Source organism: Mesoplodon densirostris, chromosome 18, assembly GCF_025265405.1.
Source record: "Mesoplodon densirostris isolate mMesDen1 chromosome 18, mMesDen1 primary haplotype, whole genome shotgun sequence".
Taxonomy (NCBI): Eukaryota; Metazoa; Chordata; class Mammalia; order Artiodactyla; family Ziphiidae; genus Mesoplodon; species Mesoplodon densirostris.
In genome coordinates, this window is record NC_082678.1 from 5,095,827 (window position 1) to 5,149,786 (window position 53,960).

The 53,960-nt window shown below is 55.1% G+C and overlaps 5 protein-coding genes across 11 annotated transcripts; 2 read left to right on the forward strand and 3 right to left on the reverse strand.

The window, feature by feature from the left end:
* The first annotated feature begins 1,156 nt into the window (after window positions 1-1,156).
* On the forward strand, window positions 1,157-2,667 carry PNMT (phenylethanolamine N-methyltransferase). Its single transcript, XM_060082600.1, has 3 exons — window positions 1,157-1,358; window positions 1,894-2,101; window positions 2,226-2,667. Exons 1-3 carry the CDS (start codon window positions 1,157-1,159, stop codon window positions 2,665-2,667), a joined length of 852 nt encoding a protein of 283 aa, XP_059938583.1.
* A 722-nt stretch (window positions 2,668-3,389) lies between these two features.
* On the reverse strand, window positions 3,390-17,026 carry PGAP3 (post-GPI attachment to proteins phospholipase 3). 6 transcript variants are annotated; one of them, XM_060081000.1, is made up of 9 exons: window positions 16,812-16,867; window positions 16,214-16,262; window positions 15,486-15,583; window positions 14,540-14,692; window positions 6,946-7,008; window positions 6,219-6,280; window positions 5,738-5,874; window positions 5,277-5,481; window positions 3,390-5,106 (listed from the first exon to the last, which is right to left on the reverse strand). In XM_060081000.1, the coding sequence occupies exons 2-9, from the start codon at window positions 16,260-16,262 to the stop codon at window positions 5,043-5,045; spliced, it is 831 nt and encodes a 276-aa protein (XP_059936983.1). In that variant the 5' UTR covers window positions 16,812-16,867; the 3' UTR covers window positions 3,390-5,042. The 6 variants fall into 6 exon arrangements, with proteins under 6 accessions (XP_059936983.1, XP_059936982.1, XP_059936981.1 ...); XM_060080999.1 differs by lacking the exon at window positions 16,812-16,867 and adding an exon at window positions 16,706-16,782; XM_060080998.1 differs by lacking the exon at window positions 16,214-16,262 and having other exon boundaries at window positions 16,812-17,026.
* A 2,668-nt stretch (window positions 17,027-19,694) lies between these two features.
* Window positions 19,695-20,608, reverse strand: LOC132478490 (transmembrane emp24 domain-containing protein 2-like). Its single transcript, XM_060081659.1, has one exon. It carries the CDS (start codon window positions 20,576-20,578, stop codon window positions 19,973-19,975), a length of 606 nt encoding a protein of 201 aa, XP_059937642.1. The 5' UTR covers window positions 20,579-20,608; the 3' UTR covers window positions 19,695-19,972.
* A 7,832-nt stretch (window positions 20,609-28,440) lies between these two features.
* On the forward strand, window positions 28,441-51,765 carry ERBB2 (erb-b2 receptor tyrosine kinase 2). 2 transcript variants are annotated; one of them, XM_060082657.1, is made up of 27 exons: window positions 28,441-28,743; window positions 34,878-35,029; window positions 36,244-36,457; window positions 37,218-37,352; window positions 37,638-37,706; window positions 37,890-38,005; window positions 38,130-38,271; window positions 39,142-39,261; window positions 39,527-39,653; window positions 41,858-41,931; window positions 42,019-42,109; window positions 42,349-42,548; window positions 42,907-43,039; window positions 43,126-43,216; window positions 43,907-44,067; window positions 45,805-45,852; window positions 47,184-47,322; window positions 47,405-47,527; window positions 47,813-47,911; window positions 48,194-48,379; window positions 48,519-48,674; window positions 48,791-48,866; window positions 49,176-49,322; window positions 49,703-49,800; window positions 49,999-50,187; window positions 50,473-50,725; window positions 50,867-51,765. In XM_060082657.1, the coding sequence occupies exons 1-27, from the start codon at window positions 28,671-28,673 to the stop codon at window positions 51,220-51,222; spliced, it is 3,768 nt and encodes a 1,255-aa protein (XP_059938640.1). In that variant the 5' UTR covers window positions 28,441-28,670; the 3' UTR covers window positions 51,223-51,765. The 2 variants fall into 2 exon arrangements, with proteins under 2 accessions (XP_059938640.1, XP_059938639.1); XM_060082656.1 differs by having other exon boundaries at window positions 37,218-37,706.
* A 623-nt stretch (window positions 51,766-52,388) lies between these two features.
* On the reverse strand, window positions 52,389-53,710 carry MIEN1 (migration and invasion enhancer 1). The gene is made up of 4 exons (XM_060081801.1): window positions 53,589-53,710; window positions 53,388-53,485; window positions 52,947-53,023; window positions 52,389-52,859 (listed from the first exon to the last, which is right to left on the reverse strand). Exons 1-4 carry the CDS (start codon window positions 53,675-53,677, stop codon window positions 52,776-52,778), a joined length of 348 nt encoding a protein of 115 aa, XP_059937784.1. The 5' UTR covers window positions 53,678-53,710; the 3' UTR covers window positions 52,389-52,775.
* Window positions 53,711-53,960: the final 250 nt, after the last annotated feature.

Genomic DNA, 53,960 nt, shown 5'->3' on the forward strand with positions numbered 1-53,960 from the left:
GAGGAGGCCAGGGGCTGGTAGCCTACCCAGGGCCGAGAGGCACTAGACTTAGCCAGAGGAGGGTCGCACTCCAGGAAGACCATGGAGAGGGCCCCGCAGAACCCACTTCTCATTTGGGAGGACAGGAAGGGAGACCCTGGCGTCTTGACAGCCTGGTACCTGGAGTGCTAAGCAATCTGCAGGGCTGGCCCGGCCCTGCTCCCCCAGAGGGGCTGGAGCGTGGGCTGGGAGACGAGAGGGGTCAGACTCCAGACCAGGCGACACACCTAGTCCCTTGGCACCCGAAGGCTCGGATCGCGTACCCTGGTACCCCTGGCAGCCTGGAGAATGCGCCCCGCGCCCTTCCGTCCTCACCTGGGTCCCTCGCCCCGGAGCCCTTGGCAGCCCCCAGATACGCGGCTGGGAGCCTGCAGGGCCCGCAGGGGAGGCCCGGGCTGTTCCGTCTGCTAAGTGCTTTATCCCTGCTCGCCTGCCCTATCGTCGCTGCCATCTGACGGACGGGCGGGGCCGGAGCTCTGCTCTGGGGCCCCGGGGCGACCGTGGCGGAGGCCAGAACGGACTGTCCTTTCTGGAGTCGGGGCGGGGGGCGGGGGGAACGCTGGAGGACAGGGACGAAAGAGAGGCCTAGAGGAGAGGCGGAGAAGGGGAGTTGGGGTGACCTCACTAAGGAAGGGGGGTGGATGTTGGACAGGGTGTCCCGGAGATGTCCCTGGCGCTGGGAGCTGGGAACGGGGGAAAGGGCTAGCTTGAACCCTGGCAAAAAAGAAGGGAAGGGATGCCAGGCAAAAGGGGTGCATGGCTGCTGGAACTGGAGAATAGCTACAGGGCGGAGCTGGGGCTGGCGGACGCAGGGGTCTAAGGAGTCTGGGGGTACGAAGCGGAGGGGCAGGGCGCGGGAGCTGGCCTTGGACCAGGGCAGGTGAGACAAAGGGTGGAGGGCAGCCGGGAGCAACTGTGGAGCAGGGGCGGGGACGGATGCTCCCCCCGTGTGTCTGCTGCTCCGACACTAAAGGAGATGGATGGGGTAGGGGAAACGCAGCGCGCGTGGCCCCGGGCGGCTCATCACTCAGCCGCCGCCCCCGCAGAGGAGAGGTCGGGGCGGGGGTCCGGCCGCAGATAAAGGCGAGCGGGGGACAAGGGCGGCCGCGGCAGCAGCATGAGCGGGACAGACCTGAGTCACGCTGCGGGCGCGGCCCCCGACTCAGACCCGGGCCGGGCGGCAGTCGCCTTGGCCTACCAGCGCTTCGAGCCCCGCGCCTACCTCCGCAACAACTACGCGCCCCCTCGGGGGGACCTGAGCGGCCCCGACGGCGTCGGGCCTTGGAAGCTGCGCTGCTTGGCGCAGACCTTCGCCACTGGTGAGCGCGGGGAAACAGGACAAGGAGTCATCAGGGAGCCAAAGGGGTGCGCACGCGACAGCCAGATGGGGACAGGTAGTTAAGAGGTGAAAACAGAAGAGGAAGTGGAGCAGCACCCCTCACGTGAGAGGAGAGAGAAGGCGGGGGTCGGGAGGGAGAACACCCAGACTTGAGCAGTGAGGTGGGGAATGCAGAATGAGGGGCGGGGCAAAGGCCGAGGAGAGAAGGTGCCAGGCACCTGAGATTTCCCCCACCTAATCCCCACTGGTAGGTGACTAGTTTATAGTTGTGGAACCTGAGTCACAGAGAGGTTAAGTTCATTTCCCAAGGTAAAAGTCAGCAGATGTTGGAGCTGGACTCAGACCCTGGTGAGTCTAACTCCAGAGCTAATGCTTTTTCCAGACAGAGACACACTTCCAGGGGGAGAAGGAAGAGAGAGAGGGGAAAGAAGCCCCAGGTAAGGGAGGTCGTGACTGAGGCTGGGGGCTGCAGGCACAGGCCTAGCACCAGGGCCTGCTTCCTCTGCCCCACGCAGGTGAGGTGTCTGGACGCACCCTCATTGACATTGGTTCAGGCCCCACTATCTACCAGCTGCTCAGCGCCTGCGCCCACTTTGAGGACATCACCATGACAGATTTCTTGGAGGTGAACCGCCAGGAGCTGGGGCTCTGGCTGCGAGACGAGCCTGGGGCCTTCGACTGGAGCGTGTACAGCCAGCACGTCTGTCTCATCGAGGGCAAGGGGTAAGGGCTGGGGGGTGCGGGTTGGGCAGGGGGTTTCCCACGGAGTGGCTGGTGGGAGGCAACCGAGAACTGGGTGTGGGCAGTCCAGAGCCCTGGTCCTGACTCTGCCTTCTGAGTCAAACAGTGAATCCTGCCAAGAGAAGGAGTGCCAGCTGCGAGCCAGGGTGAAGCGGATCCTGCCCATCGACGTGCACCAGCCCCAGCCCCTGGGCGCTGGGAGCCTGGCGCCCCTGCCTGCCGATGCCCTGGTCTCCGCCTTCTGCCTAGAGGCTGTGAGTCCGGACCTTGCCAGCTTCCAGCGGGCCCTGGACCACATCACTACACTGCTGAGGCCTGGGGGGCACCTCCTCCTCCTCGGGGCCCTGGAGGAGTCATGGTACCTGGCTGGGGAGGCCAGGCTAGCAGTGGTGCCAGTGTGCGAGGAGGAGGTGAGGGAGGCCCTGGTGCGTAGCGGCTATGAGGTGAGGGATCTGCGCACCTACATCATGCCTTCCCACCTTCGGACAGGCGTAGATGATGTCAAGGGCATCTTCTTTGCCTGGGCCCAGAAGAAGGTGGGGGTGTGAGGCCCCAGTGCACACAGTGCCGGCGGCCCTCACCCACCTAGCTTCCCTGTTATCTGAGGTGGCACCTGATAAAGAAATAAGTCCATGCTGGTTGGTGTGACTGCAGTCTTTGGCTCTCCTGGGAAGCAACAAGGGCCCAGAGCTCTCTCTTGTGTTGTGGGCATATGGGAGGCATCAACCCTGGCCTTTTTTCCAGAAGCTTCCAGGAAGGTAGATTTCCGTACACTCATTCTTCCCAAACTAAGGAAAGCCAGGGTCAGAGGAAACTCATTCAGCATCTGCTGTGCGCCAGGCACCTGCTAGGCCCATTCAGTCCTCGCACTCGGCAGCAGGTCCTGTTACCCTGCTTGCAGGTGAGGCTCAGAAAGGTTAGGAACAAATAAATAGTAGGGGAGCTTAGCACTTAGCGGAGCCCAGGAGGGGAGATGAAGGGGGATAATTAGGAGAATGCGCAGGGGGTGGGGCTCCAATCCAGGCCCAAAGGCCAAGGGAAGTCAGAGGGGAAGAACAGGCACCAGCACCCGCCCCCCCAGCCCCCATTACGGGCGGGACGGGAGCTCCATCCAGATCCGCTGTTGCCCTGAATCTGGTCCTTGCCATCCCCACTCCCACGGGCCCAGGGAGAGACGCCATCTGCCTGTTGCCTCCAGCCAGCTCTGTCTTCTTCCCTCCAGCCCACCCTACTTACACAAATGAGCCGGAAAAGGCTAGGTGAGTCTGAGAATTGGTTTATTAAGAATGTCCCTTGCCACCCTCCTACCTTAAAATAGTTCTTAGTATCAAAAGAAGTTACAGGTCATCCAAGTCCCTGAGGTGGGAGCCCTAGCTCAGCACCCTTACCCCCAGGGAGAGGCAAGAGGGCAGAGAACAAGCAAGACTCCAGACTCCTTGCTGCAGTCACAGAGCCTCTGCCTTTGGATGGAAAGTTTCTGCAGCTCCACGTTCTGTCCTTGTGGAGCGGGGATGTACTATGGCTGCTGGCAACGGGCAGGGGTCACCTTTACCAGGGTGTAGGTACAGCACGGCCCCTGCCTGCCTCTGGGAAGGTCAGAAACCAGACCCAGCCAAAGCCTTCTCCCCTCCGCCCTCAGAGTGCCCCCGCCCTCCCCTGGGTCAGGCAGTGGCAAAGGGGCTTAGCAGGCAGGGCGCTGGGGTAGGGGCTGGCCAACCATGTCTAGGCAAGGAGGATCCCCAGTTTTCTTCCTCCCTCTGCCTCCCAAGGGGCTGATTCTGGGGGAGATCTTGGGCTGTGCAGAAGCCCAATGAGGTTCGTAAAGAGGGGGGCAAAAGAAAGGAACACATATACACACATGCAGCCTGGACACCCTTACCCCTGCCAGATCTTGGGGACACCCTGGCTTTCTGCCTGGCCTGGGGCTGTGTATAGGGTTGGTGCTCAGTAAATGGCTGTCGACATGATTTGATTCTCCCCCCCACTGTGTGGCATTCACACTCCCCTGCACCTCCACTCAGTCTCTGCACGTTCCCCTAACCCACACTAACCCGCCTGCCCCCCAACACCACACTTCAAAACCACTCACATACACCCCCGCTTTCCACACTGCACAAGGCCAATGCTCACACACACTGCCCCACCCAGCATCCCACACACCCCAGGCCGGTGTCCACCATCCCATCACCTACACACTTGGTCTCCCTTACACACTCACATGCGGGCTCCCAACCAGAACAGCAGCACAGGGGCCAAAGGGATTCCTGTCCTGGGTTCTCTGGGGTCCTGGCCCCGAAGAGGGAGTGTGGCGAGGCCTCCTGGGGGTCTGACTGGGGCAATAGTCTGGGTGAGGCTGCTCCCCAATCCCAACAGCTTGGTCCCTCTAGATCCCATGGGGAGACTGAGACCTGCCTTGAAACTTGCGCAGCCAAAGAGCAAGCATCTAGTGCCACCTAGTGGTGCCCCGGAGGAGGGCATGGGGGTAACAGAAGGGGACCCCACTATATCCCCAAAGGCCTGTGGTACCTGGTCTCCCAGCTAGACAGAGGGTTCTGGGAACCACCCAGGCAGTGACGGGATGGGAGGAGGAAGCTGATGGGGAGGGAGAGGCAGCCCTCCTCTCGGTGGAGCTAACGCAGCTCCAGCCCAGTTCAGCTCCAGGGACCAGAGGCGTTGCCCATTTTCCAGCCCCAGATGTTATGAGGCCAGGTCTGAACTGACACCAAGAACTGTGAGGGCCATGTGGGGGTGAGCAAGGGGGTGGGCAGGTTACATGATTCTGGTCCCACACCCTCCATGTCCAAGTTCAAGACGCTAAAAGGAAAAAAAGGCATCTCAAGGACTGGGGCGGGGAGGAGGGGGGAAAGGGGAGCCAGCAGGGAGGGACAGAGTCGCCAAGAGGGCAGACCCGCTTCCAGGGCCTTCAGTCCAGTTTGAACTTGGCCTCTGATTCCTTCAGCAGGTAGAGGCTGTCATCTTCCAGAAAGCTGTGGGCCGAGGGAGGAGCCCACTGAGGCACAGCTCTGAGAGCGTCCCCTGGGGGCTGGGTGGGGTGTTGCGGCGAGCGGGCAGTGGGTGACCGGTGCACAGAGGCCTCTAAGAAGCAGGCAAGGACGGGCACGGAGGAGGTGAGCACTAGGCGGGGAGGAGTACCCACCTGAAGAAGAGGACGTGGACAGGGATGGTGCTGACGTGCCAGATGGCGTGGGCATCCAGGACCCAGAAGAGAGGCGGGAAGTCTAGCAGCTCGAGCAGGGACAGCCCCTGTAGCAGCAGGACCACCGCGATGCACTTGCGCACGTGGGGCAGCCGCTGCCGATTCCGCAGGCACCAGGTCAGCCACCACGCCGCGTTCACCAGGCCTGGGTGCGGGTGGGGGCGGGGAGGGGCTCATTCCCGGACCTCCTTCTCTGCGAAGGAAGCTCTGTGACCCCAGGGCCCCCCTCAGGGGCTCCTCCCAACCTCCCCCCTCTCCCACCCCCGATTCTTTCCCCTTCCCTCCCTCTAAGGGTCTCTCTAGAAGTTCCTTCTCTGGGAACAGCACCAATGCCCACCTCCACCCCAAGCCAGCAGCTCTGCAGATGGTCCAGCCCCCCCAGAGACCCTGTCCCACCTCACCAATAGCCACGTTGGCCGCCAGGTTGTAGCCATAGTCGAAGCGGACGAGGCTCAGGTAGGAGACGTGCGCCATCAGCATTAGCAGCAGGAGGGCCCGGAAGGCACTGGCCACGGCTGGGCGCTGCAGCCCCACGGTCCTGCCCCGCCACCCAGAGCTGCTCAGAGGTAGGGTGACCCGTCCCCGCAGCAGCATTCCCTGAAGCGTCCCCTCACGCCAGCAGCAGTGTGGGGGAGCCGCTGCCCCCTCCCCCATCAAAACAGGCTAGCAGGGCAGGCCTCCAATTCCTGGGGGCCTTTGCCAACCTCCTTGGAAAGAGCCAGGGCCCCCTGGTCCCACCACAGGGTCCCTATCCAGAGCTGTCTGGAGCGTATGCATGTGCGAGATGAAAGCCCTGGGACAGCACCCCCAGCGGAGAGACTGGTGACCCCTTTCTGCCCCCAGGGTCTGATTTTGCTCCCACAGCAGCCAAGGCGGGCTCACCTGACACAGCACAGATAGACTGAGTGTAGGATGACGGTGGAGGCACAGAAGTAGTCCATTTTCTGAGGACAAGGAGAGCTGGATGAGGGACCAGTGTGTGGGCAACAGGCGGGAGACAAGGCTTCGTGGAGGGCAGGCTCCAGAGAGGACCCACTAGGGATGGGGGCAGGGAGGGGTGGCAGAGGCCCAGCCAGAGACTAACGTGGGAGTCCTAGGCCTATGGCTAGGACGTGTCTCGTGCTCCTTTTGTCTATCCCTGTTTCATGCCTGAATTCAATGGACTGACCCTTGTATTCACATTATACAATTAAAAAAAAAAAGTGTGCTCAGCAGCGAGGCTTTAGAGGTATCGGTAGAGGGTGCCCGCCAAGACTCCAGAACGTAAGAGCATGCGCAGAATTCAGAGCGTGGTCTGGAGTTCAGCAGCTGTGGGCTCAAGTGTGGACTGCACCCCTTCACTGGCTGCATGATGCCGGGCGAGTGATTTCACCCCGTCCAAGGCTCAGCTGCCGCATCGGTGAAGAAGAGCCAATAATCACACCTGCCTCACAAGGGTCAAGTGAGGCTCAAGTGCACGAATAGGTTTAAAACGCCCAGCACAGAGCAAGTGCTCCATAAACCGAGTCAGGACGAGAACTAAGAGAGAACCAAGGGCCAGGTCTGCCCCGCCGCTCCTGGCTCCGCTGGGGACCGTCTCCAGCAGAAACCGGAGTGGGAGGGCGCTCACCTCTGTGAGGTCGGTGTCCCTGGTGTGGAAGACTGTGGACCAGAACCAAGCATTGAGGGAGACCTGAGGAGGGAAGTGGCTGGTGAGTGTGGTGCCCCAAGGTGGGGAAGACCCCCCAGAGGGCTCACAGCCATCTCACTTTGGGGAAAGGGATCTACAGAGCTGAGAAACATGCTTCCCCTGGGCCCTGGAGCCCATGGACTGGACAAACCCGTGTCCCTCCACCTCCACCCGGCCCGGGGCCGTCAGGCTCAGCTTCCCACCACCCTGAACCCCCAAGGCCACGGGGGCTGCAGCCTCCACAGGTTCCGGCCTGGCCTGGGAACCAGTTCCAGCAGAGTCAAGTTCCCTGGTTACTCAGTGGCTAAGACAACAGCCCCCGGGGGACCTCACCTCCTCCCCCAACGGGCAGGTGATGATGACAGCCCCACCCGGGCCAGGTGAGCCAGTGACCTCAGCCTCTGGGGGCGGGGATGAAGTGGGTGGGGTGGAGGGGCTCGAGCCAGCTTGGGGTGTGTCCAGAGCAAGCAAGCAAGGGAGGGAGATCAAGGAGATCCCACTGGGGCCAAGTCTCTGAGGAGGCGCCTGGCCAGCGGAGCCCAGCCTCCTGCCAGCTGGGCCGGCCCAACCCGCCAGGCCAGTGGCTGCTGCTTGAGTTCTGGGAGGAGGGGAGGAGCGGGGCTGGAGGGGCAGCGGCGGGCAAGGGCCCAAGGGAACGCTGGAGGCCCTCCTCCTGGAAACTAACTGCAAGGAGAGAGCACAGATCATCTTGCAAATGAGGCCTACCTCCTGTGGGAGTTGGCACTGGCATTTTTTTCAGGGACTGCTGTGTCCACAGCAGAAGCCCAACGTACTGAAAGAAGGGTGGGCTGGGGTGGAGATACACACACTGGAGGGCTGGGAAACCAGTCAAAGGGAGAAACAGCCAAGGTCTGGCCTGGAATGCCCTGGAGGTGGGGATGGATGCACTAGGGTGGTACAGGCCTGCCAGAGACGGGTAAAGGCCCGGAGCTGCTCAGTGGGGTCCAGTACACCAGGAAAACTGGCCAGGCAGGGGACAGAGGGAGCAGGGTAAAAAGCCACTCTCCGTCCAGTAGGCAGCAGCAAGGTCAGAGGGTGGGATGAGCTCCCTAATGCAGGCTCGAGGGGGCTTATGAGGAAATGGGAAGAGCGACGGGCTGGAGGCCTGGGCTCCACGGCAAAGCTGGCAGTGTCTGGAGGCTCAGGGAGGCCGCTGTAAGCCTGTCTGGCCTGGGTCCAGGGCTGACTCTCGCTGCTTATGCTTCTCATGACCTGGGCACAGGCTTTGTCCTTCTGGGCCCGAGCTTCCCCCGGGACAAATCAGGGGCTGGTCACAGTGATCCTTTGTCCCCTTTCCAGCCCTGCTGTCAGGTGATCAGTCCAGGTCAGGCTGCTTCCTCCTTTGAGGACAGCCGTCCTGTCCCACCCCTGGTGCTACTCCTTCCCCAGAGACAGCAATGCAGGCATGGTCCGGAGGCTGGAAAACGGGTCGTTTTCCACAGCAGAGTCGTTTCTCAGACTCTGCTTCTGCAGAGTCTGGGATACTCAGGGTCAGCGTGGGGAGAGAAGCAGGCCCGGGGCTGGAGACGGGGCCCAGGCGATCACATGGGCCAGGTCTCCTGGGCAGGCGAGGAACAGGGACATCTTTGGGGAGGAGTAGCCCTGGAGCCAACGTGAGGGGGAGGTGGTGGGGAAGGCAGCAGGGAATGGCAGCCAGCCAGGCCTCCTTGTCACCCATGGCAGGAAGGGGGAGGTGACAGGAGGACTGAGCTAAGTGGTGGCCGGGGGCTGGGGTGGATGCACAGGGCTAGGGCTTAGCTCTATGGCATGAGGCTGGGGGCGGCTTGGTCCCCTGTCCAACCGCCTCCCCAGGGGGCCTTCCACTTACAGAGACCCACCTGAAGCCTGGACTCTGCACCCCTGAAAAGTCCCCTCTCCCCTGGGGAGTGTCCCATTATGGGGGGCTCCTCTTCTGACCCTCTCCACAGATCTGGGAGATAGTGTCATTAAAAATGCAGACCCTAGGGCCAGACTGCCAGGGTTCAAATCCTGCCTCTGCATTTCCTGTGTGTCCTTGGGCAAGTTATTTAGCCTTGCTGTGCCTCAGTTTTCTCATCTGTAAAATGGGAATAATCATAGTATTGATAAGGATTTAATGAGCAATCCAAGTACAGTGTACAGCACAGTGCCCAGGAACAGGGTTAAACATTAGGAGTTACTTCTTCCCACCTTGTTGACCAGTGTGGGATCCTCACACCACTTCACAGACTTGAGGCCAAAGAGCCCAAGTCTGCCTCCCATTCTCCCTGCCGGCCAGGGAGGTCTAGGCCAAGAAGGGGTGGTCTCCCCACAACTGCCTAGGCTCATCCCATAGTTCCAGGCTGGGGGCAGGATGTCTGGAGCCTCCGTAAGGAGATGGACTCTGGGTTCAAGTGCTGCCTCGGCCCCTAAACAGCTGTGTGATCTTGAACAAATAAGAGCTTCTCTGAGCCTCAGCTTCCTCACCTACAAAACGGGGTTAATAATAGCATCCACTGCGTAAGAGGGTTGTGAGGACGATGTCTGCAAAATACGGGGCACAAAGAAGCCATTCAGTAAGTGGTGGCTGTTCCTGAGGCCTGGCACATGCTAGGTGACCCAGAAATGTCAGTTTCCTTCATCATGTCCAGGGACTGACCCCCTACCACTTCCCTTCACCTGACACACACACACACCCACCCCCGCAAAGGTCACAATGTTCCAGGGCAAACCACAGGGCCCCAGGGTCTCTTGATCCCAGAACGCAGATGCCTCAGCTGTAGGAAGAGGCCCCTCGTCCCTGCTCCTGAGCCACTACCCCACCAGGATGCACCGAAGAGATGCTACTTCTCTTCACTCGAGTTTGTCATCAAGACTCAAGTGGAAGGGACAGCCCGAGTGTACGGCTGCTCCCAGACTCCTCGGCCGAGCCTGAGTAGAATGGGGGCCGGGGTGGGGGGATAACTGGTCAATCAGACAGGCCAGGAGGGTGATGGACGCCAAGAACTTTGCGTAAACACCGAGGAAAGGGGGAGGCGGGGCAGGTTGCCAAAGAGGGTGGAACTGGTGGGGGACAAGGCAGGCTGGGCGGAGGGAGAGCAGGAGGCTGTTTCAGTCTGTTGGAAAATAGGAAAATTGAGACAAAAATATCACAGCCGTGAAACTGGTTGGATGCCAAGTGAGCCAGATCTGTCAGGAATTCGACCCCAGTACTAAGCCCCAGCGCTCGGGGCTGTCATTGACACCACCGAGGTGGGGACAAGTGGGTCTTTAAATAGCTCGGTGTCTCAGAAGTGGGGGAGGCAGAATGTTAACTATGATGCCTGCTGCCATCCTGGGCCCCCCCAGAGGCCTCAGGCAGGGCAAGCTGGCCCCAGTTCACTCCTGAGAAGGAAGTGGGCGAGAAGTGGATGGAGACTAGAGAAGGGGGGCTTTTTCCACCATCAAAAAGGACCCCTTGATTTCCTGCCATTGCCTGTTCCACTGGCTCTTATCTGACCGTAGGGAAGTCCTTCCTGAAGTCTAGCCACCATTCTGCTGTAGCCTTAACCTGTCTCTTCTCACAGTTTCCTCAGCAGAGGTAGGGTACAGTTAGTCCCCACCTCCCTGAATCAGCCTGCAGAGACAGTCTGGGATTTCCCGGCACACTCAGCCTCACCTCTACCCCTGAGGACCTTTCTTTGTTGGATGAAGGAGCACAGCACTGGCCTGGCCTGGCAGCTTTGGCAGAGAGCAGGCGCCCCTGATTCCACGAAGTCAAAGGTCTGTGGAGGGCAGAGTTTTGGAGGGCTCCTCCAAAGCCCGGCTGCTGCCCAGCCTAAGTCCGGGTCTAAATGTCAAGGCAGGGGTTGACTTCTTGTGCCAAAGCTTCGTTAGCTCTGCTAATTCCCAGAGAAAAAGACTGAGACCCACTCCCCTCCCCAAGACCTTAGCTGGAGCAGGTGGGGGGGGGCCTTCCCACCCCACCCCACCAGAAATCAGGAGCCCCACTTGTTCCAGAAAACCCAGCCCAGGACAAAGTCCACTGCCACACCCTCCATAGAGCTTGGGATCCTTCGCGCTTGCAAACATACACGGGACTAAAGATCAAGTGTAAAATCCAAACTGGATCATCAAAGGGAGTGTGGGCACGGAGACTGTGTCCCTCAAGGGCCTATTGGTGGCATGCAGGGGGTCCCATGTCCCAGGACACCACATCCCGTCGGGTGCCCTGTGACACAGGCCCCAGGTATCTGTCCTCTCTCAAGCTAACATCTCCTGATCTGTCCCTAAGGGTCCTTGGTCACGCTGGACGGCAGGGTACACCTGGGAGGTATGATCCTCACCAAGAAGGAAGCTGAGTGGCAGATGCCAGTGAGATGAAAGGCCCAAGAAACAGGGAGATCAAGGCAAGAGCTGTGAAGTGACCACTGGCCTCTGGCGCATGTCGTGAAGACGAAGGCTGGAACCCTCAGACCAGCACGTCTACCCAAGGAGGCTCTGAGTTTAGTTCAGAGGGATCAGGCAGGGCTGTCCTGTGCTAACAGGGGCAGGGGCGAGGGGGCGGTACAGCGGTGAGCCAGGCAGCAGTGTCCCTGGAAGAGCCCCAAGGGAAAGGGGACGGGTGGACTGTCCTCAGTTTCCCCACCCTTCCTGCTTTCTTGGCCAGGACCAAATTCCCTTCTCCGTGTGAGGCCTAAAACAGGAAGTGGTGGCTGTATCCCACCCATGCCTGTGAGAGGCTGGGCTGATGCCAGGCCCTTGCCTACACAAGAGCCCTTGCCCCTCAGCCTGGCACGTGGGGCCCTCTCTGCTTCATCTTACCCCCCTTCGACCCCCCTTCACCCAGCCACGCTGTGGTCAGGCTGACCTTCCCAAGGTTGCCTGTCCAGGCCCCACACTGACCTTTGCTCCTGCTGTGCCCCCAGCCTGGAATGCTGGAATCTAACCTCCTCTCCCGCCATGTGCACATGTCTAAGCCTGACCAGGCCTACGAATCCCGGATGAAGCCTCTCCTCCTCTCTGGGCTTCCCTGAAAGACTTCTCCCCGAGACGGTATGATCTCCCCGGCTCCCAAAGCTCTCTCCCTGAGCCCTCCTCACCTCTGCCTCCATCCTGCCGCCCAGATTGGCAGGACCTGGACCTCCCGCTTCGCTTAGCTCCTTGGCGCAGGGGCTTCAGCTACCACACGTGCTAACCCCTTTCTCCACCCACGGCAGATGCTCCATAAGCATTTCGCACAGCACGTGGGAAGAGCCCAGAGAGGGACTAGGTGCTCGGGCCCTGGAGCCAGACAGCCCTGGGTGCCAGCCTGTCTCCACTACTCACTACCTTGTTAGCTGTTAACTTGGGGCAGGGTTTCCCCCTCTGAGCCTTCCACAAAGCTCACAGTGGTATTACAAGGATTAAGTGAGGAAATGTATGTACAGAACTGAGGACCATGCCCGTCACGCAATCCGTGTTCCATAACTGATAAAAATTATGAACATCTATTGAATGGGAAGCGCTAGGGAGGAGCTGCATCACCCAGAGGCTCGACAGCCTCCTTGCCGCCCTGCTTCCGATCCCCATCTCTCAAGTCTGAGGTTTGGCCTGGACTTCCGGCACCCCAACGCTATCACTGTCCCCAAGGTCCTCAGAGATCTCAGGGTCCCCAGATCTAGGGGCGGCCTTCAGTCTCATTTTATTGACTGAAGCAGAATTCAGGAGAATGGCCTACTCTCTCCTTCCTGTCCTCGTCCCAGGGCTCCCCCAGCCACACGATGGCCTCACTTTCCACCTCCCCCTCTGGCCACTCCTTCTGTCTCTGTTGTTGGCTCATCCTCCTCTATTTAGCCATTAAGTTTTGGGGTTCCTCGAGGCTCCATCCTAGATCCCTTCTCTTCTCACCAAGTTCCCCCCTGGTGACCGCATCCACAGGCTCTATCACTGTCTCCTAAGCAGAAGCACAGGGGTCATCCACACAGCCAAGATGCTAAGAGTGTAGACTCTGGAGTCAGATGCCTAGATTCAAACCCTGGCTCCGGGGCAGATTACTTAACCTTTCCAGTCCTTGGTTTCCTCATCTGTAAACTGGGGACAATAATACTACCTACCTCATAAGCTTGTTATGGTATTAACAAGGTTAATATTTATAAAATGCTTAGAACGGTGCCTGGCACACAGTAACAGCTATGTAGTTGTTTGTAAAATAAATACATTAAAAAAATTTTAATGTCACCTCCAAAACACGGCTCAAACGTACTTCTCTTTAATACCTTCCTTCCCAAGACCCAGGCCACCTCTCTGGTCTCGCTACTGTGCCTTATGCTAAAATTACCAACTAGGCCCCACATCCACTCCTGCTCGCTCCAACCTGGTCTCTACACAGTAGCCAGAATAGCAAATCTACTCACGAAGCCCCTTCTCTCCAACCCTCATTGCTTCGTGAGGCTTTGACAGTCGAGATCTAAGTGTTACTGTGCCTTCCAGGCTCTCCATCCCCATCCATCTCCAGGCTCCACCTGCTGCCCAGCTGCCCACCCGCCTCACACCCCCTCCCAGCTTCCTGCCTGGTCGGCCTCCTGGCCTTTCAGGTCCTCATATAACCTGCACTCTGTCCTGCCAGTGCACATTCACTCACCATTCTGACATGACCTCGCACACCCCTTCCTCAGGGAAGGCTTCCCTGGATTGCCCTGTGCTGGTCTAGACCCCATCACACACCCCGACAGCAGCACACATCTATCCTCCACTGCACTTGTTCATAGCTGTCCTTTTATATTCAATTGTGTGCTTATGTGATTAGTACCAGAGGGCAGGGACCCGTCTGTCTTTATATACTTGTGGATCTCCTGCACCCAGCAAAGTGCCTGGCACATAGCAGGCGCTCAGTACGTGAACGAGCGTCTGCTTTGATGGCAGGAGGTGTGGGCTGGTGTGTCCCTAAGGCTCACAGTGGCAGCTCTGCTCCAGAGACACCCACTGCCACCTCCTACTCTCACACCCTCCCCCAGGCCGCTGTGGTTCCTATCTGTACCACAGTCCCTGCTTCTCATACCACTCCAGGCTCTGGATGCGGGCTCTTCTGACCAGCCATTCTGTGAAGCTCGGAGCCCTCTCTGGATACTCAGATGGAACATATTTCAGCTTCTCCAGGGATGGGCTAAGACCAGACTGAGCTCTAGATGGAGTGCTGTGGCCGCTACTACCTCCAGGCCTCAGCTGGGGTGGACAGTGCTTTGAACCTTCCAGAGGGGTCCTTGGAAAGACCTGTGGTCCCCGCATGCTCCCTACCACCCATCTCCCTTCTGTGTTTGTAAATTGCCCTGCTGGGTGTTTTAGCAGCTTCCTGCTTCAGGACAAGAACAATGTTTCTTTCCTCTCTCCCTCTCTCTCAAACAGCCTGACCTAGGACTTTGCTAGAAAGGGAAGGCCTGATTCAGCACCTTCCCTGTTCTCCCCAGGCTCGACCATCCCATAGCTGCAACTTTAACCCTGGAAAACAGAGGGGAGGCTAGGTGGGTGATAATGGGGCTCTAAGAGTTCCTCGTTCCTGGGTGAGGGTGTCGAGCAGGAATCCTGCCAGGTTACCTACCCAAGCGAAGGCCACGCAGGTGGGGTACATAGGGGATGAGGCTGGCACGGAGGTGCGGTAACGACAGAGCATCACCAGGCTGGCCAGGCCATTGAGGAAAGAGGCCACAGCAGAAGCTGGTTCTTGGAAGCACAGGAACCGGAAGAAGGGCCACTGAAAAAGGAGCACATGGAGGGGGCCTGAGGAGCAAGCAACGCCCAGTTGGTCCAACCTACCTCTGCCTGACCTGCTGCATCACCAGGCCCCCGGCCGGCTCCGCAGCTCTGGACCTTGGCCAAAGCCTCAGGGGCAGTCCCTCTTCAGATCAACAAGCTCCCCTGCAGTCCCTGGATGAGGGTTATCCCTCTATCCTGGACAGCATTCACAGCACTGGGAAGACCAGGCGGGGCAGTGTGGATGGCTCAGCATGGCCTGGTGGAAATAGCACAGACCTGCCATCTAGAAGACACAGGTCCTAATCCCTCCTCTACCACTAACCACGGCCCTCTGAGCCTCAGCTTACTCTGTGAAAAACTGGGGAGAATAATTTTTGCCAACCTCAACACTCTAGAACAAGATCATATTGGATCAAAAGGCATCAGCAAACTGTGTCTCGCTGGGCAATCTGAGGGGGTATTATTATTTTAATCCAGACTCCTACTGAAGAAGCAACAGCAAGTGTGCCAGGGGGATGCTCAGGGAATTTGTCTTTGTAGCAAGGTGGGCATCTCAACCACCCTAAGCAGCCCAGGACCACTCCCTGAGGAGACTCCAAAGCCTCCCAGATCCTCAAATCCAGAGGCAGGACACATTGTTCCCATCTGATGATAACCAGCATATTTTGAGAAAAACAGCTACCTGCCCCAAACACACACTCATCACCCCACACCCTGGCCTGCTTGGACAGTGTGGTCCAACTAGAGGCATCTTACTCCCACCATCTACCTACCCTGACCCTCCAACTCACCTTGCCATGGAACTGAGGCACTTTGTGACCTTCCTGGAGGTAGAGGCCAACGGTGACCCACATACACTCATACTTACAGTCATCCTGACAGGTCCAGCCTGAAACAGATAAATATGGCCTGGTGAACTCCCCAGCATGGGGAGGCACAGAGAGAGCTCGAATGGGGCCCAAACTGAAACACAGGCCAAGAGGTCCTGCAGGTTGGACAGAACCAGAAGAAATCAGAAAATTCTAGCTTCCTGCTTGGACGGATGAGAGATGGTGTAAAATATACATAAGGGAAAGGCATGTGTGTGTGTGTTTTAGGGGGTAGGAGTGTACAGTGAGCAAGGAGAGATGTTTCTTCTCTTTTCCTTTCACCCAAGATGGAGACTTTGGCATCTGATGGATTCATCTGTGGATACCTGGGTTTATGTTTGCCTTTCCTGAACACAGGATTTTCTCTCACCCACCAGGGAGAAACCCTTGCCGTTTTACACCCCATCTATGAAAATGAAGCCCAGATTCTTCAGTCTGACTTTTAAGGCCCCATATTGCCTTTCTAACTTTATTTCCCACTACTCCTTTTCATGCACCCTGCTCCCTGAGTAAACCAAGCTGCTGGATGTGTCCATGTCTGTCCAGGGCCTCCACTCTCGGTTCTTTCTGTCTGGTATGCAAAGGGATAGTAAAGAGAAGAAACGTGTAGTCAAACAGGCCAGAACTAAAAACTCCACTTCACCACTTACTGGCTGTGTGATTTTGGGCAGGACACTTAACCTCTCTGAGTCTCCCCATCTGCAAAAATCAGGTTAAGAGAATTGACCTCAAAGGGTTGTTGTGAAAAATAACTATTTTGACACCTGCCACAAAGTAAGTCCCCACTATGGCCACAGGCCTAAATTTAATGCATCCATCCAGAAGCCCTTCCTCTCGAGAATGTTCCAAGATAATCACTGCCCCCACCTCCTCAAAGCCAGAAACGATTCCTTCCTCCCTATTACTTAATCTAAGAGTCCTCTGGGGCTCAAATCATCCTCTCCCTTGCACTTGCGAAGGCTAAAGTCCCCTTGGGGACTGTGAGCCCCGAAGTCAGGACCCTGGTCTGATTTCAGTGTCCTTCCAGGTCTTTGTACCCAGGAGGTAGTAAATGCCCATTTGACTCACTAAATAAAAAGTAAATGAAGCTCCTGGTTGACAGACTATCTAATCACTCTGGGGCTCCACTCATTCACACTCACAATGGACCCGGGGGAGGAACTAAGGTACAGATTGCAGAGTGGTCTTCGGGGTCGAAAGGGGCAGGGCAAGTCCAATGGGCGGGGCCTACCGCGGGGTGGGGCTTACCTGCTAGACTCATGTAGATTGGCTGGCGGGAGCGGAAGTGCTTCAGTGCGCCCCCCGAACAGTTCCGCTCCTCGCACCGCAGCACGCAGTCGCGGTACACCGGCTCGCGATCGCCCTGGGAGCCGCTTGCTAGTGCGGCTGCCCCAACCAGCAGCACCAGCCGCACCGTTCGCCCAGCCATCCCTTCACCCTGGCCCTCCGCCGGCGGAGGAGCTTAGGAGTCCACTTCCGGAGTAGCCGGAAGTGCCTTGTGTTCTTTCATCTACTCTCCGCTGAAGTCCACCCCAGTTTAAATAAACGTTCCCGGATTTTTCTGGGCGCCTGCCCCGCCCCTCGCCTTAATGTTATCTGCATGTAACAGACGTCAGGGTTAGGGGAGGGGAGACACCAGGTGGGTTAAGAAGCAAAATAAAGTGGTATTTTATCAACATCCGTCTTCTTTCTTTTCCAGGGCCTCTTTATTTCAGGTAGGGCTAGTTTTCTGTAAGGCTAGTTTTCTGTCCCCAGCCCTGTCGGGTTTCCACTCCCTAATGTACCCGGAACTGTCCATTTATCTCCATCTCCACTGGCACCGCCACCCTAGTTAAAGACATCATTGTCGCCGAGGCAGCCGCATTAGCCTCTTAACACATCCCCCTACTTCTACTTAAACCCCTCCAGCCCATGCTCTATTTCCAAAAATTCAAATTTGACCATGTCATCCTCCTTCATAAAATTCTTTACTGGCTCCCACTTGCCTCAAGATAAAATCATAACCCCACAAGCCCTGCACGATCTGGCCCCTGGCTACTGGTCTCCCTCACTCGTCTGCCCCAGACCCCCCTCAAGGGGTCATGTCTCTCAAGCCCCGTGGCTCTACCTCGTCTGTATCACTCTTGCTATCACTCCTGCTGATTCTTTTAGTCTCAACTTAAACACTACTTCTGGGGGTGATAACACCTGGAGGGTGCTATAACATACAGTGGTCTCTTTGTCTTGTTTACCACTCTACTACCAGCACTAGTACAGAATTTGCCTCAGGGTAGGCGCTCGCTAAGAACGCGTTGTGTTTTTGTTTGTTTTTGCTTTTGTGTTTGTTGTTTTTTTAAGTAAATGAACAACGTAATTCATCGAAAGAATTTGGGCGCCAAACCAGGGCTGTCAAATCACCAGTGTGATTCAGACCACGCTGAGATAGGAGAGGTGTCCTGTTTCAAGAAAAATTAACCGGAGAATCTTTGGGAATAGGAGAACACTCGCTTTGGTATCACCCCTCCTCCCCACACTACCACCAGCACAAACACACACACCCGTCTCATTGGAGCATTGACGCCTTGTAGCTAGATGCATAATTAGTGTGTGTGTAGATTAATGACTGCCTTTCCTCCTCTCCACTCTCTTCACCCCTGGTCAGCTTTTTATCTTGGGAGGTGAAATGAGCTGGAAGTAAAATTGGATTTGGATTCTATTCATTCACTCGTTTGGCAAACATTTCCTGAGCACTTAGCCCTAGCACCAAGGTGGCAAGGCACAACTCCAGGAGGCACCATTCATATTGTATGTTCTGTGAATGGCGCTCAGGGGTGCTTCTTTCACATTATATTTTCTGTGAATGGTGTCTCTTCCAGTTAAATATAACATGAATAGTGTCCCCTGGAGTTGGGCACCCAGTTGATACTGATTGGAAAGCTGAAATGAACAAAACAACCACTCAGCCCTCCAGGAGCTGATGGAAAACAATAGAGTGCTAATACTACTTTGCATCTGATGGATCGGTTCTTTTTTTTTTTTTTTTAAGGAATTGTTTATTTACTGGACCTGGGGCAGATTAGATACACAACCAATTTTACATTTACATCTTTTTACTCAATTTTGAAGTGTTTTCACACACACGCACACAAATTGGCATGCAACAGTTGTCCTAAGGTAAAACACAGTCACCTTAAACTGTTGCAAGTATTTTCACCCAAGGTTGAAAAATTGTTTATCCTGAACATGAAAACCTGTAACAAATTTAAATTAATTATATAAAACTCGTTACTTGTAGTTTTCCCCTTGCAAAGATCCAAAACAAATGTACAAGTAATCAATATACATCAGTCACAACATAATCCTGGATCATCCCCACACCAAAACTAGATGCTCCTTTAATTTTAAACCCATCATCAGAGGCCAAGAGAAAGTCATTTCGCTTTATACAAAATTCACATGTGCCAAAAAAAGAAAGACCCAAATACGCTAGTACTGACAGTAATGCTCAGTACACTAATTAAACAGTGGCCAAAATGCCACTGATCAAAAATAAAATAGTGGCTGTATATCACTGCAAAGAAATCCAAGAGGCTTTTAACCCTTTGGCTTCAGAAATCCAGATTTTTCCAATTATGTGAATGCATACCTCCTCCCTTCCAAGAGTAGAGAAAGTGGATGTGCCAGCATAGAAAGAAAAAGAACCACCGTTCACTGCAACACCCAGAGAATTGGCTTTAATAGAGACTTCTTACAAGGTTAGGCAGAAACCAAAAAATGGTTATTAGCTGCTTGTGTCAACAATTTTAAGTGGACGTGATTGAGTTCTAAGGTCCAAAGTAAAACTTTAAAGGGGAAAAAGGTTGTTGGTTTAAGTCTTATCTTTAAAGCAAAAACAAGACAGACAAAGTATAAAAGTACCAACCTGGTAGCATCCTCTAGTCACAGAGCTCTGCCATTAGGCTGGATAGAAAACGTCAAGATTCAGATTGTTGTTTCTGATAAGGACTCAACAACAAAATGAAGCTTTAATGACGTGAACTGCAGGATAAGGGATCCCAAGAATGCAATCATTTTTAGTAAAGTACTATCAGTAAAGTACTATCCTGAACAAACTGCATTTTACTATGAAAACAAAAGGAAAGAAGATATAATAAGGACTATACACCTATAGTCCACTTACAGTGTTTGAGTTCTGGAAGGACCTGTATATGGAGAAAGAACTGAAATATGAAATCATGCCAATCACGTGTCAAATTTTCACTATAACTTTCCTAAAAAAGTGTTTCCCCCAATATCTATTAATCACAAAGAAACAGAAGCTGTGAATGTACAGTTTAGAAAATAAAAACGTAGAAACTAATGACATTATTATGACCAAGATGTTTGGTAAACAGTGAATTATGAGTTTCAGATCATCAGGAAAAGGCTTTTTAAACAACCCTCCGGACTTCAAAAAATCTCTTCAGGTAGTAGATCTGTCCCAATGTCATGGCAACTAGAACAAGAGCTTCAAAGAAGGACCAAAGGACCACTCTGCTGTTTGTGTTGTCATTAATTGCTCTGTGTATTCTCTCCCGAACTTCCATGTATTCCTGTTCATGCTTTACAGCTGTCATCGCCCCTGTGAGCTCATTAATCATTTCTTCTAACTCGTTCTGGTGAGCTTCTGTTTCCATGTCTTGTCCTTTGGGGGCCTCCCCAGTATCAGTGGTGAGCATCACTATCTTTGGAGTCATGGTGGACATCCTATTGCTAAAACAAAACTTATATGTTCCATCCATGTGAGCAGCAAATGTGTATTTCCCACTGGACTCCCGGTCTCCTTTATAAATTCCTTTATTATCAGGCCCTGTAATCTCCACATCGATGTCCGGGAAGCCGCCCTCGGCCACCTCGAAGATGAGGCCCATCTTGGTGCCCGAGGTGACCCGCTCGAAGAAGCACTCCTCGGCATGCGCGTCGATGCTGACGAAGTAGCCCGAGGCCGTGGCCAGGAGGGCGGCCAGGAGCATCAGCAGCTCAGCGAGCGTCACCATGGTCGGTCTGGGGCCGAAGCCAGGACCGGGACTGCGACCCCCAGAGCCGCCGTCGCCGCTGCCACCTCTGTCGTCTCAGCCGCCGCCACCCCATTTTTTTATCTTAAAATTTTATTTTTTAGTTTTTAATTGAAGTATAGGTTATTATTATTATTTTTTTTTTTGCGGTATGCGGGCCTCTCACTGTTGTGGCCTCCCCCGTTGCGGAGCACAGGCTCCGGACGCGCAGGCTCCGGACGCGCAGGCTCAGCGGCCATGGCTCACGGGCCCAGCCGCTCCGCGGCATATGGGATCCTCCCAGACCGGGGCACGAACCCGTATCCCCTGCATCGGCAGGCGGACTCTCAACCACTTGCGCCACCAGGGAGGCCCGAAGTATAGGTTATTTACAATTTTGTATGATAGATCAGTTCTTTTATAATACATTATTTTATTTTGTCCTTACTATAACGCTTGGATGAACCTTTTTATGAGGATCCCCATTTAAAGGTGGGGAAATTTAGGATTAAAGAGGATGAAATACGGACAAAGCAGGAATTCTCCCTTTGAGAGAAAACCAAGGTAGAAATAGAGCTCTTTTAAAACTTTTAAGGTTCCAATTTTGGAAGCCTCATCCTATATTATATCAAACATACTAAAATGTGGCAACACCCACATTAAAGAAGTGTATAAGTAACTATATATAGTTGAATTGAGTTGCTGTAAATAGTTGACATCTTGTTACATTTTGTACATTTTGAATAAATATTAATTTTTTGTAGTTTTCTTATCGTATTTTGGAGCTAACATTGAAAATTTGTTCATGTCTCAAACGTTTCATAGGTCCTTGAAAACTCATGGCTACCTGATGGAGAAAACAATCCTATGTTAGAGGTGGAGAGGGCGGTGGAGACCTCTGCCATGTTGTCCTGGTGGGAGATGAGGTGTTGTTTCTCTGGGACATCTCTTGAGAGTTTTGCCTGCCAGAAGAGCCCTACACAATTACCAGGCTTCTCCATCTCCCCACTTTTCAACACAGAGACTCTCCTTTCCTTCCCCACAGAGCCCCCTCAGCTTAATCTGCTTCCTACCTTGCATTTGGTTTCTTATGTGACTCACAGCCTGCAAAGTCATTGATTCATTCCTTCAACTCAGGCTCACTGAGCCCTGCTGGGTGTCAGCCATTGCACTAGGAAAAAAATAGGTGAATCAGAAATACTGCCCAGTCCAGGGAGGAGAAAGACAAAGCAAACATTATAGTGTGCTGATGGTTCATAGGCAAACTGACCATATTCTTAGAATAAAAATTGGAAGATAGTCTACAATGAGGGTTCCTAATTCATCAGATATGCATTGCAGTTTACGATGTGCAAGTCTCTGGGGACAGTGATGAACAAGGTGCCATCCTTCTCATGGTCAGAGGAGGGAGACAGACAATAAATGAGTACCAAATAAAAGACTAAGATAATTTCACTGCTAATGTAAAGGCACATTGATATGATCACTAGGTAGGATCATTTAGCACTGTGTAAAATATACATACCCTGTAGTCCAGTAATTTACATAGACTCTCTAACCAGCAATTTCTCTCCTAGGTATAGCTACACAATCTCTAGGTATACCTACATAAGTGCAAAATGGGGTAAGTACAAAGCTGTCCATGGTAGCATTGTACATTATTTTCAATAGCCAAAAAAAAAAAAAAAGAATGGGGCAGATTTATAATGTCCTGACATAGAAAAGTCTTCATGATAGTTTTGGTAAGTATAAGAACAGTGTGTGTGTGTGTGTGTGTGTGTGTGTGTGTGTGTTTACACATCACCTCATGTGAGGAAAAATAAGAGTATATATTATGTTTGTTATTTTAGAGACTGTATCTAGAAAGATATATAAGAAAGTGGAAATAATTGTTGTCTCTGGGGAGAAGGGGAATTGTGTGTCTGGGTGACGGGGAAGTGAGGGATATTTTTTATTCTTGTACTTTGAAAAATTTCTGCCATCTGTGTATGTCATCAGTTAAAAAGAAAGAGAAAATGTAAAAAAATAACTTCATGTAGTCACAAGCATTGAGTTATATAATTGGATAAGAACGCAAGTGAGGGAGGGAGGGCAAGGGAGTGGGGAGGGAGGTGGAGGCTATGTTGGATTGGGTGGTCAGAGACTTTTTGAGAAAGTGACATTTGAACTGAAACTCTCATGACCAGAGGGAACCAGCCCTGCTAACACCTGGGGGCAGATTGTTCTAGGCTGAGGGAACAGCCAGTGCAAAGGCCCTAAGGCAGGAGCAAGTTTGGCATCTTTGAAAAATAGAAAAGAAGGCTGCATGAGTGGAAGGCTGTGAGCCTGAAGCAAAGGCCAGAGACCAGATTCTAGAAGGTCTCGGGTCACAGGGAAGAGTTTAGGCAATGGGAAGCCATCAGGAGGTGTTTTAGCACCAAAGCAAATGAAATGATCTGATTTATGTTTAAAACATTTACTTTTTTATTTTTATTTTTATTTATTTTTATTTTTTATTTTTTTGCGGTACGCGGGCCTCTCACTGTTGTGGCCTCTCCCGTTGCGGAGCACAGGCTCCGGACGCGCAGGCTCAGTAGTTGTGGCTTACGGGCCTAGTTGCTCCGCGGCATGTGGGATCTTCCCAGACCAGGGCTCGAACCCGTGTCCCCTGCATTGGCAGGCAGACTCTCAACTACTGTGCCACCAGGGAAGCCCAACCACATCTTCTTTATCCACTCATCTGTTGATGGACATTTAGGTTGTTTCCATGTCTTGGCTATTGTGAACAGTGCTGCTATGAACATGGGGTGCATGTATCTTTTTGAATTATAGTAAAACATCTACTTTGGTATTGTGGGGGAAAAGGGGGCAGATTGAAAGGGTGCAAGAGCTGTAGAACGAAGATCAAAGGCCAGCGCTTTCACCTCTGAGAACTGACAGAGGCTTAGACTGGTGGTGGGAAAAGCTTAGATGTATTGGAAGGGGAATTGATAGATCTTAAAGATGATTGGATGGAAAGGGCAAAGAAAGGCAGGCATAAACAATGCGGGTTCCATGAATGAAATCATCTGAAACTGGAATTGTCCCCTCAAATCAGGATTTCATGATTGCCCTAGCTTTATGCTTCTGGAAGCTTCCTAGCCTCCTCTTCCCCAAACCAAAAGCCAGAGGCAAGAGTGTCCTCATTCACACCCCAGCGGTCTGTATCTACAGCAGCAAGTGGGGTGAGCTTGGGGTCCTGAAGGCTTGAATGGAGCAGGAAGACCCAGTGCTTGTGAAACAAGGAATCTGGAATCTGCCAAACAGATGACTCAATGGGGCTTTCAAGGGACAAGTGTAGGGGTTGAAAGGGTCACGACCCCCACACCAAATCCTAAAACACTGTGACCAGGGACCATTCAGTCCAACTCTCTCATATTTCAGATGGCAAGGTGAAGCCTTATTCAAGGCCGCACGGCCCAGCTACTGTCTGAGGACAGACCCCCAGATAAAGTAAGGACACATGGTGAGCAGCCAGGACAAACACACCGACAGCACAGGACACGGGATCACAAACCGTGACAGCTGTGTGTGCACAGGCCAAGATGGACGGCCCCAGTGCTTCACGCACAGGCATTAAAGCCAGGTGAGGCCCAGAGCACAAGCAGCCTAGGGAGGGAGGAAGGCAGGCAAACTATGCAGGCCTTGGGCCTGCATTCCTGAGACGAGGGTAAGGGGCTGAGGGAGGCAGTCAGCATGCTCAGGGTCTAACGTGTCTGCTGTGCCCTTTGGGCCCTGCTCCTTTGCTAACCTGGGGACTGGGGCTAATCCTGGGCCCACAGAGGGGCCTCCCAGAGGTTAGGTTGCAAGTGTTCTGAAAAGGCCACCTTTAGGAAGGACAGGTTTTCTTATCAGAAGCTTCTAGATTAGTCTCCTGTGGCCCCAGAGAGGCCTTGTGCCTACTCTCAGGGTATTCCTTCCAACTAACTAATTAATACAGACACTTCCCCAGCAAACTATGCCCCAGACTAGAGGCCTTGTTGGGTAGGCCCCAGTTTGTGGCCTGGACCTCGGACTGTGGACCGCATCTCCTCCCATTTTCTGTTTGTTTTCAATCTTCTGACCGCAGACTGGCTGGTGAGGTAGGCAGAGAGGAGGAGACTCTGGTGCCAACACACACACACACACACACACACACACACACACACACACGGCCTCCTGTGCCCCCAGTCTCGGGGGCTGGTCAATGATTGACTGGCATTTCACAGGCCGCTGGTTCCAGACCCCAGCCTGTTGACCCCCGAGGTCACCTCCCTAAACCAGGGCCCCTTCCTGACTCTTCAGTGCCAGCAGTCACTTCCACTGCCCGCAGACCCAGCACCCGCCACCCAAAGGCCGTCTCAGCAGTTCTGCTGTACTGCCACCCCTTTCCTCTGCAGTTGTCTGTCTCCCTGGGTCCCTCACGGGACCCTTCTGGCAAACTCTTAGGCTCCTCCAGCAACCCTGGAAGTCCCCTGGCCCCCTCCCTTCTCCTCCCGAGGGCACCCCCCTACCCCCCCCCCCCGCCCCCGCCGCCGCCTTTGTCCCTCAGATATCCCCTTTCCTTGGCTGCCCTGGCAGGCCCTGCTGGAGGGGCAGTTGAGGGGAGAAGCGAATCAGCAGCTCCCACCCCTGCCCCCCTCCCTCTTGTCAAATGCCAGACAAGGTTTTTTCCCTTTCCTTCCTGGCTCTGAATGGGTTCATTCTCTTTGGGAAACTCAGCCCCGCTGGAGCCTCCTCCAGGGGCGTGAGTTCTGACCCCCGCTCCTCCCCCATCCCCACTCCAGCCCCAACTCCCACTGGCTCCGCCTCCCTAAGCAGCCATCTAGGACTGAGCATTGTCTACAGACCAAGTTGCCTGCTGGGATCTGGGATGCCGGAGAGGGTGGGCTTGTCTGGCCAAGGCAGGAGTAGGGGGTGGGGAGGCGGGATCTTTGTGGAGGGAGGGACCAGTAGTTGCCCGGATTTCTTGGAGGACCCCCCTCTGACTCCTGTGCAGGGACCCGCAGGGAGGGTGGGTTCATGCACCCTTGATTCCGGGCTCTGGAGCCGAATGGATAAAGCCAAAGTCTCATGGCTCAGTTACCTCGGGATCCAAGGGGTTCCTCTTCTGCAAGATGGGGAAAGATAACACCCCGCCAGAGGACTCAGTGAGATGAGGAGTGTGGCTCTAGGACAGACGGTGGCACCGAGTAGGGGACTCAGGAAAGGATGCCATCACAGCAGCTTTCCCGACAGGACAAGCCCTCCCAACACAATGGCAGGGAGCATGGGGCCCGGGGGAGACAGGACATCTCTAACCCTGACTCTAAGACCCTGATGGTCTCTTGAAGCCTCAAGCTTGGGCGCCCAGTGCAAGTCCTTCAGTGTGCGACCAGCAAGTGACTCTTGGAGCCAGAGCGCGTCTCCTCTCCCTGAAGGGCTGAGAGGCTGTGTGTCTGAGCAGCACCTTGACTAGGTCCTGGGCTGGGTGATGGGGTGAGGGTGAGGGGTTGGCTTTGCTGGCTGTTCACCTTTTCCCTCATTAGCCCTGAGAATGTCTTGGGCAAATTGTTTAACGTGTTTGAGCCTCCGTTTCCTTGCCGCTCACCCTCATCCTAACTCTAACTCTAACCCTAGAGAAAATAGGGATATTGATGCCCATCCCGAAGGGCCACTGTGTCCCCGTACACAGCAGTATATCTTGAACATTCATGACTATAATCCAAAGAATAAATCCATTGTACCTCATCACCCAGGACACACATGTCCTTACCCCACTTACCTGTAGTCAATCTTCTATTCCATTCTATTTCTCAAAAACTAACTAACTGGGACTTCCCTGGTGGCACAGTGGTTAAGAATCCACCTGCCAATGCAGGGGACACGGGTTCGAGCCCTGGGCAGGGAAGATCCCACATACCGCAGAGCAACTAACCCATGTGCCATACTACTGAGAGCCACAACTACTGAAGCCCACGCGCCTAGAGCCCGTGCACTGCAACAAAGAGTAGCCCCTGCTTGCTGCAACTAGAGAAAGCCCGTGTGCAGCAATGAAGACCCAACACAGCCAAAAATAAAATAAAATAAAAAAATAAATTTATTTTTAAAAAAAACTAAATAAATAAATAAAATAGGGCTTCCCTGGTGGCGCAGTGGTTGAGAGTCCGCCTGCCGATGCAGGGGATACGGGCTCGTGCCCCAGTCCGGGAAGATCCCACATGCCGCGGAGCGGCTAGGCCCGTGAGCCATGGCCGCTGAGCCTGCGTGTCCGGAGCCTGTGCTCCGCAAGGGGAGAGGCCACAACAGTGAGAGGCCCGCGTACCACAAAAAAAATAAAAAATAAAATAAATAAATAAAATAAAAAAGAAAGAAAGAAAGACTTGTCCTGATCATTGAAATTGGTTTCACAACCAACCTTCTAATGGATACTGACCTGCAGTTTGATCATCACTGATTAGAGCCAGAGGTGGACTTACCATGGTGTTAAAGGGGGGTAAGCTTCAGGCCCCTCATTTGCATTTATGTGTCTAATTTTGTATTTATAACTTTGTCTTCTTTTTCTTAAAGAGAGTCCCCCAAATTTCATAAGCTTCAGGTCCCACAAAACCTGGATCTGTCCCAGTATAACTAAACCTGAGACCACTTTTCGAGCAATTACTATGTGCTAAGTACTGTGCTTACAGCTTCAGGAGTATTATCTCCTTTAACCCCTAGCACAGTGTGCCAGATGCTATTTTACAAGTGAGCCAACTGAGACCCAGAGAAGCTCAGTTGCTTGTGTAAGGTCACACAGCTAACCCGTGGTGGAATTGAGATTTGAACCGAGGTCATTCTGATCCCAGAGTGACGTGTTCTCAAGTCCCCTACTGTGAAAGTGCCTTCCTAGAACCACGCTAAGAATAAGGAAGCAGTTTAAGAGATGCTAATGTCCTTCATTCTGCAGCTCCCAGTAGGTGCCTCTGATCCCCTCTTGACCAGCACAGGCATGCTCAAGGCTGAGCATTCCAACTAGAGTTGTCAGCTTTAGCAAATAAAAATAAGGATGCCCAGTTAAATTTGAATTTCAGATAAACAACACATAATTTGTTAGGATAAGTGTATCTCGGGCAATATTTTGTTGGCATTTCCAACAAAAACACGCCTTCCTTCCATCCCCACCCCCATGAGACCCCCGACCGGGTCTTAGTAACTGGGTCAGGGGCTCCAGGTGGAATGCAGGGTGGGGAGGTGGAATTAAGCAGACTAATAAAAGGCAAGGGACAGAGAAGGAACCTTGGATGAATTGGGTGCTGAGTGTCCCGTAAAGAAACAAGGATGTTCTTTGAAGGATTGAGATGTAGGTTTCTCCAAATTGACTCTCTCCCCAAACTTGTAGACCCCCTTAAAAGCATGCTTTTCAGACTGGAAAAGATATCTAGAAGATTCGAGAAGGTATGCCAGGGAGTCCTGGAAGCCACAGGTTAAACGCAACACATCCCCCTCCTTGACTAACATTTTTACCTGAGGATGCGGTAGGAAAACCATTATTTGATATTAAAACAAATAGGCATGGGATGGAGCAGGATGCAAACGGCCAGGAATGTTTAAGATAAAACCTGCAACTTAAAAGAAAGTTAAGAATGGCAGGCTAAAGCGTTTGCCCCGGACTCCGGGGGAGGGGCGCCATCACCCTCCTCTGCTTTGGGGGGTTCTCCATGGAAACGGGTGAGAACTGCTGCGGGCAACCCTGGAGTCCGGGCGCTGGCAGCAACGCCACCCGCCCGCGCGGAGAGAGGGAGAAAGTGAAGCCGAGAGTTGCCACTCCCAGGGACTTGCTGGAATGCGGTTGGAGGGGGTGGGGGGTGGGGGGTGGACCTGCGAGCGCGCTGGCTCCCAATCACGGGAGGAGGAGGAGGTGGAGGAGGAGGGCTGCGTCGAGGAAGTACAGGAATGAAGTTGTGGAGCTGAGGTTCCCTCCATCGTGCGCACAGAGCCGAGAAGACCCCCCGAGGCCGCCGGCCGCCCCTGCGCTGGGTGCTGTTTCCGGCGCGAGCGCCCGGCCCCCTCCCCTCGCCCGCCCGGCGCCCTCGCCGCTTGGTCTAGCCGGAGCCATGGGGACGGAGCCGCAGTGAGCACCATGGAGCTGGCGGCCTGGTGCCGCTGGGGGCTCCTCCTCGCCCTCCTGCCCCCCGGAGCCGCGGGCACCCGAGGTGGGTCTGGGGTGGGGAGGGCAGGGAGCGGCGACGGGCCCGTGCAGCCTGGGACCCCCGTCTAAATCCCTGGTCAGACGGGAACAGAGGGGCCATCGGAGCTTCCCGACCCGAAGTTTCGGACAGTCCGGGGGCTCAGAGCCGCCGGTCCTCGGGTTCGGAGGGGCCAGAGAAGGTGGGGCAGGGGGGCGATTACACCGGAGCGTCTCTAGACGTCCCATTCGAGGGACTTGTGCTTTGCAGACCCTGCGACGGCTCCGGAACTTGTCAAACAAGGTCTCTGAAATTGTTCAGAAAGTTTCCCTCAAAGGGTGTATTGCAGGGTGTCTGTGTGTGTGTGTGTGTGTGTGTGTGTGTGTGTTTTCCCTTCAGAAAGTTTCCCTCAAAGGGTGTATTGCAGGGTGTGTGTGTGTGTGTGTGTGTGTGTGTGTGTGTGTGTGTGTTTTCCCTTCTTGAGCCCCCTCAGGCTCCTCTCTCAAAGCCTTTCCAGTTGGCAGCCTCCGCCTCCAGACTGGACTGGGCTGGATTCCTGGGGGTCCCTTCTGCCCGGCCCCCTCCCCGCCCCCTTTCGGCCGACTGGGTTGAGTTACTCCAGCTTCTGGCACGATCGGGGTGTGGAGGGGGGAGGTGGGGAAAGCAACCTGTCCAGCCAGAGCCGGGGAGCAGAGGGTGGCCAGTCCGACTGCAGACTTGCCTCACGCCGGAGACGGGCGTGGGGGAAGGGGGAGACGTTTGTTTTGAACGTCTCGTTAGGGCCGACTTAGGGACTCTGTGCTTTGTGACTTGGAGAGCGTGGGTCACGGAGGGGTGGCGGTGGGCTTCCTGGTCTGGGGCGTAAAGTGGGAGGGTTCTGAGGGAGGGATTCCTGGGCACTTGGAGGGAGGGGGAGGGTAAGGAACGGGGCCAGATGCGGGTATGTCGAGGGCCGGGTTGTCCTGCCTTTTCCTTTGTGCTGTGTATGGGGAAGGGTGCTGGGGTGGGGTGCAGTGTGTGTCTTGCCCCATCTGTCCGTCTGGGTGCGATAACGGTGAAGGCTAACGCGTACGGGAACTACACTGTGTGCCAGGTGCTGTGCGTGTTTTGTCTGGGTTCCCCTGCTTTCATCCTCAGAACCACCCTATAAGAGAAGTCCTAACTAGTGTGCCCATTTTCCAGGCTTGAAGACCCGGGCTTCAAGAGGTGAAGTAGCAGAAAGTAATTGGTGGGTCCCAGATTGGACCCCAGGCAGTGCAACCCCCAACCACAGCTTCAAAATCACTATATTCTTCTACCCTGAACATTGGGGGGACGCTGCTCCCTACATCGCCTGGTTGTGGAGAAGACAGACTGAGAATGTTCTAGGAGTAGTGGGTGGTCTTCACGGATCAGGGAGTCTGGAGAAGGGGTGGGTGTCGGGCTGTCTGTGTGTTGCCCGAGGGCCCACTCTGTCAGAGCTCTGCTGTGTTATCTGAGGGATGTCTATACTAGGGTGTTCTTGAGTTGTGTGGTCTGTGTGTTTGTGTGTCTGGGCTTTGTGTGGCCAAACAGCAGTCTCCCTGCTGAACTCTGCCCTCTCAAGGAACTCCCTCAAGAGCTGCTGTAAATAGCGGAGGTGCCCCCGCGCAGCCTTCTCTCTGAAGGAAGGAGGCTTCTCTTTCCCAGGAACCTCCCCTTCCCCTCCCTGTTTCCCAGACAGGCGTCTTCACCCCTGACCTTCTGAGAAGCGTGAGGCGAGGCAAGGCAAGGCTGGGCTGTCAGCCTGAGCCGCTGCACTCCTCACCTGGGCCTGGAGGTCGAGCAGGGGGAGGGTGGCTGGGTTGTTGCAGTGCTGGCATCTGAGCGGTCGGTTCTCCCGCCATTGACAGGGAGCTTCTCAGGTCTTCCTCACCCCTCGGCCTGCAGTGCTGGGTGCAGAGAGAGGTGTTGGGTGTGTTGTGCAGGGGAATGGCTGAAATGGCAGAACCCCACTCAGCTGCCTCTAGCACGCCTGGTATATGCCAGGGCTGAGGGCTGGCGCAGGCATGTGGGGGAAAGGGAGATGGGGGGAGGGCCCGGAGGGTTGGGATTTTCTTTTCTTAGAGGCCAAGGTTTTGCAAAGTGCAGCAAACACATCTTGCAGAGCTCATAGTTTAATTCCTGAATGATTCTCCCAACAGCCTCCTTCTTCTTGCTATCCTCGGGGAAAGTAACCTCATTTTAATATTCAAAAAAAAAATAATTGAAAGATAGGATCAAATGCCGAAAGAGAAAATACATTGTATTACAAAGTCAGATACGGAGCACCGTTGATTTTCTCTTGGTTTGGAATTGCCCACACCTCTGCTATATGAACTTCTCTTGCCTTGACTTTTAGAAAAGTACAGCGTGCTTCCTATTTGCCTGGTTCTCATCCATTACAGTTTCATTTCATCTCTGCAACAATCCTGTGAAGTAGGTGCACAGATGAGAAAACTGAAGTTCAAAGAAACGAAGTGACTTAGCCAAGGCTTCCCAGCCACCCAGTAATGTCCAGGGCATTTTTAGACTCTGATGAGGAGGCATTAAGCGTTGATCAAAGTCTTATTCCCTTCGACAGGAACGGGTTAAGCAAAGCCTCAGGGGCAGTCAGGTGGCCAGACTCGGGCAGAGGTGCTGTTTTGTTATTCAGGTGAAGGACCTCCCTTACCTGGGCTTTAGAAAATGAGGGTGAGCTGCTCCTTGCCCCCCACCAGGTTCCCTCTTGGCTTTGGAGTCCTCTCCTTCCCTGTACCAGCCCATGTCTGCCTTCCTTTTGGGCCCTCCTGGCATGGCAGGGGACTGAGGGCAAGGAGCAGGCCAGAGGCCAGTGGGACCTACAGGGCTACGGGTGAGGGAGGGACCAGTGTCGGGCTGGGGCTGGGGAGCTGGTGTAGGGCCAGGCTGGTTGTGCCTGGCCCTGGGTGCTGGGATGACCTGGGAAAAGATCCCCCTCCCTGCCCTGTGGGAAGCCCCTCCGGGGTGACACCCCCATCTCTTAGTAGGCCACCTTTCCTCCCCACCCCTGGGAAGAGAGCTGAGACAGGATGAGGGGTGCGTGCTCTCTTAAGGAGTGGGAGAACTATTATCGCCAATGTTGTGTTGCCCCAGCTCTGTTTACAAAGCCTTGTCACGTTTACAGACTGTTTCTTGATTCATTACGTCATTTAACTCTCATGTAATTTCTCTGCAGAGAGCAAGAGTTGTCATAATCCCCCCCTCACAGTCAAGGTCAGGTCAGTAAATATTCACTGAGTGCCTACTAAGTCACAGGCACTGCTGGACATCGAGGTGAATCTGATTTGGCCTCTGCCCTCGAGAGCCAGGGACTTGCTCAAGGTCACACCGTGAGTGGCCCAGCTAGGGTTGTGGCCTAATGACCTGAGCCCCGGCCCCAGGCGTGGGTGGTGGGTGAGTCCTGGTGTCACTGGAATGGGCTCTGGCCCCACGGGGTCTGGGAGAGGTGAGCTTTGGGGGTGCAGGTATTGTTCATGGAAACCAAAGGAAGTGTTGGCTTTCATGCTGGTGAGCAAGAGAGGCAGCTGGGACTGAAGGCTGGTGGGGAAGAAAGAACCCACTTGAGAACGTCCCAGAGCTGGGACCTGACCACTAACATCCAGCTAGAGGGACATGGGGGCCGTGACCAGCCTCTGAAGAGAGGGCTGGACACGGTGACCTCAACTGGTCCCTTTTGGTTTGGAGACTCTTGATTGAAGCTCATTCCTTCATTCATCCCGCGAACACTTGTTCAGGGCTCACTGTGTCCCCGGCTCCGGGTCGCTCCTGCCTCACACCGACTGCCCCAGAGATCTGGAGGTCGAGGCTCCTGAGGGACAGGTGCTCTGGAGACAAAACGCTCCCCGGTGTGGAACAGGACCTCCTACCCCCGCCCCAGAAAATCAGCGGGGGGCAGAGTGGATATGGGGACCATGGCGAGGACTGGGGAGGGGGAGGGAGGTGTGGAGGTAGAGGAGGTGTCAGGTTGGAGGGTGTTAGCCCCCAAGCCTCCAGCTCCCTGGGAGTAGGTCTCAGGGTCCCAACTTTACCACCTGTTGCAAACATTTAGTCTGAATCAGACTCAAAAACGGACACAAACAAACTCTTGGGGCGGGGCTCCTGCTCTTTCTGGTCCTCCCACCCAGCTCAGCCACTCGGCCCTGCCCGAAGCCTATAATGTAATCGGTGGCATCAACAGAGCTGGTGTGTATTTACCTTTGAACAGGGTGTGGGGAGGGGTGTGTGTGCAGTTAGGTCTAGTGGAAGGAATGTGGGGTTTGAAGTCGGCGCAGACTCGAGTTCAAATCCTCCCTCTATTGCTCACAGACTTTCTGATCTTGGGAGAATAACCCCTGGCAACCTCAGTTTCCTTCTCTGCAAAACCGAGGCTGTCGTCCCAGCCTCTGGAGGATGAGGCTCCTCCCAGAGTGCCTGCCGAGTGTTCCCTGTTGTTTTCCTATTGCCTGGCTACTGCAGCTGGTGTCCCTTCCAGGCGGCAGAGGGCACAGGGGGTGGAGACGGGCCCCTGCCCCAGCTCTGCCAGTCCCTGTCTCGGGCTTGGGCCAGGGCCTTGGGGTCTAGGCCTGGAGACAGGTGTGCCTACAAAGCAGCTGAAGCTGCTGAGGCTGGGGGAGGTCCTGGCAGCGGGCGTTATTTTTGGGCCTGGCCTGCCATCCCCGGCTCCTGTTTCTCTTGGGAGTCTGGGGGGAGGGACCCTTGAGTTCTATTTCTGGGTCCTCCCATTCCTCCCTCTTTGCTTCCTTCCCTATCTGGCCAGAGGGGTGGGAACAGAGACCACTCTAGGTGCTCCTGGGAGGCTGCCAGTTAGTGGCCATTGGCCCAGACCAGAACCCTGGGGGCTTGTCCCACCAGCCTTTCCCCCGATTTCTGGAGGCAGGGGGTATCTCTTATTACCCCCCAGGATTTGACCTTAGGCTCCAAGCTGCTGGGAGAGCAGGAGCCCTGGGGTCAGACCTCAAAGTCAGCCGCTGTGCTGTCCCCCTGAATCTGCACGTAGTCCGTGGGAGGTGGAGTGGGGACCAACAGGAATTCAGGGCCGCTCAGGCACCTGTGGATATGTGGATCTGGGGGTGCACCCCACCCACCTCCCCCTGGCACACCCTCCTGGGCAAGATGTGCCAGGTGATTCATCTTCTCACCAGAGCAGAAAAACGGGTTTAACTGGGCACTTTAATCTCCCCCACTGCTGGCAGGCATGGTGCCAGCTGTTGCCCAGAGCGCCCCCTTACCCGGGGTCGTTTACCCCTTCTAGTATCCCTGGGCTTAGTGAGTACTTCTGGTCTCAGGGACACTGGGCTGGGGTCCGGGTGGACTGGGTGGCAGTTCATCCTGATGCCCCTTGGCTGGTGGTTGGCACCAGGCAGGTACACAGGGCTGACGTAATGCCCTTGTGGCAGGAGTTTCGTGGCATAGATTCTGCCAGCTGGTTCTGGAGTCTTGCCCTGAGGAGGTGGCAAGGGTGAGGTACCAGCGTAGGAGCCTTTGGAGTAGGCAGCACTCTGGCTCAGCATCTGCAGCTCGGGTCCGGATGCCCATAGTTGGGATCTGATGTTCCTTTTCTCTGCCTGGGGGAATTCCAGAAGTCCCTGCAGTGACCAGGACCCTGGTGGTCCCCATGCCCCAGCTATGACTCCAGCTGACCCTCCTTCCCCACTTTCTGGGTGGCATTGCGGGGGTGGGTATCCCTTGCCAGGAGGTTGGCATGTGGGTGGCGTTGTTTGCTCGGGAGAGGGTCAAGGGGTATCCAGAGGATTCATGATTCATCATCGCCTCTCTTGGGGGATTTTTACCCGTTGGCCCTGAGTTGTGCCTTTGGGACAAAGGGAGGCTTTCTTTGCCAGCCAACACCCTGGATCGAACAGGCAAGCTCCCTAAGGCTGGCACAGCGAGGCCCCCTCTGGATGCTCGGGATGGGCCAAGTCAGGGGAGCTTCTCCCCTGATGTGCCTCCTCTTCCCAAATTTGCAGACTTTCTTTTACTGTTGCACGTTCTGTGGGTACAAGGGACACGGGAGGAGGGATCCTTCTGTTGTGCTTTCTCGCTGTCTGCGGTGGCATGACTCTGGGGAGTAGGTTGGCAGAGGTGGCCAGGTTGGCAAAGCTCACTGGGCAGTGCCCTCTGACCCATCTTCTCTCTCCTGCCAGTGTGCACCGGCACAGACATGAAGCTGCGGCTGCCGACCAGTCCCGAGACCCACCTGGACATGCTCCGCCACCTCTACCAGGGCTGTCAGGTGGTGCAGGGTAACCTGGAGCTCACCTACCTGCCCGCTAATGCCAGCCTCTCCTTCCTGCAGGTGAGGCCCATGGGCAGAACCCAGCCAGGCCCTGTTTCCTGCTGGGCTGAGCCCTCCGCTTGCAGATGGGTGGTAGAAGAGCTTTGCCCACCCTGTATTTCCTCTTTTGTGGTGGCTCCTCAACTGGGAAGTCCTTTCTGTTGTCTAACCCCTGTCCATCCTACTGCAAGACCAGTTGACTCCTTCTCTACAATGTGGCTGGCCGTGGACATCTCTGGGTGGTCTTGCCAGCATGATCACCTTCCGTTGTCCAACTGCCCCAGCCACTGTCCCCCTCCTACCCGGAGTAATGAAAGGGCTGGCGGGTTCCTGGTCCAGTTCTGCCACTGACAAGCCATGTGAATGTGGTCTAGGCCCTTGGCTTCACTGGATCTCAGTTTTCCTATCTGTATATTGGGAGCAACAGACATGCTTGAACTCCCTGGGGGGCCCATTTTGGAGATCACATGGAAAATGGATGTGAAAGGGTCAGGAGCAGGAGAGAGAATGGAAACCAGCCTCTGGGTTGTGTCCATGGTGCCCTGGAGCGGGGCCTCAGGTGCGATGCTTAGTCTGTCAAATCACAAACATCATCTCGTCCGGGCCTTTCCTTTACAGATGAAGAAACTGAGATGCAGAGAGGGTGGGGCGCTTGCTTACAGAGTGTTCCCCTGCCATTTTCTTTCTTTTTTTCTTTTTTTTTTTTTTGAAGACGTTGGGGGTAGGAGTTTATTAATTTATTTTATTTATTTTTGCAGTGTTGGGTCTTCGTTTCTGTGCGAGGGCTTTCTCTAGTTGTGGCAAGCGGGGGCCACTCTTCACCGCGGTGCGCGGGCCTCTCACTATCGCAGCCTCTCTTGTTGCGGAGCACAGGCTCCAGACGCGCAGGCTCAGTAGTTGTGGCTCACGGGCCTAGTTGCTCCGCGGCATGCGGGATCCTCCAAGACCAGGGCTCGAACCCCTGTCCCCTGCATTAGCAGGCAGATTCTCAACCACTGTGCCACCAGGGAAGCCCCAACCATTTTCTTTCTTGATCATACTAGAATCTGGTTCGGGGAGGTGGGGAGTGGCCTTGATCTGCATTTTATGCCTGAGGGAGCAGGACTGCTCAGTGGCTGGGGGCCTTGCCCAAGATCCCCAAGCACAGGGTAACCTTGAGGAGGCCTTGGGGTGGGGGGTGGTAAGGTCCAGGGCCTGGACCTGCCTCAGCCCTACCCTACCCTGTCCCCTCCCAGGAGATCCAGGAGGTGCAGGGCTACGTGCTCATTGCTCACACCCGAGTGAGTCAGGTCCCCCTGCAGAGGCTGAGGATCGTGCGAGGCACCCAGCTGTTTGAGGACAACTATGCCCTGGCCGTGCTGGACAACGGAGACCTTCTGGAAAGTGCCACCCCTGCTGCACGCGCTGCTCCGGGAGGGCTGCGGGAGCTGCAGCTGCGAAGCCTCACAGGTGGTCATCTTTATCATTGAAACTTTCTGCCGGTTATGGAGAGCTGCCCGGGGCCCCTGTTAGCCATGGGGATGCTTCGTGTGAATAAGAACTGGGCTCCCTTCCGGATGGATGCAGGTGGAGCTAGGGGAGGCGCCCTTGTGCGGATTCGAAAAAGATTTCCCTTCTTCCCAGGAAGTCACAGCTTGTGCCAGCCCACATAGCTTGATAGTCAGGATGCAGGCTGGGTTTTTGCCCACTTCTTGGCTGAATGCACGTGTACAGTGAACAACCTATGTAACTGTACGCGGCAGCCTTGGAGCTGACAGTGTCCCAGACTCTGAGTGCCAGGTGCTTTACCTGCATAACCCCATTTCAGTCGTGCTTTAATCTTGCAAAGGAAGCATCAGTGTTATGCTCGTTTTACAGATGGGAAAACTGAGGTTAACAGAGGATACGTGACTTGCTTGAGGTCCCACAGCTAGTTAGTGGCGGTGAGGCTGGATTTCACACTCGTAACTGCTAAGCAACGTGCCCAGAGTAGAGGTGGAGGAGAGGAGACTGTGACATGGACAACTCACTCCGCCCCGGATCTCTGTTTGTTCACGTGTGGGGTGGTGTTGGTAGGGCTTAAAGATGCTGAAGGAGTCTTCTCTGCTCCCCGAGGAACCTGGGGCGTGTGTAAGAGCCCCACTCCCCTTTTAGAAGGCAGGCAGGCCCCAAGGGAGGTCAGAAGATGACAGATGGGGGAAGAAGCACCTGATTATTGCCCGCCCCACAGAGATCCTGAAGGGAGGGGTCTTGATCCAGCGGAACCCCCAGCTCTGCCACCAGGACACTATTTTGTGGAAGGACATCTTCCACAAGAACAACCAGCTGGCCCTCATGCTGATAGACACCAACCGCTCACGGGCCTGTAAGCCACGCTCCTCCCCGCCTGCAGCCGCCTGTCTTTCTCACGCAGCCCACCGACCCCAAACTCCTGGCTTACTCCATGCCCCCGCTGCTGCCGCCGCACTAACACCACCCAGTTCCTCTTCCTCTGGGTCTCCTCCTCTCTGTGGTTCTCTGTCCTGTCTCCCTCTGCTTCCAGATCGCGCCTCCGGTTTTGGAGTCCTCCTCCTGCCCGCGTCTCTCCCTCACTGTGCATTCTGTCTCCTGGTCTCTGTCTCTCTCACTGCCGTTCTGTTTCTCTCCCCAGGCCCACCCTGTTCTCCAGCTTGTAAAGCTCCCCACTGCTGGGGAGAAAGTTCCAAGGACTGTCAGACCTGTGAGTTAGAGGGAGGCCCGGAATCTGGGGGCAGGGGCTGGGTGGGAATAAAGGTGACATGGCGGGTGGGTGCCGGGCCTCGGCATCTTCCCTGAGGCAGGAAGTCTCCCCAGAAGGTGATGCTGGTGAGGGGCCCGGTGCCTAGGCTGCCGCCCAGCCCTCATCCTGCCCTTTGCCCAACAGTGACGCGAACCGTCTGTGCCAGCGGCTGTGCCCGCTGTAAGGGCCCGCAGCCCACTGACTGCTGCCATGAGCAGTGCGCTGCCGGCTGCACGGGCCCCAAGCACTCTGACTGTCTGGTATGTGCCCCCGGCGCCCCAGCCCTCGGGGTGCAAGGGGAGGGGCATCCCGCCTGGTGCTGCCCTAACCCTCTGGCACACCAGGGCAAAACAGCCCAGTGCCCACCAGCTGCCTGTCCCCCAGGCCTGCCTCCACTTCAACCACAGTGGCATCTGTGAGCTGCACTGCCCAGCTCTGGTCACCTACAACACGGACACCTTCGAGTCCATGCCCAACCCCGAGGGCCGTTATACCTTCGGCGCCAGCTGCGTGACCGCCTGTCCTTGTGAGTGCCGGGGAGAGACGTACTTTTAGTAGTTTTGCTGGGGGCTTTGGTTTATGGAAATGGAAGCATGTTGTGAGTACTGTCCGCCCCTGGCTTTGGAGAGCTGGTCACGGCAGTTCGTATTGAGCTGCCTTGTTCTTTCAACAGCAGTGGAGCAGGTGGCAGCAAAGAATAGCAGCTAAGAGCCCATGCACGGAAGCCAGGCTGCCTGGGCCTGAGCCCCTTATTAGTCATGTGACCTTCTTGCTGTGTCTCGGTTTCCTTATGTGTGAAGCGGGGGCCAAAATAGTCCCATCCTCACCAGGTGGTTATGAAGTTTGAATGAGTTAATATTTGCAAAGCTCTTATAACTGTGCCCAGCCAATACTGAGCCCCCCTAAATGTTGATTTTTACTCTAGGGTCTAGATAGATCCGAGTTTTATTTACTAGCTCCCCTATTTACTGACGGGCATTTAGGGACTGGCCTCAGACCTGGGGACCTCTTTCCTCCTGTCACAGGAGACAGCAGTGGGCTCTTGGGTCCTGGTCGTACCCTCCCCGTGGCGGGTGAGAGTACGGAGCGTAGAGCTAGATCATTGGGGTTCACTTCCCGGCTCCTCCACTTACTAGCACAGGGACCTTGAGTAATTTACAGAAAACTCTGTGCTTTGGTTTCCCTTTTGGCAAAATGGGAATCTAACAGTGCCTATCGCACAGGGTTGTCGTGAGGAGTGGACGAGTGTCCAGGGCTCAGATATGGTGTAAGGACATTTCGGTATCGGTTGATATCATTCTTATTGTACTACCTGGGCATGGTCACACAGCTCATGGTGGTGGGGGGCGGTGCTGAAAGGCCAGGGCACGTGGGCAGACGATCTTGATCTCCTCAGACAACTACCTGTCTACGGACGTGGGATCCTGCACCCTGGTTTGTCCCCTGAACAACCAAGAGGTGACCGCTGAGGATGGAACCCAGCGGTGTGAGAAATGCAGCAAGCCCTGTGCCCGAGGTACCCAGTGGCCGCCCCCTGCACACCCAGCCTGGCCTAGCCCGCTGTGCCACCCTCCCTCAGACCCTCCTGGGACCCAGTCCTAGTCTCCCACTGACTCTGCCCCTGGCCCTCCCCTGAGCACTCCCACAAGCTCCCCCATGTCTCTGCCAATGTGGGGAGGGGGCATGTGGCCCCAGGAGGGGACTGTGGACAGGACCCAGGAGGTTGAATTCCTGGTGCTCCATGTGGAGGCTGAGGTGCCCCCCTGCCCCCCTCCCCACAGTGTGCTATGGTCTGGGCATGGAACACCTGCGGGAGGTGAGGGCGGTCACCAGTGCCAACATCCAGGAGTTTGCTGGCTGCAAGAAGATCTTTGGGAGCCTGGCGTTTCTGCCGGAAAGCTTTGAGGGGTAAGGAGACTCAGAGTTAAGGGTGGGCACATGGCCTGAGGCAGCGTCAGGGCAGTCACTGAATCCTGAGGCCCCAGAAGTGGAAGCGTTTCTTGGGGATGGTGGGAGACAGAGATGGGAGGCCACGGGTGCAAAGGAAGCAGGTGGAAGACCAGCAGGGACTTTGGAGGGGGAAGTTTTTCTTTTTGTTTGTTTGTTTGTCTTTGGCCGCGCCGCATGACTTGCTGGGTCTTAGTTCACCAACCAGGGATTGAACCCAGGCCCTTGACAATGAGAGCGAGGAGTCCTAACTACTGGACTGCCAGGGAATTCCTGGGATTTTTCTCATAAATGACATGTTATCTATGAATATGCACTTGTATGGAGGTCACACCATCCAGATAAAGTAAAATTCTCTTTGAGTTCATAGTAGCTTTATTCATAATGGCCCCAAACTGGAAATAATGCAAATGTATATCAATAGCTGAAGGAATCAATAAAGCTGACCCTTGGACATCATGGGTTTGAACTGAAGTGGGTCCACTTAAATGTGAACTTTTTTCAATAAATCCGTACTGCAGTACTACACAGTCTGGGGTTGCTTGAATCTGGAACCATGGATGCAGAGGGCTGACTGTAAAGTTGTACTTGGATTTTCGACTTTGTGGGGGGTTGGTGCCGTAACCTAGGCGTTGTTCAAGGGTCAACTGTAAAAGGTGGTATATCCATACAGTGAAATTCTCAGCAGTAAAAGAAATGGCCTACTGATACATAAAACAACATGAATGTGTCTCAAAAACATTATGTTAAGCGCAATAAGTCAGACAAGAGAGAGTCCACACTGTATGATTCCCTTTGCTCTAGAATAGGCAAAACCACTGTGTGGTGAGAGAAATCAGAACAGTGATTGCGCCAGGGTGAGGGCCTGGAAAGGGACACAAAGGAAATTTCTGGGGTGATGGAAATGTTCTGTATACCAGTTGGGGTGGTGGATAGGTGTGTGAATGCATTTGACAAAACTCATTAAATTGCACGCTAAACATCTGCAATTTATTGTATGTGAATTATACTTCAATAAAAATATGTATTAAAAAAGGAGAAGGGCTTCCCTGGTGGTGCAGTGGTTGAGAGTCCGCCTGCCGATGCAGGGGACGCGGGTTCGTGCCCCGGTCCTGGAAGATCCCACATGCCACGGAGCGGCTGGGCCCGTGAGCCATGGCCGCTGAGCCTGCGCGTCCGGAGCCTGTGCTCCACAACGGGAGAGGCCACAACAGTGAGAGGCCTGCGTACCGCAAAAAAAAAAAAAAAAGGAGAAAATTCCCTTCAACACGTTCTCCACCTTTACTCCCCTTTCTAGAGGAGACCACTGTTAACAGTTTGTGTGTGTTCTTCTAGACCATTCACACATATATGGATACACACGCACAGAGAAATGTAGTTTTAGTAATTTGGGGGGAAGGGTTGATTTAAAATGGGAGCCTGTTGTGAATATTGTCTGCCCCTGGCTTTGGAGAGCTGGTTACGACAGTTAGTTCATGTCCAGCTGCCTTGTTCTTTGCACAGCTGTGGAAGAGGTGGCAGCAAAGAGTAGCAGCTAAGAGCCCAGGCTGCCTGGGTTTGAGACCTGGCTTCTATCACGTACTAATCATGTGACCTTCTTGCTGGGTCTCAGTTTCCTCATCTGTTAAATGGGGGCAAAAATAGTCCCACCCTCATAAGGTGTTATAAAGTTTAAATGAGTTAATATTTGTAAAGCTCCTATAACCGTGCCCAGCAGGTACTACATGCTCCTGAATGTGAGTTTTTCGTGTGTAGTCTGGATAGATCAGGATTATATTTAATAGCTCCCCAGTTACTGATGGGTGTTTAGGTATTTAATTAAAAATTTTTAAGTTTAAATTAAAAAAATTTTTAAATGTTTAATTTCCTTAGGTTTTTTATTTTCCCTCTAACAAACAGTTCTCCCTTGCACATGCCTTTGAGAACAGGGGCCAGTGTCTCTCTAGGCCACATTCCTAGAAGTAGAATTTCTAGATCAAAGGATATAAACATTGTTTTGATATTTGCCAAACCAGGGCCTGGGCTTTGAAGTTCAGGATGGGAACAGCCAGGCTCGATGGGCAACGGGTTTAAGTGGAGGGGAGGTTAGGGAGGATGGCAGGGCCAGCTCGTGGAGGGAGGTCTTACCCACTCCCTTCTTGGCCCTCTCCTAATCCTCCTTCTAGGGACCAAGCCTCCAACACTGCCCCCCTACAGCCTGAGCAGCTCAGAGTATTTGAGTCTCTGGAGGAGATCACAGGTGAGCTGTCTCTCTGAATCCTGCTCCGATGGGGCTGGGAGGTCTTCGTCCTGTCCCCGCGCTCCTAGCCTCACCCTGTGCCTGCAGGTTACCTGTACATCTCAGCGTGGCCAGACAGCCTGCCGGACCTCCACGTCTTCCAGAATCTGCGAGTAATCCGGGGACGAATTCTGCATGAGTGAGCACCAGGGGAGGGAGGCCTGACGGGGGAGGAGCTGCCCCAGGAGGCCCGGGAGAAGCTCTGAGTGTGTAGGGGGGGAATGGGGGTTCTTATTCCCTGGGGACTCCAGCAGCAGCACTCCCGTGGAAGTTTGCAGAGTGTGCTGGGGACAGGAGGAAGGCGAGGGCAGCCCTTGCTGACGGGGAGGGGTCAGTGGTGCGTTGCCCCCCTGCATTTGAGCACTCCCTCTCCCACAGTGGTGCCTACTCACTGACCCTGCAAGGGCTGGGCATCCGCTGGCTGGGGCTGCGCTCGCTGCGGGAACTGGGCAGTGGGCTGGCCCTCATCCACCGCAACGCCCGCCTCTGCTTTGTACACACGGTGCCCTGGGACCAGCTCTTCCGGAACCCCCACCAGGCCCTGCTCCACAGTGCCAACCGGCCAGAGGTTGAGTGCGGTAAGACAGGGAGCCCAGCACTGCTGCGCGGGCGTGCCCACGGGCCTCTGGCATCAGTAGTCTGGGACTTACTTGTGCGTGTGCACTGCCCGTCCCTGGTGCACCATCCTTGACATAGCTCTGGTTGGCCTGGCCTCTTGGCATGGCTTCTAGCAGGGTCCTGCCACACTGCCTTGGCATCCCTCCCTTCCCTTTCCTCTCTGTTCCTGGAACCTCGGACCTCTTTCTCTCCCTGCTTTGCGTGGCACCTATCCCCACCTCTCCAGCTCAGAGCCATTCCCACAGACTCTTCCCCCAGCTCCCTTGGACCAGGAGTCTCCCCTGAGAGTCCCCTCTGACCCCTTCCTCCTCACTGCAGTGGGCGAGGGCCTGGCCTGCTACCCGCTGTGTGCCCACGGGCACTGCTGGGGTCCAGGGCCCACCCAGTGCGTCAACTGCAGCCAGTTCCTTCGGGGCCAGCAGTGCGTGGAAGAATGCCGAGTACTGCAGGGGTATGCGGGGCAGAGGAGGGCGCGGCCGGGCTGGGGGGTGCACAGGGGCTCCTTCCAGACCCCTGCACTGGCCGTCCTCTCCTCAGGCTCCCCCGGGAGTACGTGAAGGACAGGTACTGTCTGCCGTGCCACCCCGAGTGTCAGCCCCAGAATGGCTCAGTGACCTGCTTTGGCTCGGTGAGGTGCTGGTGCGCTCAGAGCTGGGGGGGGGGGAGCAGGGCAGGGTTGGGGGTGCTGCCAGGGACCTGGCCAAGTCCAGTAAAATACCCCTGGGGAGGCCTCCAAGCCCGGACCGGAACAGTAGGAGGGTGGTAGGGGGCTGGAGGGTGGCTGGGATGCTGGGGACAGCAAGAGTTGCGGACGATGAGGCCCTTCAGACCATGCAAAGGGCCCAAGGAAGCCTGTGCCCTTGGCCGTGGCTGTGCTAAGGTGGTTAGACCTGGGGGCTTAGACATCAGGTGACCTGGATTCAAATCCAGGCCCCACTTGCACTGGATCATTCGTAAAATGAACGTTATACTAGTACCCGCCCCATTGGGATGCAGTGAGAATTAACTCAAAATAGGGTTTGGCACAGTGCCCGAGCACAGGAAAAAGTCTTCACAAGTTAGTTACCATTATTACTTGCTGTTATACCTTAGGTAATACACTCCCCCCACCCCAGCAGGCCTGGGGATCAAGCTTTGAAGGTGGGGAGCTGGGTGCAGGACAGGGGCAGCAGACACAGCAGGTTTGGGGCTGTCCCAGGAGCAGGGTGTACAGTGCTGCTGAGCGACCGAGGGAAGCACAAAGGGGACCCAAGGGCCTGGTCCTGCTGCCCTGGGGGCGTCGGTGCCAGCCCCCCGCAAACCCTTCCTCCCCTCCCAGGAGGCTGACCAGTGTGTGGCTTGCGCCCACTACAAGGATCCTCCCTTCTGCGTGGCTCGCTGCCCCAGTGGTGTGAAGCCTGACCTCTCCTTCATGCCCATCTGGAAGTTCCCAGATGAGGAGGGCATGTGCCAGCCATGCCCCATCAACTGCACCCACTCGTGAGTCTGAGGGCCTTTTCCACGGAAAGAAAGGCTTCGTTCCAGGACCCTCTCTGGGGCTCTTATTCTAAAAGTGGGACAACTCTGCCTTTGCTTACCCCGAGACCCTTAATTTTTCATATCTTTTTTTTCTGATCACAAAAGTAACACATTGTTAAAAATTTTTTAACTAAAGCATGAAAGTGAATAGTATTAGCAATTCTATCCCACTGTTAACAACTTGCAATATTTTTCCTCCAGTTTTTTAAATCTATGCACACACTAACATATGCATTATTATTATAACATATAAAGTATATTTTTATATATTATTATTATTATTCTCCAGTTTTTATCTGTGTACATTCTAGTATATACTTCTTTTTACCAAAGTGGGATCATAGACCATAGGTATTGTTTGGAAATTGCTTTTTCTCACTCAGCATTGCAATTTTTCTTGCAGTGTTTTTCCACGTCCTAACACAGTGATCTGCCCTGTTCTTTTTATGTTTTTCACTTAGTTGTTTTTAATTACACATGGAATACATGCCTACATTCTTGTGATACACATTTTCAGCAGTATCAAAGTATAAACACTGTAAAGCAGAAGTGCCCTTTCGTCCACTCCCCCACCCACCCAGTCCCCCACCCTCCCCTCCCTGGGGAGAACCACCAGGTCACTCTGGTGTGCTCCACACTTTTACAAAAATGCATTTTACGTTTATGTTAGGTTGAAGATTGCTGTTTTGGGAAGTCAAAAATGATCAAGAAACAGCAATTTCATCTAGCTCATCTATTTCTCAGCAATTTCATCTGACTCACATATCATCAGTTTTGGTTTTTGTGTGTGTGCATTTTTTTTTTTTTTTTTTTTTTTTTTTTTGCAGTACGCGGGCCTCTCACTGTTGTGGCCTCTCCCGTTGCGGAGCACAGGCTCCGGACGCACAGGCTCAGCGGCCATGGCTCACGGGCCCAGCCGCTCCACGGCATGTGGGATCTTCCCGGACCGGGGCACGAACCCGCGTCCCCTACATCGGCAGGTGGACTCTCAACCACTGTGCCACCAGGGAAGCCCTGTGTGTGCATTTTTTTAATGTAAATAGGATAGTACTCTACATATAGTTCTGCACTTTGCTTCCCGTCCGTCCCGGCACTTTATGTATCTTGGAGGTTCTTTCTTGTGAGTACACATGAACCTACCTCCTTTTTTTTTTTTTTAACGACTCAATCTGCAGTATGGATGTAGTATTATTTAACCATGTCCCTGTTTGGGGGATATTCATTGAACTTGTCTCCTTTTTTTTGGGGGGGGTGCAGTTTATTGCACTTGAGCTCCATGTACAAGTGAGCATCTTGTACATGCCCCCTAGTGTACAGGTGTTGGCATTTTTAGGGTCTACCCTGAGAGGTGGAACTGCTGGGTCACAGTATTGTCAAACTGTCCTTGGTGGAGGTTGTGCCCAACTACTTCCTGGCGTCCTCTACAGAGGGGATAGCCAAGCTTTTGGACTTGATGCTCCTCTGGGTGCCCCCCACTTCCTACCCAAGACAGGGAGGTGCAGGGGATGCAGGTTTGCAGACTGGAGAAGGCCTCCCCTGTGGGGTGGTAGAAAGAGCCATGGTGACCTTGAGCCCAGTTTCTGCCTTGTCAAATAGGGATCATAACCCAGCTACACCCACCTCTGGGGATATTGTGAGGCTGAGTGAGTGCAAGAAGCGGTTCCCAGCCTTGCTGACAGGACTCTCTCTCTTCTGCAGCTGTGTGGACCTGGATGACAAGGGCTGCCCCGCCGAGCAGAGAGCCAGGTCAGCCTGGTCCCCAGGACGCATCCCATGTTGCCCCTCAGTCCCCCTCCGGCCCCTGAGTGGTCACTGCTATAGGGAGGGGGTCTCCTGACATGACACATGTCCCTCCCCAGCCCACTCTTCCACTAAGGATCCTCCTTTCAATTAGCTTCAACCAGTGGACAGAGGACCTGCTCGGGATGCTTGGGGGGCAGGGAACAGGAAAAGATGGCGAAGACACCCAGCACCTCCCCACCCTCGAGTAGGTAGGGGTCTCCTAAGGGACACAGGCAGCCTGCAACTCCCTGGGACTCAAGGCACGTTGAGAAGAGAGCGCAACTACAGCACTGAGGACGGGACAATGACTTCTTACCCGGGGGCAGTGGGAGGCTTCAAGGAGGAGGTGGCATGGGAGCCAGGTCTTGAAAGAGAGGCAGGTATGTCACTTGCATTAGGAGGAAAGCAACCAGGCAGCATGGTGAGAGGGGTCAGGACAATCTAGGACATGTTTGCTGAAGGTTCTGCTGTCGTGGGCCACTGAGTAAGCTCAGAGGAGGGAGTAAGGGGTGAAGTGTGAATCCGGTTCGGGCAGGATCTTGGAGGGCATACGCTCTCCCTCACCATGAGGCCACAAGCCCTGTGATGTCCATCACTGGACTTGATTTCTAGGCAGTGGGGTGTTTGGGGAAGGGCTTTGGGGAGAAAAACAGATTGGAGTATGTCCTAGGTAAGCATTTGTCCATGACACAAGCGTTCATTAGAGGTCTGTGATGTGCCAGCCCTTGGCTAAGCAAGGGAAGGGGGCAAGGATGACAATGATGTAGGGTCAGCACCCAGGAGATCCTTCTATCCCAGGATGAGCTGAGTCTTGAAAGATGACCTCATGCAGAAATGACGGTCCAGGTAGAATTAACAAAGGCTGGGAGCTGTGGAAATCATGACCTATGGGTGGAAAATTTGGCTAGAATATCAGAATCACTGGGTGCACATTCCCCACCTCATACCACAATCAGAATCTCTGGGGGGTAGGGCTCCAGACCCCTGCATACTGACAAGCTCCCTGGTGATTTTTGTCAGGAAGTTTGAGAATCCTGGGCTAGAGCCCTGGGCAAGAGCATAGACAATTTGGAGATGTGGGTGGAGAGGGTTTTGAATGCCCAGCAAGGAGTCTGGACTCCTTCTGGAGGCAGTAAGGGAGGTTTTTGAGTAGGTGAAACAGGATGGGAACCTGCACGTCACCCTTCCAACTTCCCTTTCCAAACGCCAGTGACCTTTATGCCCCTCCATGGGACCCCTTCCTCCCTCCTGTCCCAGACTGGTCCCCAATCCCTGACCCTGGCTCCTGCCCCCAGCCCTGTGACATCCATCATTGCCGCTGTGGTGGGCATTCTGCTGGTCGTTGTCGTGGGGCTGGTCTTCGGCATCCTCATCAAGCGAAGGCGGCAGAAGATCCGGAAGTACACGATGCGGAGGCTGCTGCAGGAGACAGAGGTGAGGCGGTCCGAGGGCCTCTCGGGTGGCCTGGGGTCTGCAGCCCAGTCTGTGGCACTGACGCACCACCCCCTCACCCCAGCTGGTGGAGCCCCTGACACCGAGCGGAGCGATGCCAAATCAGGCTCAGATGCGGATCCTGAAAGAGACGGAGCTGAGGAAGGTGAAGGTGCTTGGATCCGGAGCTTTCGGCACCGTCTACAAGGTCAGGGGTGGGGCCTAAGTCCTGGGTGGGCGGTCCCAGAGGGTGCGGTCAGGGCGCAGACGAGGGCTCTGTGAGGAAGACAGCCAGGGGCTGGGGGCGGTTCTGTCTGTCGGGTTACCTATAAGGGGATAGGGAGTGGGCTGAAATGGTGAGGTTGCTGCTAAATAATGGGGTTGGCCCAAGGGTGGGGAAGGGGATTGGGAGCACAAGTAGGGACCCCTTGGACGACTGCAGGTTGGATCTGGCCCACCCTCTTCCTGCTCACATCCTCCTCTCTCTGCCCAGGGCATCTGGATCCCCGATGGGGAAAATGTGAAAATCCCAGTGGCCATCAAAGTGTTGAGGGAAAACACATCCCCCAAAGCCAACAAAGAAATCTTGGACGTAAGCCCTTCCACCCTCTCCAGCTGGGAGTACAGCGCGGACCCCCTGGCTGCAGGTCTGGGCTGTGGGCTCTGTCTTCACTGGGGTTTTAGGAGACACTTTGTGGTCCCCCAGATCTCTCCTCTTAACCTCCTCAGTCTGTGGGCCATGGTTCTGGTTTGTGACGAATGGGGTTGGATTGACTGAGGGTCCCCAGTCACGGCTTAGCCCTCGGGAGGGGTGTGTGGTGGTTTGGGGGCCAGTGGTTTCCCACACCCTCTCAGTGTGTACCCTTGCTCCCAGGAAGCATATGTGATGGCTGGTGTAGGGTCCCCATACGTGTCCCGCCTTCTGGGCATCTGCCTGACATCCACGGTGCAGCTGGTGACACAGCTTATGCCCTATGGCTGCCTCCTAGACCACGTCCGGGAGCACCGCGGGCGCCTGGGCTCCCAGGACCTGCTGAACTGGTGTGTGCAGATTGCCAAGGTATGCACTTTGGGGGCCGGGGCTCTGCGGGTGCCCTTGGGAGCAAGCCTCTGTCTCCACTCAGAGCTAGGATGAGGAGGTTTCCTGGGAGAGTTCTGGCAGAGCGTCCAGAGGTCCACACAGATGCCTCTGACCCCAGGGGATGAGCTACTTGGAGGATGTGCGACTCGTGCACAGGGACCTGGCTGCCCGGAATGTGCTGGTCAAGAGTCCCAACCATGTCAAGATTACAGACTTCGGGCTGGCTCGGCTGCTGGACATTGACGAGACAGAGTACCATGCGGACGGGGGCAAGGTCAGAGGAGGGAGCAGAGTGAAGCAAGGGGGAGTGGGGTCTGGCCCCCAGGAGACCTCAGAACGGCCACCTCCCCACCACACCTGGTTGGAGCACTTCCTTCTCTGCTCTCCCAGGTGCCCATCAAGTGGATGGCGTTGGAGTCCATTCTCCGCCGGCGGTTCACCCACCAGAGTGATGTGTGGAGCTATGGTGTGTGATGGGGTGGGTTGGAAGGGTGGATACGGAGCCGTGGCCCCGGGGGGGGGGTGCGGGTGGAAGGATGAGAGCTGGGACGGAGCGAATTAATGGACACTTTGGCATGAAGGAAGGAAGGGGCTGCCAGTGCCGCAGTCTGCCAGTCTGCCAGGGACTGCGGAAAGACTGAGCGTCTCCTGCCCTTGACACTGCATCCCTCCCCTCCTCCCCCCATGGTGCCAGGCTCTTGGATAGAGCCTCTGGGGCTCAGTACACTAAAGCTCCCTCGGTTCCCCCCACCGCTTGACCCCATCTCTGCCCCAGGTGTGACTGTGTGGGAGCTGATGACTTTTGGGGCCAAACCTTACGATGGGATCCCAGCCCGGGAGATCCCTGACCTCCTGGAGAAGGGGGAACGGCTGCCCCAGCCCCCGATCTGCACCATTGATGTCTACATGATCATGGTCAAATGTGCGTGGTTGAGCTGGGTCGGCTGCTTGGAGGAGGAGCGGGAGGGCCCGGGTGGAGTGGCCTACAAGGGGCATGGGAGGGGGCCAAGAGCAGGATGATATGTTTAATGCAGCCTCAAAAGGGTCTCACTTCCCTTTACAGTACCAGTCCAGAGGAGCTATCAAGGACCAGCTAGAAAGAGACTTAATGCAAAATAAAAAGGGGAAACTAGTAGAGATTCTCAAAGGTTCTCTCTCAGGATCCGAGTCTGGTACCTCTTCTCTACCACCTGAGGCCTTTGGACTCTAGTAACTGGGGTTGTCTAGGCCGGGGGTGGGGGTGAGGGGCTCTGCACACAGGCTGCAGCCAGAACTGAGACGCTGGACTCTGCCCGCCCCCAGGTTGGATGATTGACTCAGAATGTCGGCCGAGGTTCCGGGAGTTGGTGGCCGAATTCTCCCGCATGGCCAGGGACCCCCAGCGCTTTGTGGTCATCCAGGTACTGGGCCTTTCCACGCCATCCCTGCCTATGGCTAAGATCACTCTCCCTTAGAGGGAGGAAAGGGAGATGACTCCTGGGTCCCAGGCTCCCAAGCCCAGCCCCTGCCTGAGTCGTCAGACCTCTGGGACTCCCTGAGCCTCCCTCGGGAGGCTGGGCTGGGGAGAGGCTGCCACGCTCCGTCTCCCGCCTCCCCAGAATGAAGACCTGGGCCCTACCAGCCCCTTGGACAGCACCTTCTACCGCTCGCTGCTGGAGGATGATGACATGGGGGACCTGGTGGATGCTGAGGAGTACCTGGTACCCCAGCAAGGCTTCTTCTGCCCAGACCCTGCCCCGGGCTCTGGGGGCACAGCCCACCGCAGGCACCGCAGCACGTCCACCAGGGTCAGTGCCCCCTGTCACAGTGTGGTGGGTGTGTCTGGTTACTTCCCCCGACCCCAGTGGACTAGAGTCCCCTTCTCCAGTGTCCCCCAACCATCACCTCTCACGGAGGAGACCCCATTATCCCCAAGAAGGATTCCTGCTGCTTTCCAGCTGGGACCCCATTCTTGCCACAGTGACTGTGTCAAACCCCGAAGGCGACTTCCTTTTATCTCCTGTGACCCTGTCACCTCCCGTGAAGTCTCCATCATGAATGACCCCCGTCATGACCTTCTCTCTCGTCCTCAGAGCGGCGGTGGTGAGCTGACGCTGGGTCTGGAGCCCTCGGAGGAGGAGCCCCCCAGGTCTCCACTGGCACCTTCCGAAGGGGCTGGCTCTGATGTGTTTGACGGCGACTTGGGAATGGGGGCAGCCAAGGGGCTGCAGAACCTCCCCCAGCATGACTCCAGCCCCCTGCAGCGGTACAGCGAGGACCCCACAGGACCGCTTCCTCCCGAGACTGATGGCTACGTTGCCCCCCTGACCTGTAGCCCCCAGCCCGGTATGGAGTCCAGGCCCGAGCTGAGAGGTTGGGAGGTGGGGATTGGTGGTGCTCAGCCCAGGGCCCACTCTGGGGGCAGGGGCAGCAGCCAGAACACACGGGCTCCTCCCCCTAACAAGCCTCCTTCTCTTGTCCTTTCAGAATACGTGAACCAGCCAGAGGTTCGGCCACAGCCCCCCTCACCCCTAGAGGGTCCTCGGCCTCCTCCTCGACCTGCCGGTTCCACTCTGGAAAGGCCCAAGACTCTCTCCCCTGGGAAGAATGGGGTTGTCAAAGACATTTTTGCCTTTGGGGCTGCCGTGGAGAACCCCGAGTACTTGGCACCCCGGGGCAGGGCTGCCCCTCAGTCCCACCCTTCTCCGGCCTTCAGCCCAGCCTTTGACAACCTCTATTACTGGGACCAGGACCCATCAGAGCGGGGCTCTCCACCCAGCACCTTTGAAGGGACCCCTACAGCAGAGAACCCCGAGTACCTGGGTCTGGACATGCCAGTATGAGCCAAAAGGCCCGGGCCGCTGAGGCCCTGCTGGCCCCTCAGGGAGTGTGGAAGGCCTGACTTCGGGCCTGCATCAGGACGAGGCGGGGAGAGGGCCCTTGGATCACATCCAGGGCAGCCTGCCATGCCAGCAATCTTCCTTCCTCTTCCAACTCGTAGGTGGCTGAGAGCCGCCCATCCTGGCTGGAAGAGGGGACGGCACCGGGGAGTCTTGACTGATGCTGGAGCCCTGGCCCAGCCACTAGGGTCCACTGGATGCCACAGCCAGTCTCCTTACCTGAGGGAGCTGCCCAGCCCGACTTCTTCCAGAACCTGACACTGAAGGACAGGGAAGCTGAGCCTAGGAAGGGAAGAGGCCCCAGGAGGGTGTCTAGGAACCAGAGCAGAGACTCCCTGAGACCTAGCTCTGCCCCTAAGAAGGGGACAGCAGCAGCGCCCAGATCCGGTCCCTGTACAGGGTGCTCTTTGGGTTTTGTTTTTACTTATGTTTTTTGGTTGTTTTATTTTATTATTTTTTTTAAGATGAAATAAGGACTTGGTGGAGAGTGGGTATTGTGGAAGCGGGGTGGGGGGGCAGTCTCGGGGGTTGCGGGAGGAATGTCCCTTCTCCACACCCACTTTCTCCATTTGCAAATATATTTTGGAAAACAGCTGGACACCGGCCTGTGTCTGGGATGGCTCTGAGCCATCCCTTTACTGCTCACCTCTTAACCTACATTCAGTTCCTCTTTCCTGGAGGGACTGGCTAGGAATCTTTGGAAAGCTTGAATGAGGAGCCTACTGCCAGTTTCCTGGCTCTTGGATTGGGGGGAAACTGGTTGGGATTCTGACCTGAGAGCCCTTGGATGACCAGATCATTCTTGCTTAGAAAAAAAGAAACTCCTAAGGCCACCCACCAGAATGGGGTAATTTCCTCCCTGTAGGCAGGGGTAGTTGGGGAAGGATGGGGGAAAGAAGAGGCAGTGTCTACTGTGTGACTCATTTTCCTTGCCTTGGCAAGGAAATCGTTGAATTAGAAGTAGCTATCCAGAAAAAACCCACCCAGACAGCAGGATCACATTGGTGGTATAAAGGTTGGGCTGGCCTCTGTCTCCCTCTCCTCCCTTCCCATAGTCCCAAACTGGACATAAAAACACACACTAAAAAAACCACACACACACACACACACACACACACACTAGTGGGCACTGGTGTTTGCAGTGCCACTTTATTGCCAATAGCTGACATTGCCTGGGGTTAATGGAAAATAAATTAGAACTATGGTAGCATCTCACAGGTATGGCTAAGCTGGAGAGGGGAGCAGGTTTTTGTGGGCACTGATCCTGGGAAAGGGGTATAAGGTGGCTGTAGAAATGTCCACAGAGAGGGTCTTCTCTTTCACCCCTAAGACCACAGAACCCTCCTGGTACCCAAAGGGGCACAGTGGAGGCCAGGGTCTCTTAGCTACGGGGAGCTAAGTGCGGTGAAGGAGGCTGTAGGGAGCCCTCCACAGAACCAAAGGGGTGACCGAGGCTTGGATCCCAGAAGAGAGCAGGAACCCAGAGTCACGTGTCGTCACAGGATGACGCAGGGAGGGCGGCTATTGGTGATCTTTTCTAGGGGTTCTCCGTTACTGGCTCTTCGGATGGCCTCAATGAGCTAGAGGGCAGAGATGTGGAATGGGATGATGCGTTCATTGTAGGGGCAGGGTGAACCAGGGGTCTTCCCAGCATGGCAAGTACTCACATCTTTCTCATAAGGAAAACCTCCATTCTCCAGCTTGGAGAACACCAGCTGTCCATTGATTTCGATCTCAAAGGCCCCTGGTATTAAATAAACGGATGAATGAACTGTATGCTGAGAACAGGCAAAAGTCAGGGGAGGCCCTCCACACTCCTTAGACTGAACACAGGCTCCTCCTTCGTGTCCTTCGCGGGCCCCATCCGCTTCCTTTGAACTTGGCTTCCTAACTCAATAGAGGGTTCCCTCCCCTCAACCCTACACTTCAGTCCCACCCATTTTTCCCAACAGGCTTCATCTGTAACCGCCCCCCTCACTCAAGTTGCATGGACATTTTACTATGTGCCGGACACTGCTGGACACTCTATAAAACAGCCAGTGCCAGAGCTAGAAAGTGGTAGAGCTGGGATTTAGAACACTGACTCGGCAGGTGTTCTGCGGCCTCACCTGTGCCCCCTAGGCGCGACTCGATCTCGATGCCAGGATACTGCTCCTTCACGGCACTCGCCAGCTCCAGGTAGGTCGCCTCGAAGCCGCAGGGTTCACTAGGGAGAAGATACCTGAGGTCCGCTTGGGTTTCGGGGACGGTACCTCCGGTGGACCCACCCTCCTCCGGCCCGGATTCCCCCACTGGCCGGAGCCCCTCACCAGTACTCAACCACGATGCGGACCCCACTGCCCGGTTCGACCTCCCCGGGAGGGGGCGCTACGGACGCCGGCCCTGTCTCCCCGCTCATTGCTGCCGGCTCCCCACAGCAGCTGCTTCCGGGTGTGACGCGACGCCGCAGGCACGTGACGGGGCGGGGCCGCGCGTTACATCCGGGCGCCCCCTTCAGGCGGCGGCTGCTGCTTTGTTTTGGCACTGTCACCAGCTGGAGAGCTGGGCTGTGAGCATGGGACCCTTTCCTGGCCTGCATTCTCAGCGCCCGACTTGCCCCGCACCTAGTGTCCGCTGGACTTCACGGTCTTATTTAATCTAATGACGTGTCTTAGACTGCAAAGCGCTTTCCAGTTTACAAA

What these genes read in the sequence shown, in the direction of transcription:
- PGAP3 (XM_060080998.1), bottom strand. Translation starts at nt 16,992, where the DNA reads ATGGCTGGGCGAACGGTGCGGCTGGTGCTGCTGGTTGGGGCAGCCGCA. An exon ending in AATCTACATGAGTCTAGCAG is followed by an intron (nt 15,584 to 16,811) that starts GTAAGCCCCACC and finishes TATCTGTTTCAG; the next exon opens with GCTGGACCTGTCAGGATGAC. An exon ending in TGCCTCAGTTCCATGGCAAG is followed by an intron (nt 14,693 to 15,485) that starts GTGAGTTGGAGG and finishes CTCCTTTTTCAG; the next exon opens with TGGCCCTTCTTCCGGTTCCT.
- MIEN1 (XM_060081801.1), bottom strand. Translation starts at nt 53,677, where the DNA reads ATGAGCGGGGAGACAGGGCCGGCGTCCGTAGCGCCCCCTCCCGGGGAG. An exon ending in CGCATCGTGGTTGAGTACTG is followed by an intron (nt 53,486 to 53,588) that starts GTGAGGGGCTCC and finishes TCTTCTCCCTAG; the next exon opens with TGAACCCTGCGGCTTCGAGG. An exon ending in GTTTTCCTTATGAGAAAGAT is followed by an intron (nt 52,860 to 52,946) that starts GTGAGTACTTGC and finishes TCTGCCCTCTAG; the next exon opens with CTCATTGAGGCCATCCGAAG.
- PNMT (XM_060082600.1), top strand. Translation starts at nt 1,157, where the DNA reads ATGAGCGGGACAGACCTGAGTCACGCTGCGGGCGCGGCCCCCGACTCA. An exon ending in GGCGCAGACCTTCGCCACTG is followed by an intron (nt 1,359 to 1,893) that starts GTGAGCGCGGGG and finishes TGCCCCACGCAG; the next exon opens with GTGAGGTGTCTGGACGCACC. An exon ending in TGTCTCATCGAGGGCAAGGG is followed by an intron (nt 2,102 to 2,225) that starts GTAAGGGCTGGG and finishes TGAGTCAAACAG; the next exon opens with TGAATCCTGCCAAGAGAAGG.
- LOC132478490 (XM_060081659.1), bottom strand. Translation starts at nt 20,578, where the DNA reads ATGGTGACGCTCGCTGAGCTGCTGATGCTCCTGGCCGCCCTCCTGGCC.
- ERBB2 (XM_060082656.1), top strand. Translation starts at nt 28,671, where the DNA reads ATGGAGCTGGCGGCCTGGTGCCGCTGGGGGCTCCTCCTCGCCCTCCTG. An exon ending in CCCATCAACTGCACCCACTC is followed by an intron (nt 44,068 to 45,804) that starts GTGAGTCTGAGG and finishes TCTCTTCTGCAG; the next exon opens with CTGTGTGGACCTGGATGACA. An exon ending in GGTGTGTGCAGATTGCCAAG is followed by an intron (nt 48,380 to 48,518) that starts GTATGCACTTTG and finishes CTCTGACCCCAG; the next exon opens with GGGATGAGCTACTTGGAGGA.